At 37.7% G+C, this 72,089-nt stretch overlaps 1 long non-coding RNA gene across 1 annotated transcript; it reads left to right on the forward strand.

Annotated features, from left to right (window-relative positions):
* Positions 1–12,806: 12,806 nt before the first annotated feature.
* LOC115837498 lies at positions 12,807–35,121 on the forward strand. Its single transcript, XR_004032526.1, has 3 exons — positions 12,807–13,227; positions 33,944–34,032; positions 34,689–35,121. It is a non-coding gene; the product is annotated as an uncharacterized LOC115837498 (long non-coding RNA).
* The last annotated feature ends 36,968 nt before the right edge of the window (positions 35,122–72,089 follow it).

Below are 72,089 nucleotides of genomic sequence, written 5' to 3' on the forward strand. Positions count from 1 at the left end.
TCCAAATTAGCCTTATTGTAACTATTCAGCACAAGAAGCCTCTGCTTTATGTATGCTATGCTGCAGGCCCTGTGTCAAGCCTAAGAGATGGGATATATAGCTCTTACCATCAAGAAACACAAGATTTACAGCAAAGGGAAATATATAAACAGGTAATTTTTAAATATTATAAAATGTATTGTAATGGCTAAAAGTAACAACAAAGTGTAATGTTGGCAAAAGCATTGAAATATAAAAGCTTATTACAAACACTTAGCATACAAAAAAATACTTATAAAAGCTTGGCATCTGCCATTCTGTGTTTCTTGGATGGTATAACAACCCAGTGTTTGCATCCAGGAAAATGGTCCTGGGTACATATCTCAGCAAAATATGAGGAGTAGTAGTATATCATTCCTTTAAATTCCCAGTTCTTTCCCATGTCTGTTGATTTTATCTAAGGTTGAAAAGGGAAGCTGCAAATCCCAGACTTTCCTTTCATCATATGCTTCTTGCTTGCCAGCATTTGAAGGAGCAATTCTATCATGTGATTTGACTAACCACTGAATTAGGGAGCAGCAGTCATGTTATGTGAAAGCCTTTTCTGTAGAGACTATAAAATTAATCTAAACAGTAAGGTTAAGAATGGGTTGATACCACAAAAAAAAGGAAATGTAACTATATGAGATGATAGATATGTTACTTTGCTTAACTATAGTAATTACTTCACTGCATATATGTATATATATATATACATATACATATGTATATACACTGTATATATATATATATACATATACATATGTATATACACTGTATATATATATACATATACGTATCTCAAGATAAGTATATCAAAACATCATGTGTACACCTTAAATATATACAGTTACAAAGAAAGAATCAGGTGAAAACCCACAGTTTATTGTGGTGTTTGTTATTAGAATGACAACCTCTGAGTTCACTCTAAGCTACATTTTGGAGTCAGGCTCCAGATCTAGATGACTGTTTAGGAGTTGCAACAGAAGAAGGTATAAGATGAGATAATTACATGTAGCTGAAGCCACCGTGGACTCATTTTGTGACTCAGTGCAGGATTTCTCAACCTCAGCAATATTGGCAGTCAAGGTCAGCTGATTCTTTGTTGGTAGAGGAGAGGGCTATCCTGTGCATTGCAGGGTATCTGGCAGCATGCCTGGCCTCTACCTTCTTGATGCCAGCAGCATTTGTGAGAACCAAAAATGTCTTCAGACATTTCCAAATGTTCTCTGAGAGGTACAATTTCCCTTGTTTTATAACTGCAAACCTAATATAACATATATATTTTAGTTAAAAGTAAGACAATCTCTTCTTAAGTGACAGGTAGTTGATATCAATGCTTTTGTTTTTGGAATACTTGTTTCTGGAAAACCCTTGGAGGGGATGATATATGTCAAATATTAAGATTTTTTTTTTTTCAGAAAGCCACAAGGATACAGTAGTGAAGGGAATGATTAGTTCTGCCTGGGAGTGATCTGTGAAGAACTTCACAAGAAATGATGTTACTCTTATGAAGTGATTAATACCTTTGTCATGGGAGTGGAGTAGTTCGAGATGGAGTGGGTTCCTGATAAAATAATGGATTTGTCTCCCTCCCCTTCTCTCTCTAACCTCTTGCCTTTCTGCCTTTCACTATGGGGTGACAGAGCAAGAAGGCCCTTGCCAGATGTGGGCACCTCAATCTTGGACTTTCCAGCCTCCAGAGCTGAGAAAATAAATTTCTGTCCTTTATAAATTACCTGGTCTTGGGTATTCTGTTATAGCAGCACAAAACACACTAAGACAGATGATTGCCAGGTGGGCAAAGGTAAGAGAAGGAATAGCAATCTTCGTAGAAGAAACAGCACAGGTAAATGAATGGCAACATAGAATAGGATATTTATGGACTTCCAAGTAGTCAATATCACTCTCAGTTTACCGAAGGTAGCTCCTTTCTGGGCCTTTTTTCTCAGTGTCTTTACTAATAGTGCCCCCTCCTGCCCCTGTCACTCTCAGAACTGTCCCATTTTAATGATAAGTGATATACTGTTATCTTAGATTTTACGAAACTACCAAACTCTGCCTTCTTTAGGTGAAATATTTATGGTCACTTTCTTCTTTCTTTTCTTCCTTTCTCTCACTCTTTCTTCAACAAGTAAGTATTGAATTCTTGACACCTACTGATCACTGTGATAGGCAGGCAGAGGGAACAAAGCAGTAGAAAAGACATAGTCCCTGTCTTCAAGGAGCTTATACTATAGTGAAAGACCTATAAATAAGCAACTATCACACTAAGAGGAGCCCATTGGAATAATTACAAGTTGCTCTGAACTTACTTAGGACTTCACAGAAGGCTTTCTGAAGAGGAATGAGACAGCATTGCTGGTACCTGAAGTGCTAACGAGATACAGCCTGTGGATGAGAGGGTGGGCAGATGACCCAAGATGAAGAAACACCATGTGTAAAAACAGAATTGATAAAGGAAAGGCTCACTGAGCAAGCAAAATATATCTTCATGCCCCAAAAGAGGTGAGTGAGGCTGTGAATTAAGAGAGGAGTCAGATGGCCGGGCGCGGTGGCTCACGCCTGTAATCCCAGCACTTTGGGAGGCCGAGGTGGGTGGATCACAAGGTCAGGATATCAGACCATCTTGGCTAACACGGTGAAACCCCGTCTCTACTAAAAATACAAAAAAATTAGCCAGGCATGGTGGTGGGTGCCTGTAGTCCCAGCTACTCGGGAGGCTGAGGCAGGACAATGGCGTGAACTCGGGAGGCGGAGCTTGGAGTCAAGATCGCACCACTGCACTCCAGCCTGGGGGACAGAGCGAGACTCCGTCTCAAAAAAAAAAAAAAAAAAAAAAGAGAGGAGTCAGCAGATGGACAAACCAGGTGTGTGAAGGTCTATCCACTGCCTTTACTTTTTAAAGATATTTCAAAGAATACCACCCACCAAGGGACAGCACTATTCTACATTGCTTTTAAAAGTTAATCTCAACTTTTAGTTTTACTTGCAACATAATTTTTATTAGGTTTCTTAAAATTCCTTTTTTTTTTTTACATTTTCAAGACGTTATTTTTATAGAGCAGTTTTAATTTCACAGCAAAATGGAGAAGGTACAGTAGTTCCTCTTTATCCATGGTTTCAGTTTCCAAGATTTCAATTACCCAAGAGTGAACTGCAGTCCAAAAATATTGCATATAATAAGATATTTTGAGAGAGACTATAGTCCTTAGAAGTATTAAAACAAACCTTCAATATTGTAGGAAAATTCATTGCTTTTAGCAAGTAGATTTATAAATTTAACCTCATAATGCTAAGATACAGACTGAGTACATATTAAACTTAAAATTTGTCATTCTTGTATGTAAATGTTCACTATCCTTTTCCTTAATTAAATGACAAAGTGTATTTGCTAAAACTGCTTTTTTTTCAAAGCACCTGTATCACTAGGCACCCATTCTTACAAGTTTCCTTATTAAATTCCAATTAAGCTTATAGAACTTCTGACTTTGATTGTAATTTTTAGTTAAGACTGAATTAATAGTGATGATAGTGATAATAATAAATGATAAACAACAGCAATATCTACTATAACAACTATCTTTTATTGGATCTTTACTTTGTACCAGGCATTGTTCCAAGCTCTTTTATTAATCTTAACTCATTTAATCCTGATAACAAACCTATGAGGTAGGCATTATTATTATACACTTTTCACACTCATGAAATTGAGGAATAGAAGTTGGTTAAATAACTTGCCATAGGTCACACATACAACCAGTAAGTGGTAGACTGGGGACGCAGTCACAGGTAGTTTGGGTCAGGGTCAGTTCTGTTCACAACTAGTGTTAATGAAGACAGACCTTATAATTTTGTCGTCTTTTTTTTTTCAAAATTTGGCATGCCTCCTTTCCACCTACGTTTTTATACTTTTACTATACATAGATTTACAAGCCATAAATTATTGCTTTGTGCATTTTAAACCTATATAAATGCTATATCATAACATGTATAACTCTGCTTCTTGTTTTATTTTCTACTCAAAACGGTGCTTTCAAAATTATTATTAGGAATACCACATAATCTTTAAAAATACCATTTTAGCAGCTATTAATATAATACACTTTTTTTCTTCTTTAACTTGCTGATGAAATAAAGTATATTGTTAGATTCTGTAAAGTTGAATTCTCGTATTCCTGGTTCCTCTGCTGCTTGGTCATTGTATGTTTTATTTTTAATCTTCTGATGACTTCATTTGCTAATATTTTATTAAAATTTTGTGTCTAATTCTTTACATTAAATTAGTCTATAGCATTCATATTCTATAAGTTGCCTTATCTGGTAGTAAGAATGTACTAGTGTTTTTAAAAATTGGGAATTTTTCTATAAGATAGAAAACTATGGTTTTATATTTACTTAGAAGTCATATAATCTGGAAATGGTATCTTTTAATATTTATTTAGTTTTTTGATTTGGTAATACAGTCACATGGCTCAATGTTTTTAAAAAATATGAATGAGCTATCAATATAAAGTGAAAAGTCTACTTTTCACCCATCTCTTGGTGTCCCACTGCCATCATCATAGAAAGCCAATGCAGTGTGTGTGTGTGTGTCTGTGTGTGGGAGTGTGTACACTTCCAGAGACTTTTTTATGCTTATAGGAACAAGCACACATAGATATCTTCCCATCTACTACCACTTTTACAGAAATAGTCATAGATTACATAAAAATTATTCTGAATCCTGTGTTTTCATTTAAAAGTATAAGCTGTAAAATTTTTTCAGCTGTTCAGTATTTCATTGAATCAATGTCACATTTAGGACTTTCAGGGTGTTCCCCACATTTTAATATTTTAAACAATATTTCAAAGAATAACAGACTTATGTAATTTCACATGTGTAAAAATATGAGCTCACATATGTGCTATATGTCTATAAGTTACAAGGTATGAAATTGCTCTGTCAGAAAGTATATGCCTATGTAATTTAGGTAGATATTGCCAAGCTGCCTTGTGCAGAGGTTGTATACAGTGCTTTTTAAATGGTAGTTCTTTAATTACATTTCTAATCTCTTTTGTGATTATTAATCTGCTTAGTTTTATATTTTCCTTGGGTCAATTTTAATATTTTTATATTTAATTATTTATAATATTTAATATTGTTATAAATAAATAATATTTATAATATTTAATGTTATAAATAATATTTATAATATTTAATATTATAAATAATATTTATAATATTTAATATTGTTATAAATAAATAATATTTATAATATTTAATATATAATATTTAATGTTATAAATAATATTTATAATTTAATATATAATATTATAAATAATATTTATAATTTAATATATAATATTATAAATAATATTTATAATATTTAATATATAATATTTAATATTATAAATAATATTTATAATATTTAATATATAATATTTAATATTATTCATAATATTTAATATTATAAATAATATTTAATATTATTACGAATATCATTTATAACATTTACTATTATTACGAATATCATTTATAACATTTACTATTATTACGAATATCATTTATAACATTTACTATTATTACGAATATCATTTATAACATTTACTATTATTACGAATATCATTTATAACATTTACTATTATTACGAATATCATTTATAACATTTAATATTATTACGAATATCATTTATAACATTTAATATTATTACGAATATCATTTATAACATTTAATATTATTACGAATATCATTTATATTTAATATTATTATGAATATCATTTATATTTAATATTATTATAAATATTATTTATTATATTTAATATTATTATAAATATTATTTATATTTAATATTATAAATAAATAATATACAATATTTAATTTTTTATTTGGGTTGTTATCAATTTAATTTAAATATATATATTTTTGCCAGATAATTGCACTTTTTTGTAATTCTTTTAGTTTTTTCAATATCTGAGGTAATATACCACTTAAAAATTCCTAATATAAAGAAATAAACAACAGACACTGGGCTCTACTTGAGGGTGGAGAGTGGGATGAGGGAGAGGAGAAGAAAAGATAACTATTGGGTACCGGGCTTAATACCTGGGTGAGGAAATAATCTGTACAACAAACCCATGGCATGTGTTTATCTATGTAACAAACCTTCACATGTACCCCAAAACCTAAAATAAAAGTTAAAAAAATTAATACTATACTTTTGCCTAATTCTTCTAACACAGGAATTATCTGTTTTACAGTTCTCTTCAAATAATCAACTTTTGGTTTTATTTATACAACAAGTAATTTTGGATTTATGCTTTATGCTAACTTCAGCTTTGTCTTTATTAATTCCCTTCTCTTTGGTTTCCTTTTGGTTTATTTATTGCTTTTGTTCTAATTTTTAAAATTAAACAATTGTTCTTTATTTTTTAAGAGATATTATAGGTATTACAGCTGAGTTTAAAGTTATAGCCTGTTGGTTTGGATTAAATATGTTCTTTTTTCACTACTTTCTTGACAAATTAAATTTTTGGTTTTGATTTCTTCTTTGATCCAAGGATCTTTTAGGATTGTGCCCCTTAACTTTCAAATAGAGTAGTTGTTGATTTTTAAAAATGTGTTGAATTTCATCTATTTAACATAAAATTTTTTTTAAATGCAGTATCTTTTTGTAGGGTACAACTACATATGTCTATTAAATTGTATTAGTCAAATATTTTATATTTTTTACCATTTATCTACTTCTTGTAGCAAAATTTGTTAATATATTTACATCTCCTACACCAAATGTGTGTTTATCAATCTATTAATTGGTGTATCACTGCCCAGTTAGAAATCTAAAAGTTTTATTTTAGATATTTGACCAAGAAAATTTTCAAACTAAAAAAAAAAATACGGTATTAAACAAAAATTTGTGCAAGCTTGTAAAAGAAAAGTAGCTGGGTGCAGTGGCTCAGTCTTGTAATCCCAGCACTTTGGGAGCCTGAGACAGGTAGATCGCTTGAGCTCAGGAGTTTGACCAGCCTGGGCAACATGTCAAAACCCCATCTCTACAAAAAAATTCAAAAATTTAGCTGGGCATGGTGGCAGGGGCCTGTAGTCCTAGCTACCAGGGAGGCTGGCGTGGGAGAATTGCTTGAGCCTGGCAGGTCAAGGCTGCAGTGAGCCAAGATCATGCCACTGCAATCCAGCCTGGGTGACAAAGTGAGACTCCGGTTAAAAAAAAAAAAAAAGAATATTCAATTGTGTGTTTTAAAGAATTCAATTACAATATAGATTGCTTGTTTAAAAAAAAAACAACTAAAAGAGAATGATTTTAATGAGAGAGATTGGAAGCAGAGGTACAAGAAAAGATATACCATGCAAATACAAGCAGATGAATTTTTTTTTTTTTTTAGGAGACAGGGTCTCAGTCTCACTCTGTTGCCCATGCTGGAGTGCAGTGGCATAATCATAGTTCACTGTAACCTTGAACTCTGGCACTCAAAACATCATCCCATCTCAGCTTCCTAAGTAGCAAGGACTACAGGTGCACACCTGCATACCTCCACACCTGGCTTTTTTTTTTTTTTTTGGTAGAGACAGAGTACTACTATGTTGCCCAGGCTGGTCTTGAACTCCCCATCTCAAGTGATCCTCCTGCCTTGGCCTCCCAAAGTTCTGGGATTACAGGAGCAGATGCTTTTTGAATGTAACTTATTCGACAGCCTTAGATTTCTGTGCAAAGACTGTACTAAAGAAAAGGAGATTGGGCAGCCATCGTGGCTCACGCCTGTAATCCCAGCACTTTGGGAGGCCAAGATGGGAGGATTGCTTGAGCCCAGCAGTTCAAAACCAGCCTGAGCAATATAGTAAGACCTTGTCTCTACAAAAATTTTAAAAATTAGCTAGGGTGTGGTGGTATGCACCTGTAGTCCCAGCTACTTGGGAGATGGAGGCAGGAGGATCGCTTGAGCCCAGGAGTTCAAGGCTGCAGAGAGCTATGATCACACTACTACAGTCCAGCCTGAGAGACAGAACAAGATCTTATCTCAAAAAAATAAACAAATACTATAAAATAAAACAAAAGAAGATCGCCTGGCCACTTTTTACTCAAAAAGTGGCCTGAGGACAAGTAGCACCTGCATCATCTTGGAGCTTCTTAGAAATTTATTAGTAGATTCTCAGGCCCAGCCCGGACCTACTGAGTTCGAAACTGCGTGTTTTTCTTTCGTTTGTATTTTTATTGAACATGTACAATTATACATGTTTCTGGGGTACAATACGATGTTTTGATACATGTATCATTGTGTTAATAATCAAATCAGAGTAATTAGCATATTCATCACCTCAAACACATATTTTTTCTTTGTAGTAGAACATTAAACATATTCTCTTCTAGTTATTTTGAGATATAGATTCCCATATTGTTAATTATAGTTACCCTTCTGTGCAAAAAACACCAGAACCTATGCTTCCTTTCTAATTGGAGTTTTGTACCCATTGACCAACCTCTTCTCATCCCTCCATCCTCCCTACCCTCACTAGTTTCTGGCAGCCACTGTCCTATTTACTACTTCTATGAGACCAACTTATTTAGGTCATACTTATGAGTGATAACATGAGGTATTTGCTTTTCTGTATCTGACCAATGTCATTTATCATAATGTCCTCCAGGCTCATCCATGTTGTTGCAAATGACAGGATTTCATTCTTTTTCGTGGCTTTTATAGGATTTCATTGTGTATATACACCACATTTTCTTTTTTTGTTTGTTTTATTTTACTTTAAGTTCTGGGATACATGTGCAGAACGTGCAGGTTTGTTACATATGTATACATGTGCCATGGTGGTTTGCTGCACCTGTCAACCCATCATCTAGCTTTTAAGCCTCGCATGCATTAGGTATTTTTCCTAATGCTCTCCGTCCCCTTGTCCCCAACCTCCCAACAGGCCCCAGTGTGTGATGTTCCCCTCCCTGTGTCCATGTGTTCTCATTGTTCAACTCCCACTTGTGAGTGAAAACATGCAGTGTTCGGTTTTATGTTCCTGTGTTAGTTTGCTGAGGATGATGGTTTCCAGTTTCATTCATGTCCCTGCAAAGGACATGAACTCATTCTTTTTTATCGCTGCATAGTACTCCATGGTATACATGTGCAACATTTTCTTTATCCAGTCTATCATTGATGGGCATCTGGGTTGGTTCCAAGTCTTTGCTATTGGAAATAGTGCTGGAATAAACATATGTGTGCATGTGTCCTTCTAGTAGAATGATTTATAATCCTTTGAGTATATACCCAGTAATGGGATTGCTGGGTCAAATGGTAGTTTTGATTCTATATCCTTGAGGAATCACCACACTGTCTTCCACAATGGTTGAAGTAATTTACCCTCCCACAACAGTGTAAAAGCGTTCCTATTTCTCCACATCCTCGCCACCATCTATTGTTTCCAGACTTTTTTTAATTTTTATTTTTGTTATACTTTAAGTTTTAGGGTACATGTGCACAATGTGCAGGTTTGTTACATATGTATACATGTGCCATGTTGGTGTGCTGCACCCATGAACTCCTCATTAAGCATTAGGTATATCTCCTAATGCTATCCCTCCCCCCTCCACCCACCCCACAACAGGTCCCGGAGTGTGGTGTTCCCCTTCCTGTGTCCATGTGTTCTCATTGTTCAATTCCCACCTATGAGTGAGAACATGTGGTGTTTGGTTTTTTGTCCTTGCAATAGTTTACTGAGAATGATGATTTCCAGTTTCATCCATGTCCCTACAAAGGACATGAACTCATCATTTTTTATGGCTGCATAGTATTCCATGGTGTATATGTGCCACATTTTCTTAATCCAGTCTATCGTTGTTGGACATTGTCTCAATCTCCTGACCTCGTGATCCGCCCGCCTCAGCCTCCCAAAGTGCTGGGATTACCGGCCTGTTGTTCCCTCTTATGGGCCCATATGTTCTCATTGTTCAGCTCCCACTTATAAGTGAGAACATGCAGGATTTGATTTTCTGTTCCCGTGTTAGTTTGCTAAGGATAAGGGCCTCTAGCGCCATCCATATCCCTGCAAAGGACATGATCGCATTCTTTTTATGGCAGCATAGTATTCCATGATGCATATATAACACATTTTCTTTAATCTCTCATTGATGGGCATTTAGGTTGATTTCATGTCTTTGCTATTGTGCATAGTGCTGCAGTGAACACACATGTGCATGTGTCTTTATGGTAGTATGATTTATATTCCTTTGGGTATATACCCAGTAATGGGATTGCTGGCTTGAATGGCATTTCTTTCTTTTCTTTTTTTTTTTTTTTAATTATACTTTAAGTTCTAGGGTACATGTGCACAACGTGCAGGTTTGTTACATATGTATACATGTTGAATGGCATTTCTTTCTTTAGGTCTTTGAGGAACCACCACACTGTTTTCCACAATGGTGGAACTAATTTACACTCCTACCAACAGTGTATACGTGTTTCTTTTTCTCTACAACCTCACCAGGATCTGTCATTTTTTGACTTTTTAGTAATAGCCACATAATCTGCATTTTAACAAGATTTCCAATATTAAAGTGTTAGGAGCACTCCCTTTATTGCATTTTTCAGCAAGAGACCTATGGAGACCATCACTGAACGGTAAGGGAAAGCAGTTCTGACTAATCTGGATGCCTCTTTTTGTCTCTACTTTCTGTCCTTTCCATTCCACTCAGGAGAGAAACTTGGTTGGAGGTTTTGTTGGTTCTTAGGATATTGGGGTATGAAACCTCCGTGCTGCCAAGGTGCCTCAGGGATGGCAAGTAAAGAGTAGGTCCTTCATGCCAGGAAGAGGGATAAGCAAACAGGTGTGTCTGGGTGGAGTAGGTTCAGGTGCCGATCTCAGGTGTCCCAACCAGAAAAACAGTAAGAGAATTGTTGGGACAGGAGCTGATGTGGGTTGTTTAGCTGAAACCTCTCCTTTTTAAAGGGTTAGCACTCTCAGAACTTCTTCCTCATTTCCTGGCACACAGGACAACCTTCCTCCCACCTGTCTCACATTATGATCTTGTCAGTGTCTCTTATTTTCTTCTCTCCTTTTCTTTTCTCAACCCAACTGGAATTCTCCTTGGCTATTTCTCTCTCTAGCCAACCCAAGGCTAATAAGAGTTGTCTACATATATATTTTTAATCATCTGGTTGTGCTACTTGGTACTGCTCTGGCTTAAAGTGCACTGGCTATTCCCTCTGTCTGGAATGCTCTTTCAATGACGTGGGCATAGCTGACTCTTTGACTTCTCAATAAGGCCCACACTGACCACACTATTTAAAATTGCAACTCATGCCTGGTGACCCTAATCCTCTGTAGCAGCTTGCTCTACATTTTCCTCTCCCTAGTATTTATTATCTTCTAACATGCTATATAATGTACTTATCTGTTATGTTTGTTACTTATTATTTGACTTCCCCTGCCAGACATTGACAATGTTCTCTGCCTATGTTGTTCACACACGTATCCATAAAGGACAGTGCTTTGCCATGGGTAAATTCTCAATAAATATTTGTTGAAATTGAATTGAAGTGAGTTGAATTGAATTGAGTTGAACTGAATTGGATTTTATTGAATGAAAAGACTGTCACTCTCACATTTTTGCTTACAGGCACATCCAAAAACTTCTATTTTCTACTGGATCATTTCCATCAGTAGACAAACATGCTTTTATTTCTCTCATCAAAAACAAAAGGCTAAATACATTTGTTGACCTCCATTGTTTTCTGATCAACTCACCTCCCAATTTCTTTGCTCCTGTTTTAGCCAAACTCCTTGAAATAACTGCTGTTGCTCATAGTTGTCTCTAATTCTTCTCTCCTTCTCTTGCCATTGTATTCAGTAGGCTTTTGTTCTCCCTTCTTCACATAAATGACTCTTGTCAAGAGCATCAAGAACATCCTCACTGCTAAGTCTACACCCAGATCCCAGCCATCCTCTTTTTTTTTTTTTTTTTTTTTTCCTATCAGCAGTGTTTGTTTCACACCATTGGTCAATGGCTCCCCTTGGCGTACTTTCTTTGCACACTTCCAGGACACCACACTTTCCTGACTCTCTTACCTCCTTGTCTGCTTGTTCTCACTCTCCTTGGTTCTGCATTTCCCAGTCTCTAAATGTTGGAGAGCCCCACTGCTAAGCCCTTTGGCCTTCTTCTCACCCCCTGGTGATAGTAACCAGTCTTAAACCAGGCTTTAAGATTTTTCCTATGCTGACGACATCTACACTAATAACTCTCGTCCAGTTCTCTGCCATGTATATGGATTTATATACTAGACCTTTAAATGTGTTATTTAAAACTTAACATGTCAAAACGGAGCTCCTGATCTTCCCTCCCAAAGGAGGAACTCTCTCCAGTCCCAATTCATAAGAAGTCCATCCTAACAGCTGCTCAGGCCAAAGCCTTGGAATTATCCTTAATTCCTGTTTCTCTCATATCTCACATCCAGTCTATCAGCAAATCTTTCCAGCTGTTCCACAAATATGCGGCATCGGACCACTTCTCAACCCCCAATGCCACCACCCTGCCCAAGCCCCATCTTCTGTCTCCTGAATTAGCACAACAGTCTCATTACTGGGCCTACTGCTTTCACCCTTTGTGAGGGACTAAGTGGCTAAGTTGGCTGGACTTTCTGGGTCAATAGGAACTCCCCTAAGGGGACTTTCCCCTAAGCCAAAATAAGTCATAGCTGCAAGCTAAGGGATTGAAACTTCAACCAATCATACAGGGAGTTTAAGCTCTAGCTGCAGCCTGATGTTTTGAACCAATCAGGCCCGCCAACCCACAGGCGGATTGAAAATAAGCTAATTATATAGGACAGAAAAAGGAAAAGAGGAAGGGTCAAAAGGGGACATAAGCATAAGACACCCAAGCCAAAAAACGGCAACCCTCCCAGGTCCCCTTCCACCGTGTGGAAGCTTTACTTTTGCTTTCATTTTACTTTCGCTTTCACTCTAATAAATCTTGCCACCACACACTCTGGGTCCACGGGTTTCTCTAATCGAGCTGTAACACTCGCCACTGCGGCCCACGGCTTCATTCCTTGAAGCCCGTGAGACCACGAACTCTTCAATCGAGAAAAGACCTTCCACTGGGAGAAGACTTCTCGTCTTATTTCCACCTATAATCTCTTCAAAACATAGCAGTCAGAGTTATCTGCTGAACTCACAAGTCACTCATCTGCTCAAAGCCTCCCAGTGGTTTCTCATCTCACAGAGTAAGTCAGGCTGCTTACAGTGGCCCACAAGGAGCTTCACAGTTTAACTGGCTCTCTCTCGCTCTCTTGCGCTCTCTCTGTCTCAATGACTTCACCCTTCACTTCTTCCCCTTGCACACACAGAACTCCTGGCTGTGCTTCAGACATGCCAGGCACACTCCTGACTCAAGGCTTTTGCCCTTGCTTTTTCCTGGACCTAGGCATCCTTTCCCTAGATATTGCCAATGCACCCTCTCTACCTTCAAGTCTTTGCTCTTTCTCAAATGCCACTTTCCAAGTCCCTTTCTGGCCCCCTGCTCTTCCTCTTTCTTATTACCACTTTTTCTTTCCCATGTCACATTCTCTTCTAACTATATAATTATCTATTTTACTTTATTGTAAACCTCTTTTGCCAGAATCTGTAAGCTCCAGAAACAGAAGGGCTTTTGTTGGTTTTGTGTATTTCCCTATTCCCAGATTCTAGAACAGGGCCTGGAACACGATATAGGCTCGATAAATATTAGTGGTATAGATGAAATTATTAATTCTATGGACCTTCATCCTTCATTGAGAAACAGTGGTTACAGGGAGGGAAGGGGGAAAGAATTGGCTTAAGACCTAAATGATTTACATTGACTCCCTTCAAATGTAAATAACTGCTGGCCACATGAATGTTCTTGGACAAATCTCTTTATCTCTCTGGGTCTCAGTTCTCTTATGTGTATAAATAATGGGTTGAACTAAGTAATCTCCATAAACATTCTTACTTTAGCATTCTTTAATTCTCTAAACCTCTTGTCCCTGCACTGTCTCTGGGATTTACTCTCTATCTCTCTTCCTTTTAAATGTTTTTTATCCATTCATCAATTCTATAAGCAATAATTGAGCATATTCAATGGGTCAATCCCTGGCCTGAGCCCTGAGGATATATGGTTGAATAAGATAAGAATTTCCACTGGGGAGAAGGTAAGTGAAGAAAGGCAGCTCATACACTTCAACAGGGTGGTCACTGTTGTCCTATGGGGGCCAGAGCCTTGAGTGTATGTTGGGTGCCGGTGGGAGATGGTGGGGAGGATGGAAGAGGATGGGGCTGGGCTTCACTCATGGCTGCATAATGCACAGGAAATCTAGAAGCTGACCCTCTATAATAAAGAAGGCTATTGATTTTAGCAGTTTTCTGGTATCAGAGTTGTGGTTTTGTGGCTGTAGTATTTATAGTAGTGGCAAAACGCTAGCCCATCTCTGCTACAAAACATACAGAGAAGATGAGGCTTCTACAAAAGGCTTAGCTCATTACAGTTGGGGTCAACCCGTCTTTCTGGCTTGATGCCTACCCGAGTGAACAAGCAAAAAAGATTGCTGGCTGAAGCACTCTCTACCTGGTCACCCAAGGGCCACCTTAGGACAGCTTCTGCCTGATGTTTGGAGAATTTCCCAGGAAGCTAACTTGAGGCAAGGGGAGGACATGAGAATTGGAAGACAACAAATTAGATGTTGCCCATCCCTTCTGAAACATACAAAGCCTTTGGAACACCCTCCATTTGCAGAAGATTTATTTCTCTAATTATATATTTAAGGGCCTGAGTCAGTCAATTATCTGCCTTCACAGACCTATCTTGCTGCATAAACAGATTTCCATTTCCTATGCTTTCCTTAAATGGCAAATAGTAAAACACTGGGAGAAGGTGGCTGACATTGCTCTGTAAGTGTGTCTAAAGAGTCCAGTGTGATCTGATGCATCTCCTGGGGCAAACTCAGATGTATGTGAGAAGAGAAGGTGCAGAAGGGCTCAGCATGTGTGGGAGTGGACCATCACCTCTCACTCCAAATCCTGGAGCTGCTTTCTGCTGTCCTTTCTTTTTATGCCAATGATGTAGCCAAAACTGCCTGCATTGTTGTCACTTCAGATTTTGGACTCTTGTAGGGATGTTCTAACATACTCCAGTCCTTGCTTTTGTGGCTTTTCCTTCAGTCATCCAGTCAACAAACCTTTACTGTGAGCCTAGTTTAGGCTGCTCTCCAGGCATTGCTAGAGGAACAAAGATTAACCTGGCACCGTCCAAACCTAACAAACTCAATGCTCTAGTTGGGAGACAAGCATTAAGCAATAATTACAATGCAGTATGTTATAGGCAGTAACAGAAATACATTTAAGAAATGGAAGTGTCACAAGAAATAAAAATATATAACTTCAAGAGAGGCAGGAACAGAGAAGATTCTCAAAAGAGATGTTATCTGAGCTAGGTTTCTAAGAATCAATAGAAATTTATCACATGGATAAGAATCAGAACAACTGAGGAATCTGCACATGCACAGGCACAGAAGTGAGCCGCAGCAGACCCATGTGCAGGGAACCACAGGTCCTTAAAGCATTCTCAGAGTGCAGCGCAAAAGCCAAGGTGCTGAGAGAGGACAGGTTCCCAGGGGCCTGCTGGTGAAGGTGGTATTTGTCATAAGGAAGACTTTTCTTACTGACATGAAGCATCACTGGAGGCTTTCAAACAAGACAGTGCCATGGTCAGATTGGGGTTTTAGAAATATCACCCTATAAATAGTGGAGAAAAGATCAAAGCAGGAAACGTGATCAGAATGAAAGGGGGTAAGTGACAAGTGAAAGTAAGGGCCTGCAAAGATGGAGGCAGCAGACAACACTGGCATTTAGGAGGCAGAGATACAGAGCTCGGGGACCTCTGGATTGCTTGGTTGTGGAAGAAAGGGAGAATGAAGCAACAAGCTGGGTGGCAGGCTCTGATTTGGTGGCTGGCTCAGTGGTGACCCCTCCAACCTCCAGGCCTCTGTTCGGACACATGTGACAACAATGGCCACCCTGTTGGAGTGTATGAACTGCCTTTCTTCACTCACATTCCTCTCTCCAGTTCTGAGGTCAGGGGTCTTATCTTATTCAACGAGTGTCCTGCCCTGTGTTTGGCTTACAGAATATGCTCAATTATTGCTTTTAGAATTGACGAATGAATAAAGGAAGTCTAAAAGAGAGAGAGAGAGTAAAACCTGGAGACAGTGCAGGGACATGAAGTTTAGAGAATTAAAGAATGTTAAAGTAAACCACAGTGAGATACCATCTCATACCAGTTAGAATGGCGATCATTAAAAAGTCAGGAAACAACAGGTGCTGGAGAGGATGTGGAGAAACAGGAACACTTTTACACTGTTGGTGGGACTGTAAACTAGTTCAACCATTGTGGAAGTCAGTGTGGCAATTCCTCAGGGATCTAGAACTAGAAATACCATTTGACCCAGCCATCCCATTACTGGGTATATACCCAAAGGATTAGAAATCATGCTGCTATAAAGACACATGCACACGTATGTTTATTGCGGCACTATTCACAATAGCAAAGACTTGGAACCAACCCAAATGTCCAACAACAATAGACTGGATTAAGAAAATGTGGCACATATACACCATGGAATACTATGCAGCCATAAAAAATGATGAGTTCATGTCCTTTGTAGGGACATGGATGAAACTGGAAATCATCATTCTCGGTAAACTATCACAAGGACAAAAAACCAAACACCGCATGTTCTCACTCATAGGTGGGAATTGAACAATGAGAACACATGGACACAGGAAGGGGAACATCACACTCCGGGGCCTGTTGTGGGGTGGGGGGAGGGGGGAGGGACGGCATTAGCAGATATTCCTAATGCTAAATGACGAGTTAATGGGTGCAGCACACCAACATGGCACATGTATACATATGTAACAAACCTGCACATTGTGCACATGTACCCTAAAACTTAAAGTATAATAATAATAAAATAAAATAAAAGAATGTTAAAGTAAAAACATTCGTGGAGATTATTTCGTTCAACCTGGTAATTATACAGATGAAGAAACTGAGGCCCAGAGTACTAAGATATTTGTCCAACGTCACACACCTGAGATAACAAGACAGAGTAATGGGCAAGTTGGGGATGAAGAGATGATGAATTCATTTTGGATACCATTACATTTGTGATGCTTGCGGTGGTAAATGCAGATTATCATATCCAATGTGCTGTTGGAATGTGATGTTCAAGAGAAGAGTCAAGTCTAGACATACAAATTTGGGATATAGATCATACTAAGACCATACCTCATGAGAATGGGCTGAGTCAGGAGCCAGGAGGGCCACAAGGGGAGCTCTAGTAATCTCAGAGATGGCATAACATGGTAGGAAGCAGCACACCAAATTGATTGTCCTTCTTGTGCCTCAGTTTCCCCAATCTATTTTCTAAGGTTGTCATGTGTTATATAAAATGAATGGATATTTATAAGACCTTATAGCAGTGGCTGGCATGAACTAAGCTCTAAGTAAGTGTGAAAATGAATATATAAACACCAATATTTGTTGGTGGACAGAGGAAAAAGACTCAGAAAATCAGTAAACTAGGTATGACAAGAATGGTAGGAGGAAATCAGGCAACTGTGGGAACACCAATGACCAAGGAGGAGAGAGTGTAAAGAAGGCAGGAGCAATTATGTGGCAGATGCTAAAGAAAGACTAAAATCAGAAAGTGCCTATTGGCTTTGGCAGTTGAAAGTTCACTGGTAATTTTAGAGCCTCCTTGGTGGGTGCTCAGGGGGAAGAGGGGTGGGCTGAAAAGTGAGTTAGGGGCAAGAAGTGGGAGGGCTGATGTGGGCAGTTGGCTCAGGGTGAGGCTGGGCAAAGTGAAGGAACCCTGAGCTGTTGAACTCCATTCTAGTGAGGCTCTGCAACAAGTCTCACCTACAACACAGGCCGAGTCTCTTCCCCATCCCAAAGTCGTCATCTGTAAAATGAAGGCAAACTTGACCTTCACATTCCTATCAGCTATGATGGCTGAATACTTTTCTTGTTACTAACATATGATGGTGATCAAATTCTTTTTCACTTAGAAATGTACCTGAGTCAGCTAGTGGCATTCTTTTTAAAATCTTGTTTTGAGTTTATGGAAATAGATGCTATGAAGGCTGGTTTATTTTTTAATTTATGTAGTGTTTTCAATGTACAATTTTGCATTTGATCGTTAGGCATGCACGTTATTGGTATTGTCACTTTTTCTATGAATCTGACTTCAAAGAATAGGGCAATTTTTCTCAAAGTCACAAGAGAAGTAACCCAAGAATTGAAGCCAGGACTTCTGGCAGGGAAATCCTGTGCCTGAGAGCTGCTGGGAGTACCTGGGGTAGGTGGCACAAAACTACTTAAGAACTGGGCCTCTAAAGAACATTGCTTTTGTTTATGAAAAATGCCTTTCAGCAGAAAATGTCTTTGATATGTTTATCAAAATAATAGATTTTTCTGCTACATCCTCTTCTCCTGCAGTAGGATATAAGGTTTCTCATTTGGAGAAATAAGCTTTTAAAATAAATATTTTGATTTCTCCTGCAGTGATAGGATGTTTAACAATATGATCATTTGTATTTTATTAGACTGATGTGGCTTTGTATTCACCTAGACAATTTCAAAGCACTTTTGCGTGCATTATTCATCTGATTCTCCTCGCCATTCTTTGAGAATAGTGAAACAGGAATGACTAGTTTCATTTAAGAATCTGGTGTTAGAAAGATTACGTGACCAACGCAAGGTCGCTCAGAATTGCTCAGGAACACCACTTAGACACTGAGTTTCCTCATCTCGAGGCTGGAAATAATTCCAAGCTTGGGGAATCATTGTGCAGCTGCCAATCAGATAGGGTCAGTAGGTCCCTAGTCTATAATTGGCACTCATAAATTAGTGAGCATTAGGAGAAAAAAGTGCCCCACCTCTCTGTCCAGTCCTCATCTTTGTTGTCAGGGTGTTGGTGTTGGTGTCACTGAAACTTAAGGGAAAATTGAAAATAATGCATAAGATGGGAGAGAAAGAGAAAGGAAGGAACAGGAGAAGGAAAAGAGAAGAAACCTTAGCAGTAGTTAAACATCTCACAAATGGTGGCTTTGGCTGTTTCCAATGTTTGTGTAAAGTGCTGACTTCATCATTCTATAAGTGTTTTATGGAATAATATTTAAAAAGCCCTTTGAGTGCCTTCAAAACCAGTGTTAGATAAATATAAAATACTGGGTGCGTAAAAGTTGAAGACAACCTCAGATATGTAGTCTATGTGTGAAAAGAAATAAAATTGCTTTATTCATCAAAAAATAATCACTGTAAAGTGAAGAAAGCAGAGTTTTCTTTTTTTCTTTTCCGTTGGCAGAGTAACCAGCCTGGTTTTCATAAAGATTAATGTGGTATAAACATGTTTATCACTAATAAGAGAGTCTATAGAAATACTGCTGCTCTTCTTCAACATGAGGATGAAACACTGCTAATTTAATCTCAGCAAGAACAATTCATCTGTCTTTGGGGCACAAAATTGTATAGTAAATAAAAAATTCTGTGATCAAGTAATTTATTTTATCAGGGTGTCAGGTTTAGAGTGTGACCTGATTTAATCTCAGAAAGATATCTTTTTGGATGTGGTTCCAGAATATTCTGGGTATTTTAAACTAATTAGCACCATAATTTCAAAGGATGACAAAATAAAGAGAAAAGCATGAATATCTTTTCTTGATTTCATTAGTACTAAAATTCTTGCACCAATTTCAAGAAAAGGGTAAGTTTGACTGTAAAATGCCTTACTACAAAACTGAAAGAAAAACATTTGTTTATTTTCTTTAGCCCAAGAAAATACTTTTGAAAAAGAAAAAATGCTATATGTATAAAAAGATCAAATAATGAATAATTAATAAGTAGTTGAATATTAATATGGTAGGCTGTCTTATAACTATTAAAATTATAAATATGCTGTCCATGAAAAAGCTGGGGAAATGTTTATAATATTTTGAAAAGTGTACCACAAAGCAAAATGTATTATATACTATTATTACGTCCATGTAAAAACTGTATGTCTATATGGACAAAGTGTGGATGGGAACATGAAGAAACAGAAACCATTGGTTGTGTCAGTATATCAGTCAAGATAAGCTAGGTTATGCTATGGTAACAAACAATACCTATATATCAGTGACTCTCAACAAAAGCTCATGCTACCTGATCAGACTCTGCTCATTGTAATCATTTTGGTACCCTGGCTGAAGAAGGTTCCATCTTTACACATCCTTCTTCAATTGTCTCAATGTTGGCAGAGGAAAGATACGGTTGGTACTATATCTAAAAGATTGTACATGGAAGTGAAATATTTCACTTCTACTTACATTTATTTGGCCAAAGCAAGTCACATTGGCATGTCAACTCCAAAGGGGGCAGGGAAGCTAAATCCTACTATGTGATCAGAAAAAGAACCAGATATATGTGAATGACACTAACAAGCTCAATAAGATTGATAAAATTACAGATGCTTTTTCAAATCTTTTATAATGTTAAAATATATTTTTATTATTATTACCTCAGATTCCACTTGTGAGCCAGAAATTGGGACTTGATGATGTATATGATACTAATCTTTCAAAGAAAGGCTTTTAACTGAAAATTCCTTAACATGCATATTCTTTTATTCAAATAGTTTAAATGGATCAAGATGATACACATTTTCACATTAGGAAATACAGTTTGATTGAAAAATATTTCTGGCTTCACTCATTGTAATATGCAATTTGTAAATTACATTAAGAAAACAACTTGCAAGAAGGCATTCTGTTATAAATATTTATAAATGTAGTTAGAAAAATACGTCTTTTGCCTATGTACAATAGAACAATTTGCTTGCTTCAGCAAGCAATCAGCAATAAAGAAAAAACATGTCACATTGGTAGGGTTTTAAATATTTCAGTTTGTAAACTCCTGAAAAACATCAGCTGAGCATTAATGGAAGACAGTATGATGTACAGCAAAGGACACTGGCTTTGGCATCTGGTTCAAATGCTCAACCACATTTATTACACTACCTGGGGCAATCAGGCTAACTTCCTCCACACAGTTCCCAGCACACAGTAAGTACTCGTATTTGTTTCATAAGTGAATTTCTTCTTTATTTCTATCATTTCCGCATTATGAAAAAAGTTTTCTCTTGGCTTGTAAGATAGTCAAATTATACCTGAATATAAAAACCAAGGGCAGAGTAAGTGCAATAAGGAGTTTTCTATTTTTTTTTAAGCATTCCTGAAAACTGCCTTCCTGACTTTAGAAGTTCTATCTAAAATCTGACTTATGGATTTGACTACACACCCCTAAGCCCGTAAATTCAGTAATTGCCTGTGGTGAAGGACTCTACTTTTCCCTGTGACCTCTATTCTCTGGACCATGTCAGCCATCCTCTCCATGGAGGACCAGGCTGTTCAGTCCTATGAAGGCAAACACAAGATAAGGAAAGGTTTAGGAAAGGCCAAGGAGTATAATTCCAGGAAAGTAAAAGCATGGGAGTGTGGGTTCTGAGCTTCTCCAAAGCTGATTGAAAGGACCTAAGAGAAGAGTTCTAGAAAGAAAATGAAGATCTGACCTTTTTCTTTCCCTGTTAGCAATATAAATGGGAGTTTTTATTCCTATATTTTTAAAGAGAATTGCTGAGAATGGCATGTTTTTCCTTCTCTGGCTCCTCAATTACTGTCTGTTCCACAAAATAGATAAAAAGAAAAAGAACCAAGGAGAAATCTCATCCCCGAAATAATTTTAGTACAAGTTCTAAATGGAACCCAGGGCCCTGGAGTGATGCCGATGCTGGCGGCTGATTCTGGACTATCCTGGTTTTGTGCTGTGGGAGAGCCCAGAAAGTGTGTACCAGGATGGGGGAGTCTCTCAGTTTTGTAAAAAATTGTTATAAATGAGTTTCCCACCCTTGATAATTTTTTAGGCCTTTTGGGCCTTTCTAAATTCTCCAAAAATAATTTTAAAAAAGGAAAGTGTGTCCCTGTTATTGCCTTTAAGCTAAATAAAATTGATCTGGATAAAAAAATTATTTTAAACAAAGTTAGTGAACAGTAATTTTGGTTGTAATTGACCCATTCTTTCATTTAAACTGACTCAATTTTAATACTCCTTTGGTTCAAGGTGGCTAGCAGTAGCAAAAAGGAAATCACAAGAATTCATTCCTTTTAACTGTGTTACCTGTTAACGCTCAGGTGGCCCAGAGAGTTTGGAGTTTCCTTGTTGGCATTACAGCTCCCAATGGCTGCATTAACAACAACAGCCAAAGTCACTTTTTCCACATGAAGTGGGAATACGTAATTGTATAGGAATATCTGGTTATCAGTGATATTCACGGAATCTTCAAAGAAAGGAAATGAGAAGGTGTGTTATTTGGCAAAGATGACACCAACATTCTCCACAGTGCAACGGTCTTAAAAAGTGGCAGCTATTTCCATGAATTCTTTCACATTGGGTTTGATCATTATTCTGCCAGAAATGGATGTTTTGGGAGGGTTGTCACTGATGCTTATTGAGAGTTTAGAAATCTTCAAAACTGGGGAAGATGGCTCATATTAGTATTTGTCTCACTTCATTTACTTATCTATTTATTCATTCTGGAAAACGTTATTGAATACTCTTTTTCCCCCTTCCGTTTCTACAGATGAGTTAAAAAATGGTCTCTAGGAAAGATTTGGACTCCAGGGTTCTCCTTTACCTCCTCCCTTCCTCTTCCTTCACTCTCCCTATATAAGGTTGATCTCATACTAAGAAAAGCAAAAAGCCAGGAAGGCAAAGCTCTGGTCTTCCACTGGAAACATCTTCACCTGTCTTTCCACTGTAGGGCCTTAAACACAGCCTGTCTGCACTAGCACAAGACAGAGGCACGTATAAAAGCTGACTCTGGGGACCCATTCTCAGCTCTGATCTAGCGTTTATCACAACAACCCCTGGTTCTCTTCGTTCTGAGATATTTAGCTGAATTTCACCTAGTGGTGATGACTGGTACACAATCATATAGCATATAGCAAAGTCTTATTTGTCTGGCACTGTCATATCATCAGGATGTTGAGGAAACTTACATTTATACAGTTAAGAAAATACTTCTTTTACTTTTACAATTTCTTTACTCTTTCACTTTATGTTTTGATTAAAATATTCCTAAAATTGATTAAGCTCTTGTCTCGTTTCTTAAACAGTGTGCAACGAACATAACTTAACCTTTTTTATTGCTCATTCTGATCATTAAGCACCTTAATTCCTGCTCAAATGCTATAATGCAGTTTTAATGTCTCCTCCCTGTGTTGTTCAGTATTATGGCTCTTGTCACTGAATCTGCAGCCAGCAGTATTTCCCTTCTCACTTGTTGTTCTGGCCTGACAAACCAGACAACCCATGGTTAGAATTATCTGTAAAATAAAGGCCAATAAATACTGAGTGTTCCTCTTCAACATTGTCTCCTTGGTGAAGCGCATGAGTCATAATACATGGAAAACTGCTTTATAAGAACTTTCTAAGTTCTTATAATCACATCAACCGAGATAAAGTAGATGCATCCTAAAGGGTATCCTGAATACCTTTTCGGAGGCTTTGGAGCATAGTTTTCATGACTGAATCTTTTTTAATATTGAACTTTTAAGTTAAAAAAATTTTAATTGACATGTAATAGTTAACATAATTTATGGGGTACATAGTAAAGTTTGGATATATACAAGGTATAGTGATTAGATTAGGATAATTAGCATATCCATTATCTCAAACATTTGTCATTTCTTTGTGTCAGAAACATTCAATATACTCCTTGTAGCTATTTGAGGCTATATGTTATTGTTAACGATAGTCATCCAACAGTGCTATGGAACATTAGAAATGATTACTCCTACCTAGCTGTAATGTTGTATCCTTTAAGAAATTTCTCCCTATTCCCTCACTCCTCTACCCTTCCCAGCCTCTAGTAGCTTCCATTCTACTTTTTACTTGTATGAGATCATACGAGAGATGAGATTATATCTCACTCACATATGAGTGAGAACATGCAGTGTTTAATTTTCCATTCCTGGTTTATTTCATTTAATGTCCTCCAGTTTCATCCCTGTTGCCATGAATGACAAGATTTCATTCTTTTTTAGGGTTGAAGAGTATTCCATTGTGTATATATGCCCCATTTTCTTTCTTCATTCATCTGTTGTTAGACACTTGGGTTGATTCCATATCTTGGCTATTATGAATAGTGCTGCAATAAATGTGGGATGCAGATGTCTCTGGCATACTGATTCACATTTATTTGAATAAGTGCCAACTGGAGGGATTGCTATATTATATAATAATTCTGTTTGTAGTTTTTTGAGGAACTTCCATACTGTTGTTCATAGTGGCTATACTAGTTTATATTTCCACCAATGGCATATAAGACTTCTCTTTTCTCTGCATCCTCACTAACATTTGTTAATTTGGTTTTTTTTAAATAATAGCCATTTTAACTGGGGTGAGATGATATCTCACTGTGGTTTTGATTTGCATAACCCTGATGACTAGTGATGTTGGACATGTTTTCATATATTAGTTGGCCATTTGTGTGTCTTCTTTTGAGAAATGTCTGTTCAGAGCATTTGCTCATATTATAATTGTATTATTTGCTTTTTTGTTATTGATGTTTGAATTCCTTGTAACTAATTTTAATATTAATTCTTCCAGTTCATGAACATAATATGTTTTCTATTTTTTCATATCTTCTTCAATTTCTTTCATCAGCGTTTTATAGTGTTTTTTGTAGAGATCTTTTACTTTCTTGATTAATTTTATTCCTAAGAATTTTTTGGTAGTTATTGTAAATCCAGTTGATTTCTTCATTTACTTTTTAGCTAGTTTGTTGTTCATGTGTAGAAATGCTACTGATTTTTAATTCTGCAAACTTACTGAATTCATCTTCTAAGAGTATTTTGGTAGAATCTTTAGGTTTTGCAGAATTTTACATCCTCCTTTCCAATTTGGATGCCCTTCCTTTCTTTTCTTTTTTTTTTTCTTTTTGAGACAGAGTCTTGCTCTGTCGCCAGGCTGGAGTGCAGTAACGTGATCTCGGCTCACTGCAACCTCTGCCTTCTGGGTTCAAGCGATTCTCCTGCTTCAGCCTCCCAAGTAGCTGGGACTACAGGCACGTGTCACCAAGCCCAGCTAATTTTTGTATTTTTAGTAGAGACGGGGTTTCATCATGTTGGCCAGGATGGTCTTGATCTCTTGACCTCGGGATCTGCCCACCTCGGCCTCCCAAAGTGCTGGGATTACAGGCGTGAGCCACCGCACCTGGCCTGATGCCCTTTCTTTCTTTCTCTTGCCTTATTGCACTAGCTAGAACTTCCAGTACTGTGTTACATAGTACTGGTGAAAGTAGGCATTCTTGTCTTGACTCAGATTACAGAGGAAAAGCTTTCAGCTTTTCTTTCCACTTTTCCCCATTGAATACAATGTTAGCTGTGGTTTTGTCAGTTTGTGGCCTTTATGGTGTGAGGTACTTTCTTTCTATACCTAATTGCTGGGTTTTCATTATAAAAATATGTTGAATCTCATCAAATGCTTTTTCTGCATCTATTGAGATGATTAAATGATGTGTCTTTCATTTTGTTAATGTGATATATTACTTTCATTGATTTGTGTATGTTGAATCAACCTTGCATCCCTGGGATAAATCCCACTTGGTCATGGTGTATTATAATGTGTTGTTGGATTTGGTTTGCTAGTATTTTGTTTAGAATTTTTGCATCTATGTTTATTGGGGATATTAACCTGTGGTTTTCATTTTGTTGTTATGTCTTTGTCTGGTTTTGGTATCAGGCTAATGGCTAATGCTGGCCTTGTAGAATGAGTTTGAAAATACACGCTTTTCTTAAATTTTCTGGAATAGTTTGAGAATTGGTATTATTTCTTCTTTAAAATTTGGTAGAATTCAGCAGTGAAGCCATCTGGTCTTAGACTTTTTTTTTGTTAAGATACTTTTTATTACTGATTCAATCTTATTACTAATTATTATCCTGTTCAGCCTTTCTATTTCTTCCTGGTTCAATCTTAGTAGGTTATATCCGTCTAGGAATTTATCCATTTCCTCTGAGTTTTCAAATTTATTGGCATATAGTTGTTCATAATTGTCTCTAATAATCATTTTTATTTCTGTCATATCAGTTGGGACATTTCCTTTTTCATTTCTGATTTTGTGTCTTCTCTCTTTTTTTTCTTAGTCTAGCTACTGGTTTTTCAAACTTGTTTATTTTTTCAAAAAAATAACTTTTTGTTTTGTTAGTTCTTTCTATTTTTTTAGTCTCGATTTCAATTTTTTTTACTCTGATCTTTATTATTTATTTTCTTCTACCAATTTTGTATTTTCTTTATTCTTGCTTTTCAATTCCTTCAGATGCATCGTTAGGTTGGTTGTTTGAAATAATTCTGGTTGTTTTTAACGTGGGGATGTATTGTTATGAACTTGCCTCTTAATAGTACTTTTGCTGTGTTGCATAGGTTTTGCTATGTTGTGTTTCTATTTTAATTTGTTTCAAAAAAATTAATTTTTTTCTTAATTTCTTCCTTTACCCACTGGTCATTCAAGAGGATGCTATTTACTTTCCATGAATTTATATAATTGCAAGTGTTTCTCTTGTTATTGATTTCTAGTTATTCCATTATAATCAGATATATACTTGATATAATTTTAATTAAAAAAATTTTTAAGATGTATTTTGTGTTTTAACATATAGTCAATCCTGAAGAATGTTCCATGTGCTGATTAAAAGAATGCATATTCTGCAGCTGTTGGATGAAATGTTCTGTCAATATCTGTTAGGCCCCTTTGGTCTATGGGGCAGTTTAAATTCAATGTTTTTTATTAATTTTCTGTTTAGATGCTCTGTCCAATGTTGAGAATGGTGTTGAAATTCCCAACGATTATTGTATTAGGATCTAGCTCTCCTTTTAGATCTAACAATATTTGCTTTATATACCTGTGTGATCTGGTGTTGGGTGCAATTATATTTACAATTGTTATATCCCCTTGCTAAATTTGATCCCTTTATTATTATATAATATCATTATTTGTCTCTTTTTATAGCTTTTGAGTTACAGACTGTTTTATCTGATATAAATGTAGCTTCTCCTGCTCACTTTTGTTTTCCATTTCCATAGATTATCTCCCTCCATCCCTTTACTTTTAGTCTATGTGTGTCTATAGGTGAGATAAGTTTCCTGTCAGCAGCATATAATTGGGTCTTTTAAAAAATTCATTCAGCCAGTCCATGTTTTCATTAAGAAATTTAATCTGTTTGCATTCCAGGTAATTATTGATAGGTTAGAACTTACTCCTGTCTTTTCATTGATTGTTTTCTGGGTGTTTTATATATTCTTTGTTCTGTACTTTTTTAGTATTATTTATTTTTGAAGTTTGGTGGGTTTTTGTAATGACAATAATTTATTTATTTCTCTTTCTTCTTTGTGTATCAGCTCTACCACTGAGTTTTACAATTTAACATGTTTTCATGATGGGGGCTATTGTCTTTTCACTTCCAGATGTAAGATTCCACTGAACACTAGACTGATCTAGTGGTCATAAGTGACCTTAGTTTCTTAATTTTTGTTTGCCTGAGAAAGACTTTATTTCTCCTCATTTCTGAGGAATAGATTTGCTGGGTATAATATTATTTGCTAACAGGTCTTTTTTTTGTCTTCAGTACTTTGAATATATCATCCCATTCTCTCCTGGCCTATAAGGTTTCTGCTGAGAAATCTGTTTTTAGTCTAATGGAGATTCCCTTATATGTGACTTGACACTTTTCTTTCGCTGTTTTTCTAATTTTTTCTCTGTCTTTTGACAATTTGACTGTATTTTACCTTGCGTAGAACTTGTTTCAGTTGAACCTGTTTGGGGATATTTGAGCTTCCTGAATCTGAATGTCCATTTCTCTCCCAAGACTCTGAAAGTTTTCATCTATTTTGTTAAATATGTTTTCTAAACCTTTTCCCTTCTCTTTCCCTTCTAGAACCCCCTTAATGTGAATATTTGTTCACTTAATGGTGTTCCATAAATCCTATAGGCATTCTTCACTCTGTTTTTTGTCTGCCAAAGTTATTTTAAAAATCTTATCTTAAATTTCAGATATTCTTTCTTCTGGTTGGTCTAGTGTGTTGCTGAAACTCTTGATTGTATTTTTTACTTCATTAATTGAATTCTTCAGCTCTAAGATTTCTGTTTGATTCTTTTTTATTATATCTATCTCTTTGTTGATTGTTTTCCTGATTTCATTCAATCATCTATCTGTATCTCTTGTGTCTCACTGAGTTTCCTTAAGATTATTATTTTACATTATTTTTCTGGCCTTTCATATTTCCTTATGATTTGGGTCTGGAGAATTTTTGTGTTCCCTTGGAGGTGTTATTTTCCTCGCTTTTCCATGTTTGATGTGTTTCTAAGTCAATTTCTATGCATCTGGTGGAACAGTCACCCCTTCCAATTTTATGGCATAAATTTCATAGGGAAACACTTACTCATATGGCTGGGTCTTGGTGTGTCAGGTGGGTGGAGTGCGTTGGTTTTGGTTCTAGGTAGATACAGTAATGTAGTCTCCATGCAGTTTCTTCAGTTATAATCTACACTAATGATGTTTGTGAATATATCAGTGTCCTAGGCTGCGAAAGTTTGTGGTGGGAGTGATGTGGCTTTGCCAGGGATGGACTTGCCAAGCTGTTTCTCGGGATAGGGACGCATGTTTGCCCAAAACGGATCAGCCAACTCTGGATCTAGCTCACTGGGATTGGAAATACAGGGCTGTAAGTGTGGCCAGGGTTATGGGAATGTGGCTGTAGAGCTGGCTTGGAGGTGTCTTCACCTAGAGTGGGACTACTTGGCTATTTTTGTGGCTCAGAGTGTGGGTGCATGGCTGCTCAGCCTGTCTAGGGTTGTGTCTGCCATGGGTGAGTCCACAAGGTTGTTTTTCAGTTCCTGAGCATGAGTGCAAGGCTACAGAGCAGGCCTGGGGTGACAGTCTTCTGAGGGAAGGCCCACACACCTGTTTCTCAGGCCCTCAGCACTGGCACGTGACTACTTGTACAGCCCAAGTTCATGTCTACTGGGAGCAGATATGTTGAACTATTTCTCAGGCCCTGGGCATGGGTGTTGGGCTACTGAGCAGGCCTGGAGGCCATGTCTTCTGGGAGTGAGTCCACTGGGATGTTTCTCAAGCCCTAGACATAGGTGCCTGGCTGTCTGGTCAGCCCAGGGGCATATCAGCCGCTCAGCACCTCAGTGGCTCTTCTACTTGAGGGAGGGCATGCAGTAGTTTGGCTGGCTCAGTGGAGGGTTCTCCCTAGGTGAGTCTGCCAGACAACTTCCCTGTCTGGAAGTGCAGGTGAGCAGGGCGCACTCCAGTAGTGACTCTGTTCTCAAGATGGCTCTATGGGTTCCACAGCTTGGCTCACTGGGGGTGGGTGGAAGTGTGGAGTGACACCTTGTGCTCCTGGTCCTGGGCAATGCATCTGTGTGAATTCCTGACAGCTTCCAAAACTGGGCTCTGGGTTTGCAAGGACTATAGGATTCTACTATTATAAGCACTGCAGGTGTTTGTGGTGGCAATGAAGGCTGGTGGGGTTTTCCTGATTATCTTTTCTCCACAAGGGGATGTCCCTCCTGACTCTGAGCTGGTTCAGGTGAGGAAGACAAGGCTACAGAGGCTGGGTGCCTCTACATTGCCCTCTTGGCCTTCCAATCACCACATATGCCCCTCCTCCAACCCTGCTGCACTCCATTGCTCTCCCTTTAACACTCCAGTTGAATCTTAGCTGTTTATTTGTTGCCTTGTTGTTTTTTGTGGAGGTTGTGGGGATGAACACCAGGCATCTCTAGTCAGTCATCTTGTTGACATCACCATTCTCTGAATCTTGAATTTAATTTATTCTCTGCCCAGTTATTCAACGTAGATGCCATCAAGGTCTTCTTGATGATATTAAAGCAAACGAAAAGGACTATGTCTATGGGATAGCCTTCATCTCACTCACAGTTCAATATCCAGGTCTCCTGTCTGGTGCTAAGAAACACCTGCAATAAAGTAAGAGTGTGTTCAAAGTGGGGTGCTGGGGGGAGCTGTAGGGCAGGAGAGAGAACATAGAAGTTGCCTGTTTGGAAAAAACAAGCATATCACTGTTCAAAGATTGTACAGAACTGGAAAATATGCACGAGCCAGAATTTCTGTCCATCTCTGTATCTTCATCACTTCCTGTTGCTGGCTCTTTGCAACATGCCCTGGGCCTCGTTGCTGATTTGGAAATCCTATGAAGTTATTAGCCTGTGAACTGGCAGAAGACATGAAGAAGGGGAACTTCAACTCTTCCGTAAACTTTAGTGTGTATTCCTCTTTTTAAAAAAGACTTAGAGGCTGGGTGCGGTGGCCCACACCTGTAATCCCAGCACTTTGAGAGGCTGAGGCGGGCGGATTACGAGGTCAGGAGATGGAGACCATCCTGGCTAATATGGTGAAGCCCCGTCTCTACTAAAAATACAAAAAATTAGACGAGCGTGCTGGCGGGCGCCTGTAGTCCCAGCTACTCGGGAGGCTGAGGCAGGAGAATGGTGTGAACCCGGGAGGCAGGGCTTGCAGTGAGCCGAGATCACGCCACTGCACTCCAGCCTGGGCAACAGAGAGACTCCATCTCAAAAAAAAAAAAAAAAAAAAAAAAAAAAAAGACTTGGAAAACTAACACTTTACAATCTTTGGTGATGTGACTATGTACTTTTCCTGCTAATCTGTAGGCTTCACAAGATCAAGTACTTTGTCCTTTACCTATCTAATCCCCAGCAGTGCCTGGTGCTCCTGGGCTGTCTCACTTTCTTGATCTTCTAAACTCTGCCAGTCTTCACTCCTTAATTAGCATAACCATTTCCAAGCTGGGGATCCTAAATCTTAAATTTGCAAAGGGCTGGGATCAGCTTCCCTCACTTTTACTTCTCAATTCACTCTCTAGTATCCTCATCCAATTTCAGGCTTAAGCAATTTGCTTCTGTATGAATGAACCCTAAATAAATATCTCTACAGAAACCATTTAAATTATTTCCCGTGCGTTTCCTTTGTCAAGTCAGTGATCATTGCTTACATATGTAAAAAGAAAAAAAAGTGGATTATTTCTTTTATTCTTAGGTTGAAATGTAAGCAAATCTTCTAGGAAGGAGATGTTGATTTTATTACTAGCCCTTTAAGTAATTTCCTGCCTTCCTTTACACTAGCTATTAATGTCTTGGACCCTCAGTTTTCTTGGCTGTAAAATATGGGGGTTGAACTAAATAATTTCTTCAGCAATGCCAAGTTTTAAGATGCTATAATATTTTGTTGATTACAGGAATTTAACCTCATTTAATTGGCTCAAAGAACTACTATCAAAATTTCTTTAAAATAATATTGTCCTATTATTTTTCAGACTTTTTTGCTCTTTACATTGGATATTTTTAGTGATAAAATATTTTACACATGCAAAAAAGGAAAGAGAATCATACAACAGACACTTGCATTATGTATGATCATGTACCTGGCACACAGTAGGTGAATAATAAGTACTCTTGAAAGAATGATCTGGACCATCGTCAGAGATAACTACAGTTGCTAGAAAATAGCTGTGATTTTCCCAGAATGGCCAGCAGAGGGCGGACTTGCACATTGACAAAACTGACCCTTGGTTTAGGTAAATTACCTTGGTGTCTTAGCTCCCCTGATACAAAGTAATTATTGTGAAATTGCTTAGCACATAGCCAACAGCTGATCTATGTACCCCTTGTTAACTATATTAAATGAACACAACTACTGTTCACAAATTGTTCAGAGACTTCAAAGTCAGTGCATTGTCAAATAACAGTTTGGAAAATTTGCAGTATTTAAACCACCTATCTAGATCACTCTAAATCTCCCCAAATCTTCTTTGCCAGTTGTAGCTATATTTCTAAACCTTGTCATTAGGAGTAGCAGAGTGATAGTCTGAATTAATTATCAAAGTTGCTGAATATTTTGTTTCACTAGTTAAGTATTGTAATCTCTCTCTCTCGATCTGTTATCAAAATATATATAACCCCCCCCCCCCACACACACACACGCATATCCATTCTTTATGTCCAGAGGAAGCCACTGTTAACAGTTTCTTCAATCTTTTTTGAAATTGCATATGCACATATAACCATAGATATATAGGTTCTTTTTAACCATAAATGGGATCACAAATGCATGCAGTCGTATAACGTAATTTTTTTAATAACCATGTAATCATCTACAATATATCTGTGTTAACTAGTAGAGATCTTGGCAGAGAGCAAACGACCTGAATATTTCTGATCTGATTACTAGGAATCCATTTGGCCCAGCCAACACACTTAATCCTTTGTTGTCTCTTGTGTGTAGATACGTGTTTTCAGTGGGAAGCCATAAAAATAACCCCTGAATGTTGGTTATCCTATGCTTTGTGCCCTCCATGCAGGTGGAGGATTACCACAACAACAAGATGCAGCTGTAAGAAAATAGGCTTGCTTTGCAGTGTGGCTGAGCACCACAGCCAGATCAGAGCCAGAATTTCCAATGCCAGTCATGAGGATTCTCTTTCCCATAAATCCCTCTAAATTTTCTATTTCTCGCTGTGGAAATATTTGCCTTTGAATTTCTCAATCTCTATTTAAGGAAAATAAATGGAAAATAATTTTTAGATTCAAGAAATGCAAAGGTTACTTTAGCTTTTGCATTGCATTTTTGCAGTCTAACAGTAAACCCACTTTATAACTAGAATTTGTATGTAGTACCCTGTTCAACTTCTTTTACTACTGGTCCTTCTGTGTCAGAGATCCATAATCTGTGGGCCATGGACTGGTAGTGGTCTGTGGCCTGTTAGGAACTGGGCTGCCCAGCAGGAGGTGAGTGGTGGACTAGCAAGCAAAGCTTCATCTGTATTTGCAGCCACTGCCCATTGCTTGCATTACTGCCTGAGTTTTGCCTTCTGTCAGATCAGTGGTGGCACTGGATTCTCATAGGAGTGCAAACGCTATTGTGAACTGCACATGTGAAGGATCTAGGTTGCATGCTCCTTATGAGAATCTAACATCTAATGATCTATTACTGTCTCCTATCCCTTGAGATGGGACCATCTAGTTTCAGGAAAACAAGCTCAGGGCTCCCACTGATTCTACATGATAGTGAATTGGATAATCATTTCATCATATATTACAATGTAATAATAATAGAAATAAAGTGCACAATAAATGTAATGCATTTGAATCTTCCCAAAAATCATCCCCACCCCACCCCACTCTGTGGAAAAATTGTCTTCCACAAAACTGTTCCCTGGTGCCAAAAAGGTTGGAGCCCACTGCTCTATGTTACACCAACATTAACTGATACTAACAGAAATCTTATTTACCATAGTAAACACATGAAGTTATTTTATATACATTTTCATAGAGCAAGTTGATTTTGGTAATACCCAAATCCATACAGCATACTATGTTTTTTCTATCATTATCATCATGGACTCTCCAAATTGGAAAATGAGTCCATCTGGTCCAATTTTACATCATATATTAGCAGAGCCTTGCTATGCAAAATTAATCCACAGACCAGCAGTAGCAGCGGCAGCAGCACCAGGGAACTTAGGCAAAGGCAAAGTAAATTCAGAGGACCCACTCCACACATGTTGAATTGGAATTTTGGGGAGTTGGAACCAACAATCTGATTTAACAAGGACTTTGGGTGATTCTTGCCATACGAAAGTCTGAGAACCATTGATCTATAAACTCCTCATTAATGATCATTAGTTTCTGCTTAAATATTTCCTTAATTAGGAAATCTACTACTTCACAAGGCAGACCGTTTCGTTTTAGATCATCACTTCTTGTTGGAAAATCCCTTCTTATTTAGATCCAAGTGGACTTTCCTGGAGCCTCTATCTACTACTTGCTTTGCTCAACAAGAACACACACAGTGTTGACTCCATCTTTTATATGATGGTGAGTTGTGGTCAAACACAGCTATCCTGCTCCTCTTCCTCCCTCCATGAGTGTCCTCCTCCCCCAGTGATGTCCCTCTCAGGTTAAATAACTTTAGTGGTTTTTAAATGTTCACCAAGCTGCATTTATCTCTTTAATATTCTTATTGTTCTCCTTTAATGATGTTCCCTTTTGTCACCATTCCTTCGAAGTAAAACACTTCAAAGAGCACAATAAAAAATAAATATATACATTTTGAAAAATAAATTTTAAATGAGAACAGAACATAATCCTTTACCTTAGAGGGTAAAACAGATAGATACCTCTGTTGAAAAGTAAGTGCTATTATTGGTTTGGGCTTGGACATTCTGATTATAACAGGCTTTTTCCTTTATAAAACTGAAATCTCTACAGAAGTCAGGTTTTCTTCTAAAAGGAGTTATTTATTTGGGTTAGTGACTTATTGTTTGACATTGTCAAGATAATTTTAAATTTGTTTTACTTAACCACAGACCATTATAAAGGAGAGGCATCTCCTTTGCTTTGCATAAATCATCCCTCCACCATTAGGATTCCGCAAGATAGGAAAGTTACATACCTAGGTAAATGAGGGTCAGTCTGATGACCACTGCAGCCCATGACTGTGCCAAAGACAGATGACCTTTGCTTCCCCTCAGCCTCACCACAATGTTCCATTGGCCAGTGCAAGAGAAACCAGGATGCTTCCTCATACTGCATATCTTTATCTGAGAACCAAAAGACAAATATGGGTGTCACATGCCAGCTCCTTCTACCACCTTCTGAAACCAGAGGACTGGATTGGAACCAACAGAGATCATGCTGTTTGCTTCACAGATTTCAAGAAAAGTGAATTCTGAATAATCATTTTTTTTTAGATCTTCCTATGTGTAAAAATCTTTGGTGAGATTTACCATCTCATTTAAAGTTCTTTCACAATTTTCGTGAAAATTGAGTGATGTGTAATAAATAAGTTATTTTTTTCCTTTATAGCTGATGCTTGACCTTTTTTCCCTTGGTAATATAGCTTATGAAGCAGATATATATGCCAATACACCCTTGATTTTAAGTCTTTCAAATAGAAGACCATAGGGATAAATTGATACATGAGAGATGGATAAATGTATGGACATATACCTGTTCAACAGTTGTTGTTTTAGAGATTATGCCACAGAGTCATCAAATGCTGTCTAACACCAAATTAGATTTCCCTGTGAGGTGGTAAGCAACCTGTTGTGGGAAGTAATCAAGCAGGGACTAGATATCCATCTATCAGAAAAAACGAATTGCTAGAGAGATATGAAATAGCCTTTCCAAATTTAAGGTTCCATGAGTGTAGAGAAATAAGGATGATGGCTGTTAATGGTTAGTGTTTACCTCTGGAAAGCCACCAATCTAAGTATTCTAACTGCACTAACTCATTGAATCCAGAAAGAGATGTCTCCGAAAAGGGAATTTTAACAATAGTCTGCCTTTCTGCAAAGAAAATGCCAAGTGAGAAAGTTGTATTGTTGATATACGCACATATTCACAAAAGACTGCTATACAGGGAATAAGCTTTTGCAGATAAACACACTATTGCCTCTAAATCAGTGAGAAGTATTTCTAAACCAGGAGATTTAATCTTCTGAAATCACATGAAAAATATTGCATTTATGTGCCCATTTCTGGAGAAAGGTGACAATTGCCCTTATCAGCTTTGCCCTCAAAGGTCAAAATAATAATAATTATAAAAACTTTTAAGCTTACCCAGAAACAGATGTATTTCACAAGGTCAATGTATTATATATTTCAAAATAACTAAAGAATATGATTTTAAATGTTCTCGCCACAAAGAAATGATAAATATTTGAGGTGATAGATACACTAATTTGCCTGATTTGATCATTCCACAATATATGTGTGTATTGAAACATCAGATTGTGACCCAAATATGTATAGAATAATTGTTTATCAATTCAAAATAAAACTGTTTTTAAAAGTGCTTGGCATATATCCTCAAATGCTGCAGGAGCTATGGGTTTTACATGTTTCTTGGAAAGTGACGGAGTATGAGAAGTCACTGAAGCAGGTCATTTACTTCTAAGTGTTGATGGTCAAAGATTGGTAGATGCTGGGCTTTCCTTCTTCTGTCTGCCCACGTACTTGGCCTAGCTTCACTATTTGGGACATGCATTCTCTGAACAAGTGACTGTTCTTCAGTGAGCTGTCAGGAAAGTGGGGTTGCAGTAACACTGGCTCTATCTACTTTTTGTAAGGACCACATTGAAAGTAAAAAGCTTAGTAAAATGCTAGGAAGACAGCTAAGCATTGAACAAATATGATTCCTTTGGGGATTTATCTATGTACAATTTCAAAAATAGAGGCAATATGAGCAAGTTCAGAGGCAAAGCACAGAATAGCTTGGTGTCTAACTAGAAGCACTTCCTATAACCTGCTGCCATATTTCAAGGTGCCCACCCACCCATGCTTCCTTCTGGGGAATTCCTGTACAGATCCCCTAGTGTCCTAAGCAGCTGTGCTCTGACCAGTGCATTTTTTTCCCAGCTCTTGTCTCAGCTGAGTACCGGCGGTGAGCTCCTGATATGGTTTGGCTGTGTCCCCACCCAAATCTTATCGTGAATTCCCACATGTTGTGGGAGGGACTTGATGGGAGGTAATTGAATCATGGGGGCAGATCTTCCCGTACTGTTCTCTTGATAGTGAATAAGTCTCATGAGATTTTTCCCTGCACAAGCTCTCTCTTTGCCTGCTGCCATCCATGTGAGATATGCCTTTCACCTTCCACCATGATTGTGAGGCCTCCACAGCCATGTGGAACTGTAAGCCCAATAAACCTCTTTGTTTTGTAAATTGCCCAGTCTCAGGTATGTCTTTATCAGCAGTGTGAAAACGGACTAACACAGTAAATTGGTACCAGTAGAGTGGGGTGCTGCTGAAAAGATACCCAAAAATGTGGAAGTGACTTTGGAACTAAGTAACAGGCAGAGGTTGGAACAGTTTGGAGGGCTCAGAAGAAGGCAAAAAATGTAGGAAAGTTTCGAACTTCCTAGAGACTTGTTGAATGGCTTTGACCAAAATACTGATAATGATATAGACAATGAAATCCAGGCTGAGGTGGTCTCAGATGGAGATGAAGAACTTGTCGGGAACTGGAATAAAGGTGACTCTTGCTACATTTTAGCAAAGAGACTAGCAGCATTTTGTCCCTGCCCTAGAGATTTGTGGAACTTGGAACTTGAGAGAGATGATTTAGGGTATCTGGCAGAAGAAATTTCTAAGCAGCGAAGCATTCAAGAGGTGACTTGGGTGTTGTTAAAAGCCCTCAGTTTTAAAAGAGAAACAGAGCATAAAAGTTGGGAAAATTTGCAGCCTGACACTGCCATAGAAAAAAAATATCCCATTTTCTGAGGAGAAATTCAAGCCAGCTGCTGAAATTTGCGTAAGTAACAAGGATCCGAATGCTAATCACCAAGACAATGAGGAAAATGTCCCCAGGGCGTGTCAGAGGTCTTCATGGCAGCCCCTCCCATCACAGGCTCAGAGGCCTAAGAGGAAAATATGGTTTCCTCCGCAGCCTGGCCCAGGGTCCCCATGCTGCGTGCAGCCTAGGGACTCGGTGCCCTGCTTCCCAGCCACTCCATCCGTGGATGAAAGGGGACAACATGGAGCTCAAGCCGTGGCTTCAGAGGGGTCAAGCCCCAAACCTTGGCAGCTTCCACGTGGTATTGAGCCTGTGGGTGCACAGAAGTCAAGAATTGAGGTTTGGGAACCCCAATGTATGGAAATGCCTGGATGCCCAGGCAGAAGTTTGATGCAGAGGCAGGTCCCTCATGGAGAATCTCTGCTAGAGCAGTGCAGAAGGGAAATGTGGAGTTGGAGCCTCCACACAGAGTCCCTCCTGGGGCACTGCCTAGTGGAGCTGTGAGAAGAGGGCCACTGTCCTCCCAACTCCAGAATGGTAGATCCACCAACAGCTTGCACCGTGCACCTGGAAAAGCCACAGATACTCAATGCCAGCCCATGAAAGCATCCAGGAAGGAAGCTGTACCCTGCAAAGCCACAGGGACAGAGCTGCCCTAGACTATGGGAACCCATTTCTTACATAAGCATGACCTGGATATGAGACATGGAATCAAAAGAGATCATTTTGAAGCCTTAAGATTTGACTGCCCCACTGGATTTCAGACTTGCCCAGGGCCTGTAGCCCCTTTGTTTTGGCCAATTTCTCCCATTTGGAATGGCTGTATTTACCCAATGCCTGTATCCCCATTGTATCTAGGAAGTAACTAACTTGCTTTTGATTTTACAGGCTCATAGGCAAAAGGGACTTGCCTTATCTTGGATAAGACTTTGGACTGTGGACTTTTGAGTTAATGCTGAAATGAGTTGAAATTTTGGGGGATAGTTGGGAACTGTAAGAGCAATAAGTTTGTTTTGTAAATTGCCCCGTCTTGGGTATGTTTTTATCAGCAGTGTGAAAACGGACAAATATAGCTCCTAACACTTTAAGAGTTAGCAATGAGTAGGAGAGGCCAAAAGGAGAGTTACAAAGCTAGAGAGGAGGCATGTGCCATGTGTAAGGTAAAATGAGAATTCCATCCAGCAGCGAGAGAGCAGAGTGGTGCAGTCAAAGAAAAACAGAAAGGTAATGGTCCTAGCCCATGAGAAGGAAATACAGCATCCTTAGCTTTTCAGAACTGCTATACTAAAGCCCTCTGTCTCTTCAAAATAACCCTAATTTTTTGAGCTAGCGAGTTGGAACTCTGTGCCATGATTTAGGTATAACCTGAGTGCCAGTGAGCTCAGAGTACAGAGCAGTGAACACTGCTACAGAGCCCCTACTACAAAGGGTGCTGACTAAATAACTCAGAAGCCACTATCAGTGGGGCTTTACTGAGGTAGGAACAGGGAATATGTGCAGGACATACAATTAGTCTGAAATATTGGGTCCTTTCTTCATCACGCCCCTCTTGGGATATTCCTTTAAACTATTACTTAGTGTTAAGCTCATCTGTATAAGTGACCACCGGAGCAGGCTTAGCGTGAGCAACAAGGCTGTTTATCCACTTGGGTGCAAGTGGGCTGAGTCCGAGAAAGGAGTCAGCGAAGGGTGGTGGGAACTGGTTTTATAGGTTTGGGGTAGGTAGTGGAAAGTTACAGTTAGGGGCAGTTTTTTCGGGCAGGGGAAGAATGTCACAAGGTGCATAGTCACGAGGTGGGGGGAGGTCACAAGGCAAGATATCACAAGGTCGATCGATTAGTTAGAGTAGGGCAGGAACCTATCACAATGGTGGAATATTGCAAGGTTGGTTAATCAGTTAAGACAGGAACCAGCTGTTTTTTCTTCTTTAGTGGATCTCCTGTTGCTCCAGGCTTTGTGACTCCAGGAGGCCTGTATGTGTGGGTCACAGGGGTCACAATGGCTCGACCATGGTGTAGCCTGTCCAGAGGACCTTACACTTAGTCCCTCCATGTTTTTAGGAAGTAACATATTAAATATCTCAACCTGTTGTTCAGCTCTATTGCTAACATAAAACTGTGTTTACATCTGTACTAAAATATTAATTGGCATGTTAAATTGTGATTTGTGTATGTATTTATCTCTCCACTAGACTGTGACCTCCGGAACATAAGGCTAGTTTACTTGTCTTTAAATATACTATGCCTAATACTACCTCTTGCCTGCCATAGGGACCCAGTAAATATGGGAGGAATGAGTGAATGAATAAATGAGTGTATTACCAAAGACAGTGTACCTCAGTAAATGGCACTAAAATATACTGTTAAAGCAAGAATAATGTGAAAATTTCTTCTTACTGATCTAAAGTCACATTCGCTACCTATATCCCCATGAAGAGAATAGGATAAATAAACAGTATATCATACAATGAATACATATCACATCCTCTTTAAGTTGAATTTTGGGGCTGACTTATTGAATCTGTATTGTATAATTTACATGTCATCTCATGGTGCAACATCATTGCTTGCTGGGCCATTGCCATGGAAGCCAATGTGGGTGGTGAGACCTGTCCAAAACCTCCCCAACACTTTGCCCAGGTGGTCTGCCCTTTGAATCATGACTGCCTCTACTGACTTTGCTTTACTGAGTGCCTCCAGTAAATGAAAGCAGCTTTCCAGAAACTGGATGCAGGGATTTTTTCCCCTAAGAGTCAGAAGCATTGTGAAAGTAGCCGTTTACACAGGAGAAAGGTCACTTAGATCAGAAAAAGCCTGCTGGGATTGGTTGGTCAGACCCAATTGTTAAGTTTCCAAGAATTTGTCAAGGCAGTTGCTCAATTCTTAAATGATATAAACTTACGAACCAATTCCATGAAAACCAAAGATAAGAAAAACTCAAAACCACTACTTCCTAATTACTACATTTTACTATTATCAACACTTATGAAGTTATTTCTATGTATTGTATTTGCACGATGAAACTACTGCATAATGATGTGATACTGTGCATCTCTTCCTAACTCTGTGTTTAATGAGTCATTTGGTAGCTTGAAATTGGCCTTGGTGGGAGTATTTACACCTTAGAACTCAGCAAACACTACAAATCAGGGCTATCCTCTGCCCCCAGAGCCTGTTGTTCATCATTTGCCAGCACACCACAGATGTGCGCTTGAATAAACTCAGCAATCTGAGCCATGCCTTTCAATAAGATCTAAACATTCAAATGAGGACAATGCTTTAGAATGCACAGTGGAGGATGCAGTAAACATCTGCTCAACTTTCTTTAATCCTTAAGAAAAAAATTTCATAAAACCGCTGGAGCGGAAGCTCCCCTTCTTTGTATTATGAAAGCCAGCATGTGTAGACCCTTACTGCCAGCGACCCTCTCTCTCCCTGGGAAGCACTTTATGGGAACCAAGCTCAAAAGAGATTATGTCTCAACTGCATTTTAATACGCTGGCTGCAAACCTTTAATGAAAAAGGCAGAAAAAGAACATTAAAAGCCTCATATTGATCCATCAGGCTTTTTATGATCATAGACAACAAAAATGAAGTGGTAAAGCAAAGGCTATTAACTTACTATGATAACAGCAGGACAAATAAACAGAAAAATGTTTTTTAAAAAAAGTGTAGGTATGAGCTTACATAAGCAGATTGCAAGAAAGTCACCACCCTTAAAAGGCCATCATTTATCAAAGCAATGAAAAAGTCACAATGATTTCAACCAGTATCTAGTGGTTGTAAAAGATACAGCCTTATAAATCAGATACTTCATACCCCAATACAATTGCTAACATCTAATTCTCCTGAGACAGTTTGCATGTTTTGAACTTAAATTAAACCAAGAAATCATTGCCAGAATTGTATGAGGTAATAAGATTTGCTTTTTGCCCAAAGTTAGGTCACAGTCCAACATATCAAGCCACAGATTACTTTTCTTCAGTCTGGGAGACTATATTATAAAGAGCCACGTTAAAATAAGACAGTAAATGCTTGCTTTTTAAAAAAAGTACATTTGCCAATAGCTACAATAATGAAATAAATGCTCACTCAGGTACTATATTAAGTTCAATCGCAGCCATCGGGTCAAACAGATACACACCTTAGCAGGTAATTCTTTCCTCTGGCCAACAACTTCCTCAGTTTTAATGATGCTCTGGGCTCTGAAACTCAGCATCCTTACTTCTATGGATGCTCAAAAAAGTTGTTTTAGGTATTTCTTTGCAGACAGCAAGTCTTGTTTTCTTGAATCAATTCCCTCTATTTTTGCTAAAGCAATTTTCTTATGAGTTACTGTTAAGTTGCTTATAAAACATTTATGAGGAAATAACCTCACTAATTCACATTAAAAAGAAAAACAATTTGCTAAGAGAGCAGCTGTGGTAAAACAAATAAACACACAAATTTTTTCAGTCTCAAAAGAAAGTGTGCTGGTCACTTTGCTCTTCTCTGTTTTTATCTCCTTTTAGTAGCAGCCTGGGAGAAAAATGTTGTATGGTTGAGAGTTGCCTCTGGGTCAACCTGATTATTCAAAAAAAACAAAGAAATGTTGTTTCCCCTTTGCTCATGTTGATACTATTCCTGCCGTCATTTCTAAAAAAGAGAGTAAACTCTTTCCTTACCTCCACTTTGGAAAAATATTTGCACAGAAATTTATCTTGCCTGATGAGCCTTTAGTCTTAGCTAGTGTGACATTTCTTCATTATATGAATTTCCACTGCTGAACCATTTTAGGAAAAATTAAAATATTTTCCTCAGTAAATACATCTAGTCATAGCCTCTTTGCAACATGCTAAATCAGCCTTTGATTCATTTTGATTCAAATTATAACATTTGTGAATGAATGAAAGTATAAGGTACATTCACAGGCTTTCAGAAAAATTTACATGCAGCTTAGTAAGGAAATTTGACAACCTTCTAATTGGTCAATTGCTCCCTATCTTTCTACATATACCATCTTTGGAGGTATTTCTCTTGTTACTGCCTGTTCAGTAACCCTTTGATGGGTCCCTGTGGCCTGCAGAACAAAGTTGAAAATCTTCAATATGGCATTCAAGGCCTTCCAAGACTTTCTTCCAACTTTCTGGCTTTCTTTACCCTACATTTACCCACAGGTGACCTATGGTACTTTCCGTAAGCTAAGAACTGTGTTCAGCACTTCAAATTCATTAACTCATTTGTATCTCATAAGAGCCCTAGGAAGTAGATGCTATTATCACCATTTTACAGAATAAGAAACTGAGGCCCAGCAAGAGTAAATAACTTGCCCAAGGTCACACAAGAGGTCAATGGTAGAGCATAAAACTGCAGTATTCTTGTGGCAGTGTTCATGTGCTACTGCCTCCCACAAGTCTTCCCCAACCCCTGCCAACCCCACCTCCTATCAGAATTTTCCTCCCTCCTCTGCCTCTTAAAGCATTTTACTCCTCTGCTCAGAAAATTTTTTTAAAGAGTCATTCACTTCCACAGCGTCTTGAGGGCAGTGCCTATTTCCTCTTTGTAAATGTTCCCCACAAAGACCTTCCACAGAATCAACGTAATCAATAGATTACATTGTGTCCAATAGATTTTGTTGAGTTTAATTGAACATGGCAGCTTCCTGAATAGTAATCCCTTTCTTAGCTACATTGAGCAGGGGGCAGAAAAATCCAGGAAAAATATGTACACAGGATGAAGGCCTTGGGGAAAAACTGGTTCATGCTGGGAGTCTGTGTGGTTAATGATAGAAGGTCTTTTTAGTTGGACAATCTGCATTCTGATCCAGGCTCCTTCTTAGCTGAATGGTTTTGGGCACACTCTTTTTTTTTTTTTTTTTTTTTTTTTTTTGAGACGGAGTCTTGCTCTGTCACCCAGGCTGGAGTGCAGTGGCGCGATCTCCGCTCACTGCACGCTCCGCCTCCCCAGCAGCTAGGACTACAGGCGCATGCCACGACGCCCAGCTAATTTTTTTATATTTTTAGTAGAGATGGGGTTTCACCGTTAGCCAGTATGGTCTCGATCTCCTGACCTCGTGATCCGCCCGCCTCGGCCTCCCAAAGTGCTGGGATTACAGGCATGAGCCACTGCGCCCGGCAGGCACATTCTTTAATGTCTCTTAGCCTCACTAAGGTCATTAATAAAATGTGGGTACTTACACATGACCCCATTCTAGGAAAATGGCAACCATTGTCATTATGTACACATTCGGTCTCTGGTCACATCTACCATCTTCTCCACCTCATCGAATAGCACTATTGTCCCCCCAAAACTAGAAGCCTTCCAGGATTCCTTTGACTCCTTCACCCCTCATAACCAATATTACAGGAAGTCATATTGACTCTGCCTGCTGAAAATATCTAACATTTTTCCATTTCTCTATATCAGATGCTGCCATCATCCTAGTCTAAACTACCACTATCATCTTCTTGCCGGGGTTTCTGTGATGACTTCTAAATAGTTCTTCCTGATCCACTTTATTTCCTTCAGTCTATTCTTCACACAGTATCTAGTCATCTTTTTAAAAATGTAAATTAGATCACATCACTTCCTGCCTGAAACAACCCAATGGCTTCACATAATCCACAGAATAAAATCCAGTCCCTGCATGATCTTGCCCCTGCTATCACTCTGACCCCTCATGCCACTCTTCTCATCCTTCTTTCTAGCCTACTTGCTTTCTTACTGTTCCTCAAACATACTGGGCTTATTTCCGTTCTCAAAAGCCTACTGGCTTTCTTACTGTTCCTCAAGCACACCTTCATAGAATATTGCCTAGAAAGCTTTTCCTTCTGGATTTGACATAGACATCTCCTATTTATTCAGCCTTCAACTTAAATGTCTATCTTCCAATCTATCTGTATATATGTATATATTTGTGGATATAACACACAGGAACACGTGCACACACATACATGCACACACAGTTTTTTTTTTTACCTGCCCACTAAAATTTAAGTTCTATAGGAGCAGGAACTTGGTTTTCCTCCTTAAAAACTATAATCCTACAAGGTAAACTATTACGTTGCACATAGCATATGCTAAATACCTGCTGAATAAATGAATATTTGTTTACCTGAATAATAAGAAACCACATTAATATATAACAACTATAAAATGTCATATTCATATATTAAACAAACATTTACAAAGCACCTATGATATACCAGATATTGTGTTAAGTAATGAGGAATCAAAAGTAAAGCACAATTTCATCCCTTCATGTGATGCTTCAATGTGAGCTTACAGTCTGATATTAAGTTTTATTATGGATATTGGGACCTTTGTATAATAAGGAAAAAAATCTTTATATTACTTTCATGTTTCTTCATCTTTCCAGTTCTTATTGTCCACATGGCCTAGTGAGAAGGTGGGTACTTTAACAGGATACGTGCAGTCTTTAGACTTTTATGGGCCTGGGTTCAAATCTCAATCTTCCCCCAACAAGCTATATGTATATTAAAAACGCATATAACCTCTTTGGGTCTCCTCACTTCATCTACAAGAAAATAAATGGAGATTTTAACAAGATGGAAGAATAGGAAGCCCTTGACTCTTCTTCCTCCCACAGACACACCAATTCAACAGCAACACAAGGATCAATTCCCTTTAAGGAAATCTAAAAACTAGTTGAGAGGCTCCTGCACTCTGGGCAAGTGAAAAATCAGTCACAATAAAACTGATAGGAAAAGTGGACCCCTTGTTGCCATATCTCTATCTCCATCACAGTTCCATATGATCTGGAGGGCACCTCTAGCTCCCAGCTCTTCCCTGAGCAGCAAAGGAGATGCACTACGTATTTAGCATCCAATTTTTTTCTGGTGCTACCAAAGGAATTGGATTTTATCTTGCCTGTTTCAGAATGCTGATGAGTCCTAGTATATGCTAGACTCTTGGGCACTATGAGGAACAAAGTGGAGGTTTGAACAAGTGTGTAGGCATTCACTGCAGCTCCTCCTCACAGCACAGAGAAAGCAAATTAGAACACAACCTCACATCTTCTTTCTGGGGAGAGAAAGAGTTAGACTCTGCATCCAGCATTCCAACTTTTTAAGGGCCTAGCCAAAGGATTGGTTTTTGTCCCACTTGTCTCAGAGTGCTGATGGGACTTGGCACTCTGTACACCCAGAGTGTGTTTTTCTTAGCCACTGCTAAGAAAAAAGATGTCAGTTTGGACTAGCATGAAAATTTGAGAGGCCCATAGAAGCTCTGGCCAGGTTGACTGGTGTACGTGTTCTCCAAATAAGGTCAGTTTGTAAAGACCGTAAGAGGTGGCAGGTCTTTTTTTTCTTTAATGTGTAGATTTCAACACAAAAAATTAAGGAAAATAAAGAAACAAGAAGGCACATTCCAAACAAATGAGCAAGATAAAAACTCCAAAACCTAATGAAATGGAGATATATAAATTACCTGACAGAGAATTCAAAATAACCATGATAAAAATGCTCAATGAGCTCAGGAGAACAAAGCACAAAGACAGTGAGAATTTAAAATAAAGTGATAGAAAAATTTTAAAATAATCAGGCAGAAATATTGGAGCTGAATAACCTAATAACTGAACTGAAACATTCAAAAGAGGGACTCAACAGCAGACAAGAGCAAGCAGAAAAAGGAATCAGCAAAAAGGTCAGTTGAAATTATCCACTCAGAGGGGCAAAAAGAAAAAAAGAATCAAAACAGTGAAGATAGCTTAAGGGATTTGTGGGGCACTATCAAGTAGACCAAATGCACATTATGGGAATCTCAGAGGAGAAGAAAGAGAAAACACCCAAGAGTTTATTCAAAGAAATAGTAGCTGAAAACATTCCAAATCTGAGGAAGGAAATGAATATCCAGATCAAGGAACCCAAAGAAATCCACACTGATACATTTTGATTACACATAAGGAAAAATTAAGAAGAAAAAACAATCCACACTGAGACATTTAAATTGACATAAATCAAAGACTAAGAAAGAATTTTGAAAGCAGCAGGAGAAAAGTGATTTGTCGCATACGAGGGAACCTTTACAAGACTATCAGTAAATGTTTGCAGCAGAAACCTTGCAGGTCAGAAGGGCATGAAATGACATTGAAAAGGCTGAAAGATTAAAACTCCTATCAAAAAATATTATAATGGCAAAACTATCCTTCAAAAATGAAGACTAAGTAAAGACTTTCCCAGATAAACAAAGGTTGAGGGAATTTGTTATTACTAGATTTGCCTTATAAGAAATGCTAGATGGAGTTCTTTGACTTGAAAGAATGCTAAACAGAAACACAATAACATAAGAAAGTATAAAACTCATTGGTAAAGGCAAATATGTAGACAAATAAAATACTATATTACTGTAATGGTGGATAAATCACTTTTAATTCTAATATATAATTTAAAAGAAAAATATATAATATATATTATATATAATATTTACTCTATATTATATATTATAACTATATTATATATACTATATTATATATTATATACTATATTATACATACTATATTATATATTATATACTATATTATATATACTATATTATATATTATATACTATATTATACATACTATATTATATATTATATACTATATTATATATACTATATTATATATTATATACTATATTATATATACTATATTATATATTATATACTATATTATATATACTATATACTATACAATATATACTATACTATAATATAACTTAAAAATATGTGAATAGATACACAATGTAAGTAGCTATAAATGACCGCATCGGTAACATAAAGCATAGAGAGGGAGTAAAAGTGTCAAGTGTTTGTATGTAATTGAAGTTTGCATGTTATAAACTTCAAATAGACATAATTATAAGATATTTTAGGTAAGCCCCATAGTAACCACAAAGAAAATATCTGTAGAATTGGATAGTATCAGTAGCAGGATACAAGTAAATCGAAAAGTGAACTCATAAAATACAAAAATACCGGGGGGGGGGGAGTCAGTAGAGGGAGGAGGAGAATGGGGAAGGAGGGGAGGCAGTGAGAGATGCCATACCACGGAAGAAATCAAAAAAAAAAAAAAAAAAAAAAAAAAAAAAAAAAAAAAAAAAAAAGAATCAAAGGATATCCATACAAAAACATCAATAAAACACAAAGAAAAATGGCAAGAAGAAAAGAGAGGCAAAAGAACTACAAGACAAATAGAAAATAATAAGCAAAACAGCAATCATAAAGCTAACCATATCAATGATTGCTTTAGATGTAGATGGATTAAACTCCCCAATCAAAAGACAGAGAGTGGCTAAACAGATAAAAAAAAAATCAACTACATGTTGTCTATAAGAGACTCACTTTAGATTTAAGGACACACATACACTGAAAGTAAAGGAACGGAAAAAGTTATTCCAATGTGAATGATAACCAAAAAATAACAGGGATGGACTTACTTATTTAAGACAAGACAGACTTTAAGTAAAAAACTGTCACAAGAGAAAAAGAGAATATTATGTAGTGATAAAAGAATTAATCCATCAGAAAGGTATAACAATTATAAATATATATGCTACAACGTCAGAGCACCTAAATAGATAAAGCAAACACTGACAGACCTGAAGGGTAACATAGACAGCAATACAATGATATTAAGAGACTTTAATACCCCACTTTCAATAATAAATAGAACAAGCAGACAGAAAAGCACAAAGGAACAATGAACTTGAACAACACAGTAGACAAAAGTTGACCCAGCAATCCCATTACTGGGTATATACCCAAAGGATTACAAATCATGCTGCTATAAAGACACATGAACATGTATGTTTATTGCAGCACTATTCACAATAGCAAAGACTTGGAACCAACCCAAATTTCCAACAATGATAGACTGGATCAAGAAAATTTGGCACATATACACCGTGGAATACTATGCAGCCATAAAAAATGATGAGCTCATGTCCTTTGTAGGGACATGGATGAAGCTGGAAACCATCATTCTCAGCAAACTATCCCAAGGACAAAAAACCAAACACCGCATGTTCTCACTCATAGGCGGAAATTGAAAATGGACACAGGAAGGGGAACATCACACACAGGGGCCTGTTGTGGGGTGGGGGAAGGGGGGAGGGACAGCATTAGGAGATATACCTAATGTTAAATGATGAGTGCAGCACACCAACATGGCACATGTACGCATATGTAACAAACTTGCATGTTGTGCACATGTACCCTAAAACTTAAAGTATAATAAAAAAAAAGTGGACCTAATAGATATTTATGGACCATTTAACCCAACAATGTAGAATATACATTTTTCTAAAGTGCACACAGAAAACCCTCCAAGATGGATCAAGGTGGGTCATAAAACAAGTCTTAACAAATTTAAGAAAGTTCAAATCACACAAAGTATATTTTCCAACCACAGTGAAATGAAACTAGAAATCAATAGCTGAAGAAAAATTGAAAAAAAAATCACAAAAATGTGGAAATGAAACAACAGTTTTTAAAATAACCAATATGTCAAAGAAGAAACCAAAGGGAAATCAGAAAATATCTTGAGACAAATGAAAATAAGCATACAATACACAATAACTTATGGGATACAGCAAAAGCAGTACTAAAAGGAAATTTTACAGTGATAAATGCCTACATTAAAAAAGAAGGATCTCAAAAAAACAACTTAACTTTATACCTCAAGGAATTAGAAAAAGGACAAACTAAACCAAAAGTTAGCAGAAAGAAGTAAATAATGAAGATTAGAATAGAAGTCAACAAAATAGAAAACAAAAACAACAGAAAAAGAAACAATGAAACAAACAGTTAGATTTTTGAAAAGGTAAAAACATTAACAAACCTATAGCTAGACTAAGAAAAAGTGAGGTGACTCAATAAATAAAATAATGAAAGAGAAGACATTATAATGAAAGCCACAGAAATGAAAAGGATCAAAATATTCTACTATGAGCAATTATATATCAATGAACTTGTTAACCTAAAAGAAATGGATAAATTCCTAGAATCATACAACCTACCTAAGACTTAATCATGAAGAAATAGAAAGTCTGAATAGAGTTTGAATCATTAATAAAAAACCTCCCAAGATGGAAACGCCCAAGACCAAATGACTTCTTTGGCAAGTTCTATCAAACATTTGAAGAATTAAAGCCGATTCATCTCAAACTCTTCCAAAAGACAAAAGAGAAAGGAATATTTATTACTCTAGTTTTACAAAGTCAGCGTTACCCCAATACCAAAGCCAGGCAAAGACACTATGAGGTAAGAAGAGTACAGTCCAATATCTCTGATTAAAATGCATGCAAAAATTCTCAACAAAATACTAGCAAGCTGAATTCAACAACACATTAAGAGGACCATTCACCATAGTTAAGTGGGATTCAAGGATGGATGGTTCAACATATACAAATCAATTACTATAATACACCACATAAAGAGAATAAAGAATAAAAGCATATGATCACACAATGAAGAAGAGTCTGTCTCTTTGATAAATGGTATTGGGAAAACTGGAAATCCACATGCAGAAGAATGATAATGGGCCCTTATCTCACCCTTTATACAGGAAATAACTCAAAATGGATTAAAGAGTTAAATGTAAGACCTGAAATTAAACTACTAGGAGAAAACATAAGGGAAAAGCTCCATGATGTTGGTCTAGATAGTGCTTTTTGGATAAAACCCTGAAGTACAGACAATAAAAGCAAAAATAGACAATTGGGATTATATCAAACTATTAAACTTCTGCACAGCAGAAGAAAGAATTAATAGAGTGAAGAGACAACCCACAGATTGGGAGAAGATATCTGCAAATCATACATCAGATAAAGGGCTAATATCCAAAATATACAAGGAATTCAAACTATTCAATAACAGGAAAACAACCCTATTTTAAAAGAAGCAAAGGACCTGAATAGTAATTTCTCAAAAGAAAACATACAAATGGCCAACAGATGTATGAAAAAATACTTAACAACTCAAATTATCAGAGAAATGCAAATTAAAACCACAATGAGAGATCACCTCACACCTGTTTGATTGGCTACGAGTATCATTAAAAAGATAAAAGATAAGTATTGGCAAGGATGTGAAGAAAAGAGAATCCTTTTACACTGTTGGTGGAAATGTAAATTAGTGCAGCCATTTTGGAAAACAGTATGGAGGTTCCTCAAAAAACTAAAAACAGAATTACCCAATGATCCAGCAATTTCACTTCTAGGGCATATACCCAAAGAAACTGAAATCAGTATATTGAAGAGAGGCCTGCACTCTCATGTTTATTGCAGCATTATTCACAATAGCCAAGATATGGGAACAACAAAAGTGCCCACAACAGATGGGTGGCTCATGCCTGTAATTCCAGTACTTTGGGAGGCCGAGGCAGGTGGATCACTTGAGGTCAGGAGTTAGAGACTGGCCTGGCCAACATGGTAAAACCCCGTCTCTACTAAAAATACAAAAATTAGCCGGCTGTGGTGGCATGTGCCTGTAGTCTCAGCTACTAGGGAGGCTGAGGCAGGAGGATCACCCGAACCTGGAAGGCAGAGATTGCAGTGAGCTGAAATCATACCACTGTACTCCAGCCTGGGTGACAAGAGCAAAATTTCGTCTTAAAAAAAAAAGTGTGCTATAAATACATAATGAAATACTATTGGGCCTTAAGAAACAGGAAATCCTGTCATTTGCATTTGCAACAACACGGATGAACCTAGAAGACATTATGCTAAGTGAAATAAGCCAGGCACAGACAGACAAATATTGCATGATCTCACTTATATGTGGAATCTAAAAAGGCAGAATACGTAGAAGTAGAGAGTAAAATGCTGGTAACCAGAGCCTGGTGGGAGTGTGGGAGTAGACAGGGAAAGGGGAAATGTGGGTCAATGAGTACAAAGTTTCAGCTAGGTAGGAGGAATAAGTTCTGGTGATCTATTGGTGATAATTATTAGTATATATTTCAATAAATAAATATAATTATTGGTCAATTAAAAATAAAAAAATTAAAAATGTATCTTCTCAAAAGTCTTATTTTCGAGTAGCACTATAGCATACTGGTTAGGTATGCAGGACCCCAAGGCCAGACTACCTCTGTTGGATTACCAAATGTGTAAATATGAATAAGCTATTTAACTTCCCTGTGCCTCAGTTTCCCCTCAGCAAATGATGAGCATGTTGACGTAGTTTGCATGTTTCTAAATTATGTCATGTTGAAATGTGGCCCACACTGTTGAAGGTGAGGCCTAGTGGGAGGTGTTTTGGTCATGGGGTTGGGTTCCTCATGAATGGCTTGGTGCCACCCACTTGGTGATGAGTGAGTTCTCGATCTGTGAGTTCACACAAGAACCAGTTGTTTAAAAGAGCCTGGTATCTCTCTTGCTCCCCTTCTCACCATGTGACACACCTTCTCCCCCTTCACCTTCCTCTATGATTGGAAGCTTCCTTTGGCCCACATCAGAAGCAGATGCTGGTGCCATGCTTCTTATACAGCCTGCAGAACCATGAGTCAAACAGACCTCTTTTTAAAATAAATTACCCCACCTCAGATATTCCTTTATAACAACAAAAAAGGACTAATATACATGTGAACCATTTAGAACAGTACTAAGCACACAGTAAGCACTCAATAAAGGCTAGCTACTCCTGCTGTTACCCTTTGCTCTCCTAACAAATCACTCAAACTTAATAACATAAAGCAGTAATCATTCAGTTATGCTTCCAGGTCTATGGATCAGGGACTTGCGAAGTGAATAATAGGGAAGGCTGATCTCTGCTCCACAATGTCTGAAGGCTCAGCTGGGAAGACCTAGGCTTAGAGCCTAGGAGTGACTCTACGGCTGTGTGCTGGGATCCTTTGAGGGCTTCTTTCACAGTTCTGGGGGTTGAAGATGGCTGTTGACTGGGAACTCCACAGAGGCTATTGACCCAAATACCTATATGGAGCCTCTCCATATGGCTTCATGGCTTTCTCCCAGCATGGGAGAAAGTTGCCACAAGTCAGTGTCCCAAAAGTCAGGAATCAGAGGCTGTGAGTTTCCTAAGGCCTGGGCCCAGAATTTGGCCCAGGGTCACTTTCTGTGTATTATTCTGGTCAAAGGAGTCACAAAGTCCTCCCAAGTTCAAGGGGAAGGGACACATATCTCACTACCTAATGGAAGGAATGTCAATGCCATGTTGTATAAGAGCATATGGGTTGGGTGTATTGTTATGGCCATCTCTGGAAAATACAATCTGTCACAGCTATTACTGTTAATATGATGCCCTACTGGTCATGAAAAATATTTTAACTCTAAGGGATGCCCTCTCCAGTGCCTAAAAATTGAGATAAAATATAGGAGAAGGCGGCAAGAGAGGAGAGGCATTAGCCATTTATATATCATCACAACTTAGAAATTATTCAGTCAAATTCTCTTGTTTAACAAGTGACAAAATGAGGTTAAGAGAAGTGAAGTGAGTTGCCCAAAATCATCCTGCTGGCAAAAGCACTGGGATATTTTGTTTCTGATACACCACAATACCTAGAACAGCAACAAAATTTAGTTGGAAGGGGAATACACGGGGAGATGATGAAGAGAGAAAAGGTGAACTAGAGAAGGAAATGAGCAGGAAGACAGAGAAATAATTGCCAACAACTTCCTCTGAGACTCCAGTAGTCTTTGGATGCATTCCCATACTTGATTTTAAACTGCAGAGCTGCTGGGAAACCTTAAGCCCTTGAATAATGTTGGCAAAACCCCTTTGATCTTTCGGATGATTTCTGCTCCTCCCTAACCCTGAGGATAAACTCTGGGCTGGAGAATAAGAGGTGACTGGAAATCTACCAAGTCCTAACTACAGCAGATACCTCTTTCTCCCTGCTGTCTTGTTTACCTGGTTGCTTGGGACCAAACTTCCATCTCTCATGTCATTTAAACTCTCCTCTAAATTCAGTCCCCACTTCACCCTCCTCCAAGTGGATTTCTTCCCATGCCTCTCAGTGTGGCTCTGGTCATGTAGTATGACATTGCTTTGAGGTCCCATTTAACCTGGAGTTCGGCCTCAGATTAGAGCTCTAGGAACAGAGAGCTCATTTTGAAGTTTGGTGTTTTTCAAAGACCCTGCGTGTGGTGGAAACAACACCCACTGGAATCTCGAGGCTGGAGGGCCCTTCACCAGCCTGGCTCCCCTGCCTTGATATAGTGCTGCCCAACCACAGAAAACAGCACCACTCTAAAGGCAACCTCGGGAAGTTCACCTTTCTTTTACAGTCACTTAATGTGAAACCCCTAACCTTCCTACTGGGAAGGCCTTCTTTGTATCTAGCTCAATTATGTCCAGTTACTAAGTAGTCCTATTTCTCCTTTTGGTATACTCAATGGTGCTCGAGACCAGCAGCCATAAGAGCTAAATGCAATAGACATTCTTGTAATGAATAGAGCAGGTCTTTCCTCATTTTTCTTGAAAATATAATAATTGTTCAAATCTCTTATTTTTATTAGTTCATCAAGCATTTACCAAGCATTGCCATGTTCATTGGGAATACGAATATATATAAGGTACAATCTCTGCCCTCACGGAGTTTACAGTCTAGTCCAGAGATTATAAGCTTAGAATTCATGGACTGGACTCAAGGAGTCTATAAACCCCCAAAATTATATGCAAAGCTTTGAGGGGTATGTGCATTTTTCTGATATAAAATAAATCTTTTACCAGATTCTGTTCAGGAACCATGACACAAAAGATGAAAAACTACTGAGATGCAGACATTCAAGCAAATGTCACATTCCTGATCACAGACAAAGGGAGATGGGGAGAGGGCTACTGTGTATCATCTCAATAGAGATGAGGTTAGTATCCAGTCCAGGTGGGACTGTAGAGGGGAGGTATTATTGTTCACAACCAGCTGGTGGGTGCCTGGTCATGGCTACTGGGATAGGGAGGGAGGTCAATCAGACAGGAAGGTGCTACATTGAAAGCCCTGCTGCAAAGGAAACCCTCTCATTGTTATGAATATTTTTCACCACGTTATCATTTTCATTATTCTCAGAACATATTTCAAGTTCTTTATGTGCCTGCTTATCCATAAGCCCAGGAACAGCCAGGGTTTTCTGGTGATTTACATAACACAAGGAAATTGCAGGTACAGAAGGACCTATAAGAAGAGAGTTCTTGGCTCAGTCTGGCACAATTTGGCCAAAGGACTGTAGGTTAATTTTATAAATTATTTGCATATCACTTACACATTCACTTTAAGATCACTATCCACTTAAAATGATATTACTAGCTTCCAAAGATTGCCATTCTTTGGAGATTTTTTCTCACTGCTGATACATATATATATGATATATATGTAATGATAAATATATATTATATACCACTATATATGTGTGTGTGTGTGTATATATATATATATATATATATTACATGCCTCCTGTAAAGTCTGCAGAACCATGAGCCAATTAAACCTCTTTTCTTTATGTGTGTATGTTCGTGTGTGTATATATATAGTGGTATATAACATATATCTATCATTACATATATATCATTTTATATAATATATAATATACAATAATATATACCTATAATATATATCATTACACCACTATATATAGTAGTATATAATATATATCATATGATATATGTATATATGTTATATGAAACAATATGTATATTTCTATGTATAATAATAATATATGTATATCTTTTCTCATTCAAGTAAGCTTTCTTATAACTAGAAGTGGAAAATGGAAAGAAAGAAGACAATCTGGAGGAAGGCAAAGGGTGAATATTGAATCAATTGAATGGATTCAATTCAAGGGGGAATCAATTTTGTAAAATGAATCTTATCTTAGTGACACTTTAGAGAACACTGTTACCATAAGAGAACAACTCAGTTTCTACAAGCCAAAAGATCATAACAAAGCATTAGAATGGACATTATTCAGGTTACTTAAGGCAAGTTAGTTTGCTTTTATTCAAAGGCTGCTGAAATACTTATCAAGCAAGCAGACAACGTGTGACATCTAGAATCAGAAGATTGCTGTGAGTTCCTTTGCATGAGCTATTTGGTGTTTCAGAAGAAATTACATTAAAGAAAGCATCTGATCAAACATACAATTCTGTCAGTACAACAGAAGAATCTAAAAATAATTTTGCTCTTACTTCTTAAACAGCCCGTTTTAATGATTTTATAACCTTTGTCACACAGTCAGAAACTAACTTTATTGCAATATATTTAAGTTGTCAAACATTTACTGAATACCTATTATTAGCAAGGTGCTGTACTAAGCTTTGCAGGGGATACAACTATGAATAAGAAATAATCCTTCCTTTAGAGAAGTCACAGAATGGTGAGACTGATTCATATTTATGAACAACTATAAGTCAAGACAGAAACTATTAAATACTATAGTAGTAAAAAAAATTCCAGAATGCTATGGAAATAGAGATGAAGACACCATGTGGACTTGCAAAGCCTGAAAAAGGTCTCATGAAAAGGCAGAATCTGAGCTGGGTTACAAAGAAGGTATAGATGTTACCAGGTACAGAGACAGGACAAGGTCATTAGAGACCCAGCATATGGCAAGAGGGTGAGAGAAGGGAATTATAAAATATGTCCTGGGAACAGCAGGGACTACTTTGGTTAGAACAAATATCTTGAGATGGAGTAGAAGGCAATACATCCAGAAAATTATATTAGTGTAAGAATCTCATGAGTTTGCAATAGATAGTAAGAAATTTAGACTATTCCATAGGCATAGTCTATGGGGGAAGGGATTCTATTATTAAAAGTAATAGCACAAAAGGATAGAAATTGGAGGCACAGAGGCCACTTATGAAGTTACTACAACAGTCCAAGTAGGTAGAGATCTGGCCCTGGGTGAAGATAAACAGCATGAGACTGAACTAGGAAGAATATCTATAAAGGCCAGGTATCAGCATTATTGGCAAGGTAATTGGTCTCCAAAGAAAGCTAGTTAGCATCATCCTCAAAGATCTTCTTGGCACAAATCCCAATATACAAAGTAGAAAAAAAATACAAGATAGATGATCCTGTAGATGAGGAGCTCAGCAATATGGACTGCAAACCAGAGCAGCCCAGTGGTGTTGCACTTAATCATGGGGGTCAGTTTGATGTACAGAGTGTTACACAAAAGCTTATCTGAAACTGGAAAGGATAAGATTAATCAGGTAGATTATCCACTGATTATATTTGATTAGTCTATCCTTCATGGAGAATAATTGTTTTTTCAAAAAAGTTATTTAATTGAAGAGCATTTAAAGTAAAACCAACTGCAGTTTGAAACTTTCTTGAACAATTACTTGTGAATTCAAGAGATTGCTATAATGAAGGTTGATATAGTTTGGATATTTGCCCCTGCCCCAATCTCATTGAATTGTAATCTCCAGTGTTGGAGTTGGGGCCTGATGGGAGGTGTTTAGATCATGGCAGCAGACCTCTCATAGCTTTGGTCTGTCTTCGTGATACTGACTTCTTAGGAGATCTGATCATTTAAAAGTGTGTGGCACCTCCTCCCCACCTCTCGCTCCCCCTTCACCTTTTGCCATGATTGTAAGCTTCCTGAGTCCTCCCTAGAAGCTGAGCAGATGCCAGTACCTGCTTTCTGTAAAGCCTGCAGAACTGTGAGCCAATTAAACCTCTTTTCTTTATAAATTACCCAGTCTCTGGTAATTCTTTATAGCAATGTGAGAACAGCCTAATACAAAGGTCAAAAACCCAGGTTCAAATCTTGCCTGTCATCAGTTAGCAGTGTAACCCTGAACAGCTACTTAAACTTGATAATCGTTACTTTTCTTATCTGTAAAACATTGATAATAATACCTAACTAATTTGATCATTAGGAGGATAGAAGAGACAATGTGTATAGAAATGCCCGGAACAAATAAGTATAGTCATATAGGATTGGTATTCTGATTTTGTGTTTCTTTTCACTTTAATGCATTTGCACTGGAGTGGCCTAAGCCAATTGTAAATCCAATCCATTCAATTCTATGCTTAGGCATTGTGCAGTTTTGTTGGATTCTGAGATGGTGGCCATATGATTGTGTTTTCCAAGTGAGGCATTCTCACTACTACTCCATTCAAAGTTGTTAAATTAGAAGAGGAAAAATTTAGAATATGATTTAAAATCTATTTGACCCACAGTTTTATCTACATATTACTGGTCTATTCTGAATATCAGGAATTTTCTGCACCAGTGGGCTTGGCTGTGCATCCTGAGATCTTAAAGATGGAGAGGCGGCCGGGTGTGGTGGCTCATGCCTGTAATTCCAGCACTTTGGGCAACCGAGGCAGGTGGATCACGAGGTTAGGAGATCAAGACCATCCTGGCTAACATGGTGAAACCCTGTCTCTACTAAAAATGCAAAAAATTAGCCAGGCGTGGTGGCAGATGCCTGTAGCCCCAGCTACTTGGGAGGCTGAGGCAGGAGAATCACTTAAACCCGGGAGATGGAGGTTGCAGTGAGCTGAGATTGCGCCACTGCACTCCAGCCTGGGTGACAGAGGGAGACTCTGTCTCCAAAACAAAACAAAACAAAACAAAACAAAACAAAACAAAACAAACGATGGAGAGGCCAGAGCTGCCTGGTGGGGAGTTTCTTTGAGCAGGGGTCTGCTGGCAACCACGGTGAAGCAGAGAGAAGTATTCCAAACAGAATGAGAGCCACCCTGGCCAGAAAGGGCAAGAACCTCACTTCTCACTTGGAAAGGCTGACTTGATTCCAATAAAAAGAGAGATTGGGAAAAGAAGAGGTTGACTGGCAAGTTTTCAATGGTGAAGGAAAGCATGCAGCAGGTTTGAACATAATTGGATCTACCTTTTTTTTCTTCCTGAAAATAAATCCAGAACCACAGAATTGAGTTACTTAGTCATATGTCTCTCTGTCTGTGGTTGCTGGCATTACACTAAGTACAATCAACTATTCTGCCAGATCAGCTAACAAAGGGAAGGGTTTCACACCTCATAGTAGATTTACTTGGATACTCATTTTAAATGCTATAATCAAACGCTCATTGCAGCTTGCCTGACTCAGAGGAGAAGAGTGAGGACTATTACAAAGAAAAGTCATAAATGGCTATGGTTTTAGGAGTGTGTATAAATATGAGATAGAGCCAAACTCTTCATCATCTCTCAAAAAGGCAGCATGTCATGGAGGTTAAAAGCAAAGTTTCTAGAACTAGTCTACCTGTATTCAAATTCCAATTCTATAACTAGCTATGTGACCACTGAAAAGTTGTTTAATCTCTCTGTGCCTGGGTTTCTGCATTTGTAAAACAGAGGTGATAATAATAGTATGTATACATAATCGAGTTTGTTATAACAAATAAAAGAATTAACATGCATAAATTGCTTAGTAAGTGGTAACTACTATTGAGGTAGGATAAAGAAGTATGTGTAATGAGCATCTCCAAACTTATTGTAGTACAACCCCTTCTTCCCACACAGAATTTTAAGCAGAGCTTCAAGAAAGTAGTTGATACCTCTGTCTCTGAAGACAGTTGCTGAGCAAAAAGAAGGGAAAAAACAAGACTTGGAGTGGAGGGATCAGAGGTAAGAGAACCTGAATAACTGCCCTCTGGAAAATCCCAGATGGCCTTGTCACCCTCCTGTGGGTCTGAAGATGACACTAGAAGTGTTGGGAAGGACAAAAACAGGTTCAAAGAATAGACACCAGAGCTCCTTGATTCACATCATCTGCAGGGGCACTTCCACAGGTATCAGTACATGAGTAACAGAACAGCAGACAGAGGAGTGAGCACCAATCCCAGCTTACTTGCTGTTGGTAACCACTGGATTCAAAGCAAAGCACTGTCTTTCTTGACAGGATGTTTTTGCATGGGCTTTGTCTTAACTAGATGAGCACTTGTAAACTTGAAAAAAAATAAATAAATAAAAGGCAACTGGAAAACTAGAAGCACATTCTGTACCATAAGAAACAAAAACTGTCCACCGAGCTGCCTGTGATTCTGGCTACAGCCTGTGTGAAGAAGTGAAGAAGTATATGCAACTTTGTATAGTCATGCATTATTCTTTCATTTTCTCAACACATAGTTTTGAGTTTCTACTATGCCCTGCACATATTAGGTTCTTATATGGATAATACTTGTCTAAGAATTATGTAGCTCAGTGGTCTGCTGAGCTAAACAAATACTGCACTCTGTGGGCAAACATGAAGATGACACCTGGAGTAGCAACTCTTCTAGAATTCAAGATAAATGATCAGAATAGATGTATATGTCTATAAAATGAGAAAAATAGCAGTAGTCATCCATTCTCCCTAGGCTTCCAGGAAGAATAATTTTCATTATCATTAAAAATATTTATAAGCCCATAAATACTCACAGATAAATATTCTTAATAACTTTTCTAAAGACTTCATATGTAGGCAGTACTTTTCCAGCCACATCTAAGACATTTTTACCCACTAAAGTCACATGTTGAGGCCTTGTAGCCTAATTCTGGAGCCATGTTTACATTTGCTATTTAATTTAAACTAAGCTTCTTTCAATGGAGAAGTCTTTGTGGTTGCTAAAGTCCTGCCTACCCTTTTAGACCTCTGTCACTGATATCAGGGACTTTGATGTGATCAGGGTCTAAACTCAGATCACAAGGAAGCTGAATGATAACTTAATAATGTCAAGGCTTGCTGTCCCAGCACAAAGAGTGGCAGAGAGAGAGACAGACAGAAAGAGAAAAAGAGAGAGAGGAAGAGGAGGGGAAAGAGTAAGGGATGAGGAGGCCAAGAGAATAAGGGAGGAGAGAAGTACAGTTTGGTAAGTAGAAAAGGGATTGATAACTAGAAAGAAGGAAGCTGATAGGTTATCGACTAAAACCAGTAGCTCCCTACTCGAAAGCCCATATTGTGCAGCATGAGCGTCCATCTTTAGTGAACTGGAGTACAATTCATCTTTCAAAGTAAAAAAATGCAGCACAAACTGTAAGGTATCCTAATTCAGTTTAAAAATATGCCATTTTAATCTCAAGCATTGTATTCTGTTTATTGCCATGGACAAACAGCAGGTTTTGGTCAAAGCTGGGCTACCTTGGGAAGTAGAGAATTTCCTCTCATTGGAGAGTACTGATTAGAAAGAACAGTCATCCAGCAGGTTCCATAGCAAGGTGAGAGACCAAACTAGACCCCCTTGACATTTCCTCTCAACCCTGGGATCCTGCCTGTTCTACCACTAGTAGAGTTGCTTTCATTATCAGACACATCTTTTGCTTGTTTGTTTGTTTTTCAAAAACAGTTCTGGAGGCAGTGTGGAGGATAGATGGGAGGACAGTGTGACCATTTTCTTGGAGATCAGTAAGAGGCTCTTTTGATAATCCAGATACAACCATAAAGACCTAGTTTACACAATATTGTAGGGATTCAGCCACCCTAAGGTTAATTAGTAGGTAGTGGAATGGATTTTCAGCTAATATTCTTCTCAGGAATGCAATGCATTTAGTAGGAAGATTTCTTCTTTTATAAAAGCAACGCTGCAAGCCCATCATCTGTGGCATATGCATTTGGGCATATCATTTTCTTGTCTGAACCCCTTGTAATAGGGTTCTGCATTTACAAGGTAAGCTGGCTATGGCTGGTGGTTCAGTTTCTGGCTATGGAACAGAGCCAGGCCAAGTGCTCTTACTGAACCAATTTCATGAATTTGTCTTTATTAGCATTATTCTTTGTGTCGTTGAGCTAAATAAATGCTTGCTGAACTAAAGGATCCTGAGAGGAGGAGATGTGAATTGAAAGTTAAAATACACACAAGAAGTTCAGCTTCCATTTGCCAGTGGGGGACTCCAGGCAACTTTCTGGTCACTTGTGTGATTCATTATCTATTTATCAGCACATAATATTTGCCGAGATCTTCCTGTGCTAGAATGATGCTAGACATTCTCAGATGTCAGGTTGGCAAACAGATCAAAGATGCTGCTGATAGGTACAATAAAAATTCATGTAGAAATAGTACAGAGTTCTTCAAGTTCTACTTCTAAGAAGCCAGAAAAGAGAGAAAATGAGAGTGGGAATTTATTTTAATGCAACAAATGTTTATCAAACACCTACCACAGTCAATAAGCAAGGCACCATTGATGGTGGAAAGGAGGGTGTATTAATAAGCATTTTCCAGAGAAACAGAACCAGTAGGATATAGATAGTTAGATATATGAGAGGGGGTTTATTAAGGGAATTGGCTCCCATGATTATGGATGCTGAGAAGTCCCACAAGAGGCCATATGCAAGCTGAAGTTTCTGGAAGGCATGGCTCAGTCCAAGTCCAAAGGCCTCAGAACCAAGGAAGCCAATTGTGTAACTCTCAGTTCAAGGCCAAAGGCCTGAGTGTCCTGAAGGATACTGTTGCAAGTACCAGAATCCAAAGGCCAAAGAACCTGGAGTTCTGATGTCCAAGGGCAGGAGGACAAGGGTATCCTACCCCAAGAGTGACAGAGAATTCCCTCTTCTTCTGCCTCTTTGTTCCATCTGCCCTTAGCCAATTGGATGGTGCCTGCCAACACTGAAAGTGGATCTTCCTCACTCAGTCCGTCAACCCACATGCCAATCTCCCCTGGAAACACCCACACAGACACACTCAGAAACAATGCTTTACTAGCTATTGAGGCATCCCTCAATCCAGTCAAGTTGACACCTAAAATTAACCATTACAGAGGGGGAGGGATATACAAGGTAAATAATACAGGGATCTGCCCTCTGTGACTAGTTGAGGAAACAGTCATAGAAACAATTAGGTCGAGGTAGAATGAGATAAGTGTTGTCACACTAGTTGTTTTGCGTTTTTCATTCTAACTGAGGAGATCATGGAAGACGTACCAATTGAGCCAAGCTTGGAAGGAGAAGTCTGAAAGATGCACTGGAGAGGAGAGTGAAGGATGGAGGTCAAAAACAGCTGCCTGGCATGGACCCAACTCCATTCCGAAGGGAAAGCATAGCTCTCCTTTTCTGTACTAGGCAATATGCTAGTCACTAGGGATGTAATATGAGGAAAACAGACTCAATCATTCTCCTCATGTACCTCATTACCTAGTGGTGAATATAACATTAATAAAATAATTACAAATATAAACACATAGTGGAAACATGAATAAGGTATTTCTGTTTTCCCTTATCAAAAGCCAGTTCTTCTCCCTGTGCTCACCCTTACAGCCCAGGGGAAGAGAGCAAAACAAAAGTCTCCTTAGAAAAAACAAGAATGTAACATAAGGAAATCTGCTACACAGGAAGAGAAGGTAGAAAACTCATTTTTTCTATCCTAGTTGGTATAAAAAGGAAACAAAGATAGTGTGAAAAGGTTAGACATTCATGTCCTAGATTTTCCTCCACTCAGAGTAGAACTCAGATGAAAGATGAGGAAGTGTGATAGACTCATACAGAGAGTGGGGCATTTGGACATTAGAAACCATAGGAGATAGTTAATGACATGCTTCTCTGGGTATAATGCTAGAAGTTCCATTGAAGTCATTTTCCAGCATAGCAAAGAAGACACGGCAACATTTGTAGAGATAAAATTGGTGTCAAAATTTGTATAAACTGCAAGGACATGGAATCAACCTAAATGTCCATCAATGGCAGACTGGATAAAGAAAATGTGGTATAGTCAAGCCAAGAGCCAAATCAGGAACACCATCCCATTCACAATTGCCACAGAAAGAATAAAATACCTAGGCATACAGCTAAGTAGGGATATGATAGATCTCTACAACGAGAGCTACAAAACACTGCTCAAAAATCAGAGATGACACAAATAGAAAAACATTTCATGTTTATGAATAGGAAGAATCAATATCATTAAAATGGCCATATTGCCCAAAGCAATTTATAGATTCACTGCTATTCCTATCAAGCTATCTATGACATTCTTCACAGAACTAGAAAAAAGTATTTTAAAATTTATATGGAATCCAAAAGGAGCCCAAATAGCCAAGGCAATCTTAAGCAAAAAGAATAAAGCTGGAGGCATCATGCCACCCGGCTTCAAACTATACCATGGGGATACAGTAACCAAAACAGCATGATACTTGTACAAAAACAGACATACAGACCAATGAAACAGAATAGAGAGCCAAGAAATAAGTCCACATACCTACAACTATTTGATCTTCGACAAAGTCGACAAGAACAAGCAATGGGGAAAGGACTCCCTGTTCAAAAAATTGTGCTGGGATAAGTGGCTAGCCATATACAGAAGATAGAAACTGGACCCCTTCCTTATACTACTTAGGAAAGTAGATTAAAGACTTAAATGTAAAACCCAAAACTATAAAAACCCTGGAAGACAACTTAGACAATGCCCTTCTAGACATAGGAACAAGCAAAGATTTCATGACCAACATGCCAAAAGCAATGGCAACAAAAGCAAAACTAGACAAATGGGATCTAATTAAACTAAAGAGTTTCTGCAAAGCAAAAGAAACTATCAAGACAGTGAATAGGCAGCCTACAGAATGGAAGAAAATTTTTGTAAACTATGCATCTGACAAAGGTCTAATATCCAGTAAACGAAACAAATTTACAAGAAAAACAAGCAACCCTATTAAAAAGTGGTCAAAGGACATGAACAGACACTTTCTAAAAGAAGATATACATGTGGCCAACAAGCATATGAAAAAAAGCTCAGTATCACTGATCATTAGAGAAATGCAAATTAAAACCACAATGTGATACCATCTCACACCAGTCAGAATGGCTATTATTAAAAAGTAAAAAAATAACAGATGCTGATGAGGTTGTGGAGAAAAGGGAACGTTTACATACTGTTGGTGGGAGTGTATAAGGGAATGCTTATACACTGTTGGTGAGAATTCAACTATTGTGGAAAGCCATATGGCAATTTCTCAAAGAGCTAAAAACAGAACTACCATTTGACCCAGCAATTCCATTACTGAGCAGATACCCAGAAGAATATAAATCATTGTATCATAAAGACACATGCACACATATATTCATTGCAGCACCATTCACAATAGCAAGACATGGAATCACTCTAAATGCCCATCAATGGTAGACTGAATAAAGAAAATGTGAAACACATACACATAGGGTACTATACAGCCATAAACAAAGAATGAGTTAATATCCTTTGCAGCAACATAGTTGGAGCTGGAGGCCAAGACATGGAATCACCCTAAATACCCATCAATGGTAGACTGAATAAAGAAAATGCGATACACATACACATAGGGTACTACACAGCCATAAAAAAAGAATGAATTAATGTCCTTTGCAGCAACACAGTTGGAGCTGGAGGCCATTATCCTAAGCTAACACAGGAACAGAAAATCAAATACTGCATGTTCTCATTTACAAGTGGGAGCTAAACATTGAATACACATGGACACAAAGAAGGGAATAATAAACACTGGGACCTACTTGAGGGTGGAGGGTGGGAGGAGCGTGAGGACTGAAAAACTACCTGTTGGGTACTATGCTTATTACCTGTGTGAAAAAAATAATCTGTACACCAAACCTCCATGACATGCAATTTACCTATATAACAGACCTGAACATGTACCCCTGAACCCAAAATTTAAAAAAGAGTATGAATCCTCGTAAGGGGGTATGAAGATGCTAAAACATCCCTTAATCATTACTTAATTAACCAGGATAGACAAGGTTATTGCCATGTACTGAATTGTGTTCCCACCACCCATCCCTTTTACCTCAAGAATCATGTTTTGAAGGCCTAACCCCGAATGTGATGATATTTATATACAGGGCTTTTGGGAGATATTGGGATAAGATGATTGGGTTCAGATGAGGGTGGGATCCTGATTATAGGATTAATGCTCTTATAGGAAGAGGACCGGGCACCAGAGTCCTCCGTTTGCCAAGTGAAGACAGAGGGAGAAGGTGACCACCTAACAGGAACTGATTTAGCCAGCAGTTTGATCTTGGACTTCCCAGCATCCAGAATTGTGGGAAAGTAAACTTCTGTTGTTTTAGCCACCCAGTCTATGATATTTTGCTATGGCAGCTGTGCTGACTAATGTGGTTATGGTGCTATAACAAACAACCTCTCAAAACTCAGATGTTAACACAACAAAAATATTTCTGCTGCTTGTGCAAAGGTAAGCTGCAGCACTAGGCAACTCTACAGAACAACTGCCCTCCATAGGAAGACTCAGTGATCTAGGGTGCCTTTATATGGTTGCTCCACCATCTTGGCATGGGAAGCTACTGAGAGGTTTAATCATCTCTGAAGGCAGCTCCTATCAGAGTCTATTCTGGGAAGCACTTCAGTTGATTTAAGTTTTAGGAAGGCCAAGTGTAGTCTACAATAGTCACAAGTTGCAGTGACCAAAGTGAACTTCCACCTCCCCAATGAACTTTTATTCATAGAAGGAATATATGGTAGAATCTCTTTTTTCACTTTTATTCTCATGAATTCCTCTGCCACTTTCCTGACTGTCAAAATAATCAAATTGGAAATAGTCAGATAAATATTCCTCCTTCCTTCTTCTTCTTCTAGTGACCACGTGGGTATGGTGGATCTTCTAAAAAATACCATATCTCTTATTAAGATTTATTTCTTATCTACATACCAATAATTGCTCCAACTCTGCAAATCAGATTACAAAATAATTATCAACACCAAATGTGGTTCAAATTGCCTCTTACAGTTTCAGGCAAGCAGGATGATGGCATTAATTTGCTGCACTATTGCTCAGTGCATTTCTGGGGCCATTAAAATAAATGTTACATCACAGCAGCACACAGCATCCTAAAACATAAGGAATTCATGGCCCTGAAAGTTTCAAATAATATAATTTACCAGTCACATCACATGAACCTCATTTTGAGTCTCTCCTATTATGGATATCAGGAAGCCTGTGTTAATGAGTGTTTGGGCTGTCAAGAGAAGGATATGACACTAAGGATATGGATTCCTACATTCCTATTACTATGGGGTAACTAAGTCTCTGCTCTCTAACAAGCAAAATTAAATACAAAATAGAACTTCCCTTTTTTCCTTTCCCCAGGACTATGCTGTTTAGAATTAAAATTCAAACTTTAATATAATGAAAAGCCTTGATTGGAAATAGAACGGAAAGATTAAGATTAGAATTCCTAGTGCTACCTTTTCCTCATAGCTATAATCACTCTTTTTCCCAGCAAGTGATGAAGACAGAAGTGATAGTGAAGGACATAGGGCATGGTGGGAAAAACATGCACATACCTCATGAATTTCTAAAGAAAAAAAAATTAGGTGATATGGAGTTTTCTCTGTTTTTCAGATGGGGAAACTAAAGTCCAATGGAAAGAAGTGACTGACCCAAGATCATATCACTAATGAGAAGAAAAGCCGAGACTAGACTCAAGCTTCATGATGCCTCAGCCAGCACTGTTGCCACTGTGTTACCCTCCCATGTCTGTTCCAGATTCTAGTAAAGGATTCTGTTTCCAATACTGGTTTCCAAAATATCAAATGAGAGACCAACAAAATTTTCACTCATTGAATTAAATTCATTAAAAGAACAAGCATGTTTTTAAAAAATCCTCAGCTTTCTTGACTGTGCATGGAAGATAAACATAAAAGTTATGATGGATATCATAGAAAATCAGTGGTGGGACTGGGAGGTTAGACGGATGGGTAAGTAATGAGAATGCTTAGGAAGGAATATTGCAGGTATGATGGTACCTATGTGATTTTTTTTCAAGTCAGGCGCATTTGAGAACATCCTTTCATATGAAAAATGCTAATCATCTTCTCCTTCTCCTTCTTCTTCCTTTCTTCTTCTTCTCCTTCTTCTGCTTTTCCTTCTCTTCTTCCTCATTCTTCTTTTTCCTCATCCTCCTTCTTCTTCTCCTTTCTCCTTCTCCTTCTCTTTCCTTCTCTCTCCTTCTCCTTCTCCTTCTCTTCATTAGGAATATGCTCTAGTGGATAACCTTTTAAGACGGTTGCTCTTGTGAAATCCAGTAGGGTCATGGAGCCACTAATGACACTGTGCTGAAGTAATCTTTTAGAGATCCACTTTTCAGAAATAAACTATTAAAATAATCAATATCATTGGTCACATCCATGAAGATAATATAAATAAATGTATGGGTGATGTCCACATCAGCTGTGGCAGCAGAAGGTACACGGTAGCTATTTGAAAATACAGTCAGAAGAGACAAAAAAGAGTAAAGAATAAAGCATGCCTGACCAATTTAGAAAATAGCCTCAAAAGGGCAAATCTAAGAGTTAATGGCCTTAAAGAGGAGGCAGAGAAAAATATAGGGGTAGAAAGTTTATTAAATGAGATAATAACTTCCTAAACCTAAAGAAAGATATCAATATTCATGTACAAGAAGGTTATACAATACCAAGCAGATTAAATCCAAGGAAGACTACCTCAAGGCATTTAATGATCAAACTCTCTAAGGTCAGGAATAAAGAAAGAATCCTAAAAGCAGCAAGAGAAAAAAAAGAAATACAATGGAACTTCAATACATCTGGCAACAGATTTTTTAGTGGAAACCTAACAGGCCAGGAGAGAGTGGCATGACATATTTAAAGGGCTGAAAGAAAAATACTTTTATCCCAGAATAGTACATCTGGCAAAAAATCCCTCCAACATGAAAGAGAAATAAAGACTTTCCCAGACAAACAAAAGTGAGGGACTTTATCAACACCAGACCCATCCTCCAAGAGATGCTAAGAAGAGTTCTTATATCTGAAAGAAAAGGACATTAATGCACAATAAAAGATCATCTGAAGGCACAAAACTCATTGGTAATAGTAAGTGCACAGAAAAACACAGAATATTATAACACTGTAATTGTGGCATGTAAACTATATATCTTAAGTAGAAAGATGAAAAGATGAACCAATAAAAAATAAGAACTACAACTTTTCTAGATATAGTACAATAAGATATAAATAGAGACAAACAAAAAGTTTAAAAATGGGGGAACAAAGTTGAAGTGCAGTGTTTAGTTTTCTTTTTGCTTGTTTGTTTATTTATGCAATCAGTGTTAAGTTGTCATCAGTTCAAAAGAAGGGGTTATAAGATAGTACTTGCAAGTCTCATGGTAATCTCAAACAAAAAATATACAATGGATAAAAAAATATAAAAGGTAAAAAACTAAATCATAAGACCAGAGAAAAGCACCTTCACTAAAGGAAGACAGGAAGGAAAGAAAGAAGTAAGAGAAGGCCACAAAACAACCAGAAAACAAATAACAAAATGGCAGGGGTAAGTCTTCACTTATCAATAACATTGACTGTAAGTGCATTAAACTCCCCAGTCAAAAGACACAGGGTGGCTGAATAAATAAAAAAAACCCAAAAATCTGTTGCCTCCAAGAAACACACTTCACCTATAAGGACACACATAGACTAAAAATAAATGAATGTAAAAAGATATTCCAAGTGAATAAAAAGAAAAAAGAACAGGAGTATCTATACTTAGACAAAATATATTTCAAGACAAAAACATAGAGACAAAGAATGCCATTATATAATAATAAAGGGGTCAATTAGCAAGAGGGTATAACAATTGTAAATATATATGCACCCAACACTGGAGCTCCCAGATATGTAAAGCAAATATTATTAGAACTAAAGGAAGAAATAGACCCCAACATAATAATAGCTGGAGACTTCAGCATCCCACCCTCAGCATTGAATAGATCATTCGGGCAGAAAATCAACAAAGAAACATTGGACTTAACCTGCACTATAGACCAGATGGACCTAATAGATATTTATGGAACACTTCATCCAATGGCTGCAGAATACACATTTTTTTCCTTAGCACATGGATCATTCTCAAGGATAGACCATATGTTAGGTCACAAAATAAGTCTTAAAACATTCAAAAATTGAAATCATATTACATATCTTCTCTGACCACAATGGAATAAAGCTAGAAATCAAATAACAAGAGGGATTTTGGAAACTATACAAACACATGGAAATTAAACAATGTGCTTCCAAATGACCAGTGGGTCAATTAAGAGATTAAGAAGAAAATTGAAAAACTTATTGAAACAAATGATAATGGAAGCACAACATACCAAAATCTATGGGATACAGCAAAAGCAGTACTAAGTGCCTACATCAAAAAATTTAAAAATTTCAAACAAACAACCTAACAATGCATCTTAAAGAACTAGAAAAGCAAAAGCAAACCAAACCCAAAGTTAGTAGAGGAAAAGAAATAATAATAATCAGAACATAAATAAATGAAACTGAAATGAAGAAAACAATACAAAAGATCAATGAAACAAAATGTTGGTTTTTTGAAAAATTAAACAAAATCGACAAACCTTTGGCCTAAGACAAAAAGAGAGAAGACCCAAATAAATAAAATCAGGATGAAAAGGGAGACATTACAACCAATACCACAGAAATTCAAAGGGTTATTAGAGGCTACTATAAGCAACTATATGCCAATGAGTTAGAAAACTTAGAAGAAATGGATAAATTCCTAGATATATATAAACTAACAAGATTGAACCATGAAGAAATACAAAACCTGAACAGACCAATAACAAATAATGAGATCAAAGCCATCATAAAATGTCTCCCAGCAAAGAAAAGCCCAGGACCCAGTGGCTTCACTGCTGAATTCTACCAAACATTTGAAGAACTAATATCAATCCTATTCCAACTATTCCAAAAAACAGAGATGGGAATGCTTCCAAATTCATTATATGAGCCCAGTATTATCCTGCTACCAAAACCAGAGCAAGACAGATCAAAAAAAGAAAACCACCGGTCAATATTCCTGATGAACATTCATGCAAAAATTCACAACAAGATACTAGCAAACTAAATTCAGTAATACATTAAAAATATTCATCATGACCAAGTGGGATTTATCCCAGGGATGCAAAGATGGTTCAAACATACATAAATCAATCAATATAATACATCATATCAACAGAATGAAGGACAAAGCTATATGACCATTTCAATTGATGTTGAAAAAGCATTGTATAAAATTCAGCATCCTAGGTGACAGAGCGAGACTCTGTCTCAAAAAAAAAAAAATTCAGCATCCCTTCATGATAAGAACCCTAAAAAACACTGGGTCTGGAAGGAACATACTTCAGCATTTAAAAAAGTCATACACAACAGACCCACAGCTAGCATCATACTAAATGGGGAAAAACTGAAAGCCTTTCCTCTAAGATCTGGAACACAACAAGGATGCCAACTGTCACCACTGTTATTCAACATAGTACTGGAAGTCCTAGCTAGAGCAGTAAGACAAACAAAAGAAATAACAGACATCAAAAGTGGAAAGCAAGAAAAGAAATTATTCTTGTTTGCAGATGATATGATCTCATATTTGGAAAAACCTAAAGACTCTACCAAAAAACTATTAGAACTGATAAACAATTCAGTACAATTGCAAGATAAAAAATCAATGTACAAAAATCAGTAGCATTTGTACATGTCAACAGTGAACAATCTGAAAGAGAAATCAAGAAAGTAATCCTATTTATAATAGCTACAAATAAAATAAAATACCTAGGAATTAACAAAAAAGTGACATCTCTGCAATGAAAACTATAAAACATTGATGCAAGAAATTGAAGAAGACACACAAAAAATGGAAATATATTTCGTGTTCATGGATTGGAAGTATCAATGTTGTTAAAATGATCACACTACCCAAAGCAATCTACAGATTCAATGCAATCCCTATCAAAATATTAATGACAATCTTCACAGAAATAGAAAAAACAATCCTAAAATTTAAATGGAACCACAAAAGACCCAGAATACCCAAAGCAATTCTGAGCAAGAACAACAAAACTGGAGAAATCATATTACTTGACATTAAGTGATAGTACAAAGCTACAGTAACCAAAACAGCACGGTACTGGCATAATTGACACATAGACCAATGGATCAGAATAGAGAACCCAGAAATAAATCCATGCAGCCATAGTGAACTCATTTTTGAGAAAGGTTCCAAGAACATATATTGGGAAAGGGCAACCTGTTCAATAAATGGTGCTGGGAAAACGGGATACCCATATGCAGAAGAATGAAGTTAGACCCCCTGCTATCTCTCACCATATACAAAAATCAAATTACATTGCATCAAATACTTAAATCGAATACCTCAAACTATGAAACTACTACAAGAAAACACTGAGGAAACTCTCTAGGACATTGGACTGAGCAAAGATTTCTTGAATAAACCCCACAAGCACAGACAACCAAAGCACAAATGGACAAATGGGATCACATTAAGTTAAAAAGCTTCTTCACAGCAAAGAAAACAATCAATAAAGTGAAGAAACAACCCACAAATGGGAGAAAATATTTTCAAACGACTTCATATGACAAGAGATTAATAACTAGCATACATAAGGAGCTCAAACAACTCTATAGGAAAAAAAACCAATAATCCAATCCAAAATGGGCAAAAGATCTGAATAGACATTTATCAAAAGAAGATATAGAAGTGATAAATAGGTATATGAAAAGGTGCCCAATATTGTTGATCATCAGAGAAATGCAAGTCAAAACTACAATGAGATATCATCTTACCCCAATTAAAATGGCTTTTATCCAAAAGACAGGCAATAATGAATGCTGGTGAGGATGTTGAGAAAAGGGAATACTGTTGGTGGGAATGTAAATTAGTACAACCATTATGGAGAACAGTTTGGAGGTTCCCCAAAAAATTCAAAATAGAGCTATTATA

Source organism: Nomascus leucogenys, chromosome 12 (assembly GCF_006542625.1).
Source record: "Nomascus leucogenys isolate Asia chromosome 12, Asia_NLE_v1, whole genome shotgun sequence".
Classification (NCBI taxonomy): Eukaryota; Metazoa; Chordata; class Mammalia; order Primates; family Hylobatidae; genus Nomascus; species Nomascus leucogenys.